Source organism: Pygocentrus nattereri, chromosome 22 (genome assembly GCF_015220715.1).
Source record: "Pygocentrus nattereri isolate fPygNat1 chromosome 22, fPygNat1.pri, whole genome shotgun sequence".
Lineage (NCBI taxonomy): Eukaryota > Metazoa > Chordata > Actinopteri > Characiformes > Serrasalmidae > Pygocentrus > Pygocentrus nattereri.
In genome coordinates this window covers 29,792,092-29,863,493 of record NC_051232.1, presented here as the reverse complement: position 1 = coordinate 29,863,493, position 71,402 = coordinate 29,792,092, and the positions used below count along the sequence as shown (strand labels likewise).

The 71,402-nt window shown below is 39.0% G+C and overlaps 4 protein-coding genes across 7 annotated transcripts in view; 3 read left to right on the top strand and 1 right to left on the bottom strand.

Moving 5' to 3' along the window:
* The window catches only part of LOC108429263 (inactive phospholipase D5), a 69,878-nt gene extending 53,116 nt beyond the window's left edge, over positions 1-16,762 (top strand). For all 4 annotated transcript variants that reach the window (XM_017700901.2, XM_037532605.1, XM_037532606.1 and 1 more), the window contains 7 exons: positions 1,971-2,088; positions 3,615-3,742; positions 5,269-5,466; positions 7,749-7,885; positions 8,469-8,637; positions 11,768-11,858; positions 13,040-16,762. In XM_017700901.2, the coding sequence (XP_017556390.1) occupies positions 1,971-2,088; positions 3,615-3,742; positions 5,269-5,466; positions 7,749-7,885; positions 8,469-8,637; positions 11,768-11,858; positions 13,040-13,308 (1,110 nt within the window). In that variant the 3' untranslated portion in view covers positions 13,309-16,762. The remainder of the gene's footprint in view (positions 1-1,970; positions 2,089-3,614; positions 3,743-5,268; positions 5,467-7,748; positions 7,886-8,468; positions 8,638-11,767; positions 11,859-13,039) is intronic.
* A 3,704-nt stretch (positions 16,763-20,466) lies between these two features.
* LOC119262091 (cerebellin-2-like) lies at positions 20,467-23,953 on the bottom strand. Its single transcript, XM_037533075.1, has 5 exons — positions 23,538-23,953; positions 23,386-23,454; positions 23,193-23,276; positions 22,203-22,334; positions 20,467-21,138 (listed from the first exon to the last, which is right to left on the bottom strand). Exons 1-5 carry the CDS (start codon positions 23,821-23,823, stop codon positions 20,855-20,857), a joined length of 855 nt encoding a protein of 284 aa, XP_037388972.1. The 5' UTR covers positions 23,824-23,953; the 3' UTR covers positions 20,467-20,854.
* Positions 23,954-35,563: 11,610 nt separating this feature from the next.
* On the top strand, positions 35,564-49,377 carry cfap36 (cilia and flagella associated protein 36). The gene is made up of 10 exons (XM_017700914.2): positions 35,564-35,913; positions 37,151-37,215; positions 37,473-37,574; positions 40,900-41,014; positions 41,313-41,400; positions 43,665-43,827; positions 45,315-45,420; positions 45,592-45,740; positions 45,883-46,038; positions 49,051-49,377. The coding sequence occupies exons 1-10, from the start codon at positions 35,811-35,813 to the stop codon at positions 49,132-49,134; spliced, it is 1,131 nt and encodes a 376-aa protein (XP_017556403.1). The 5' UTR covers positions 35,564-35,810; the 3' UTR covers positions 49,135-49,377.
* A 1,597-nt stretch (positions 49,378-50,974) lies between these two features.
* On the top strand, positions 50,975-68,957 carry LOC108429271 (polyribonucleotide nucleotidyltransferase 1, mitochondrial). The gene is made up of 28 exons (XM_017700913.2): positions 50,975-51,189; positions 52,323-52,383; positions 52,908-52,982; positions 53,335-53,440; positions 54,117-54,166; positions 54,264-54,327; positions 54,438-54,485; positions 55,560-55,673; positions 56,851-57,037; positions 58,613-58,664; positions 58,744-58,801; positions 58,989-59,085; positions 59,836-59,938; positions 60,946-61,016; positions 61,387-61,423; positions 61,549-61,615; positions 61,887-61,976; positions 62,140-62,193; positions 63,531-63,640; positions 63,787-63,858; positions 64,250-64,313; positions 64,414-64,497; positions 64,584-64,667; positions 65,072-65,178; positions 65,290-65,345; positions 65,448-65,526; positions 66,696-66,743; positions 68,474-68,957. Exons 1-28 carry the CDS (start codon positions 51,071-51,073, stop codon positions 68,624-68,626), a joined length of 2,310 nt encoding a protein of 769 aa, XP_017556402.1. The 5' UTR covers positions 50,975-51,070; the 3' UTR covers positions 68,627-68,957.
* The last annotated feature ends 2,445 nt before the right edge of the window (positions 68,958-71,402 follow it).

Sequence of the window (71,402 nt, the reverse complement as noted above, 5' to 3'; positions counted from 1 at the left end):
CTACAGTAGTCTTACAGCTTCAGTGCAAAACTAAAGAAATAGACTTCCTACACTAAACATGTTTTGGCTTATCAGGTACATTTGAGGTAAAGGAGAAATCTGTTTAAACGGGATATTTTGATCTCTTTGAAAAAATTCCCAAAGGCCTCAGTCTGAATCTCCAGCAGCTGATTAGAGCAGTGTAAATCACTGCATACTGTGGAACAGAGAGCGACTTTTTCACATTGGACAGGAGCTTCATGCTCTGCTCATTATAATAAAGGAAGATGAGGTGTCTTTAATAGCTCCCTGTGTAGCACTTTGGCAGGATGCAAATTGCTCTCTAGGCTGCTGGTGGTTGTGCAGAACTACTCGCTCCAGTCGAGTGCAGTTGTTTCCTGTATGCCTCTGTTTATGAAATCTCAGTTTTGGGACAGAATGTAAAGCATGTAAGAGTTGGCCATAAAGAATTTTGGTAGAATTTCTTAAAATTAATGTATATTGCTTTGATTTATGGAAAAACAATTATTATTATGCAAAATCTGTCCTCGACACTTGCTTTACTCAATTTGGAAACATGACATCACAAGAGGAACGATAAACTGAGTGGTTCTAAAACAGTTGACTGTCATTTCCTATCAGTACCTTCTGTATATACAACTTCTTTAAATTCATTTGCCAAGGAACCCATAGGAGCTACTAAGACGTTGTTGCAGTGAGCTCTAATAACACACGACATTTACTGATGTGAAAATAAATTACTTGCTTAAACATCAGACACACAGAGCAATTTCCCACATTCACACCCCAAATTTGGTGTACAAAACATGTGAAACAGCTCCCATCCACTCCTGTTTTTACAGTGTCATTAGAAACCACAGACAGATGGTAGCTTCAATGCTGAGTTAAAAAGCTTAATTGCGTCATGCTAAATGCTTTTCCAGAAACATTCATTTCCATTTTGAACTAATTTCAGTCTTGTTCCCAAAGGAAGATGCTTAAAGAAAGAAAAGCCATGCATGTTCAGTTTCCTGTAGTCCTAAGAGCATTCAGATTTTAATGGGTTACATTCTCAAGCTACTGATGGGAAATATGAAATGTTTTTGAAGCGCTTTGTAAAATTTTGTGTAGGGTATTTTTTCTCTTGTGATAGACAGTTTTGAAAGGAAGCAGTAATGGAAAAAGTAAACACATGCTTTATACTTGAACTGCTTATTCGAGCCGAACCATGGAAATCTCCAGGAGTTTTGCAAAGCTGCCCAGGGATATAAAGGTTCTTTGCATTATGATGGAGATTTACTTTCCGTTTTGTTGAACAAGATATTAGAGCTCCAAATATTTTATAGGTGTCTGGCGTCTACATATTACCTGGCTGTTAATCCCAGTGACATGAAAATATCATACACCATTACAAACATGTACATATTTTAAACAGGGATACATCTCATAATCTAGAACAGCCAGACCTTAACAGTTAACAATGTTTTACTGTTCTTGACATGTTTTTCAGGCTTTGTTTAGCTTTTTCAAATGCAGTGAATGAAGGCAGACATTTTGGGATATTTGGGAGGATATTTTACACATTAACAATCAGCAGACATGCTCAGTAGCATGTCCCGTCTTCCTCTGTGGGATGAAAAAGTCTTTTTTTGAAATTGGCTACTGTGAGGAAAGCTATGGACCTCATTTACCAATATCTTTCTGTTTTTTTCTTAAATTTGTTCTTGAAAAATGTCCCAAGAAAAAGTCAGATGTCAGATTCATGATGTGTTCTTAAACCGCAAAACTGTTTAAACCTTTATGGTCTTTAGTTTGCATAGCTTTTATTTTTACCTGTGAACAAATCCCAAATAAGAAAACATTGGTGAATGTCAGAATATTTGTGAAAACTGCATAAGTTTGTTTTTAGAATGGTTGGTGAATGAGGCCCAATATTTTGGGTTTTTCTGCACTTTGTGGCTCCACTTTTGCTACTCCGACATCGTCCACAGGGTCAGCTCCTGCTCCAGCGGCTGATGGGCTTGAAGGCTCGGAATGTTCATTTGAAGGTGGCAAATGGAATTCCAAAGAACATCTCAACACCAGAGCTCACACGTCTTACTAACTATGGTCAGTGCAATACCCTCCTGGAAATCAGTTATGCAAAATATAGCTATGATACACATTTTAATGACATGTTCTATGTAGTACTTTTGGGTAGAGAATTTTAAAACCTTTGAATTTTCAAAACCTTTTAAATTAGGATATGCACACTGACATTCAGTGTCTAATGCTACTACCCTAGACAGCATTTTACCTAATTTATTTCAGCTCATTGAGTTCATAAAGAGCTAATATAAGAGCTAATAAATTGATACCAAGCTTAAATTATGTTGAAACATTTATTATAATTAGAAGATTATTGTGTAAAAATGACCTTGAACGTAGGCTCTCTCGCTGTGACACATTCGTTGTAGTATAGCAGCAGTTTTGTGCTGTATCTATTACTTGACGCTGTGGCACATGTCTGGTGTGCGGTGGTCTTCAGTATGTCCTTGTTCTAGGACTTGGAACTCAAAACAGACACTTTATAAGTGCCCTTTACATTTTGAATGACATCCATTTATTGCATTGTTTCATGAAAGTAAAAGTTCTTAATATTCTTTTGGACTTTACTCATTCATTCAACTTATTCATTTAGACTTGGGCTCAGGATCCCATGGCACCTTCAAGGAGTCAGATCCTGAAAAAATAACACCGGAATCCTGTGGTCAAGTGCTTGAAAATGAAAAGCAAAGTCTTAAAAAAATTGAACAGTCTGACTCATGAACAAAAAACAAACAGTAGTCTACGTTACAAAATAATACATTTTGTTTATCAAAGTAAATGATAGCTAGCTTCTCACCAATGGCAAGCAGTTGCCTGCCCTACACACAGCAATACCAGTGGCATTTTTGGCATAATATATAGTCACTGGATTAAAACAGGTTTTTATAAAAGTTTGTGGAAGTTTTCTGAAAGTCATGGGTTTTGTGTGAAGTGCTTTTGTTCATGCCAGTCTATTCAGAGAAGCATAAGAACCTTAAATCTTATAGGACTTTGTTTTCAGTGTTTGCCTGCCTTATGTTAAAAAAAGCAAATCTGTTTTTGTTAACTTTGCATGTCAGTCAAACGGCCCCTTACTGTCAAAGTGGGCGGTTCTTGGCCACAATGAGACATGTCCAAACAGACTCTGACGACAGGAATGGTAGTCTAGCAGCACAGCCATGCCAAAAATGTAGTTATTAATTTACAGTGTTTTTATTTTTGGCAACAGACAGCAGAAAAATGAGCAATTTTTAGGAGCTATGCATTTTTTATTTTAGTTAGCCAATTGGTAAACTGGCATCTGCAGTCCAATTTGCTAGATTTGATTGCTTGCAGTGTAAGGACAACTGTCTAAACATAATTTGCTTGCAGGTCAGAAACTTTGATAATTCAAGTCGTAGCTGCATACATAGCATTTGTTTGTTTAACCAAAGGAAATTATTATTGTATTTTTTGTCATCTTCATTCATAATCCATTCATAAATATCATGTTTTGATGTACTGTTTAGTGTTAACTGTCTTACCTGGGCAGTTCTGTAACTCTCCTAACTTACTGCCACATCATGCAGGCGCGGAAGTGCATTATCTGAACATGACTGCCCTCACCAACGGCAAACTCCATTCCTCCTTCTGGGTTGTGGACAGGAAGCACATGTACATTGGCAGCGCTGGCATGGACTGGAGATCACTGTCTACGGTAATGGAGAACACCAAATATATGGCACCTAAGTATTTACTCTAGCTTCATATCTCCATATCTTCATAGCTTCCATATCTTCATAGCTTCCGTATCTTCATAGCTTCCATATCTTCATAGCTTCTGTATCTTATATTTGAATGCACAGAGAATGTGAATGTGCTCTTTGAAATGGTAATCAAGGCTGGAAATGTGTGAACTGTTGGAGGGATAGGCTTTTAGAGGAGATCATAATTGGAAATGCCTGGAGTGCAGCTGGCCTGGGCATGGTGCCAAAAGACAGCAGTCAAGGTGGATAAGGCTGGAGGCATACCATGAAGAGAAAACACAGAGTTCCTGACAGCCTCTGATCTCCTAAGCTCCTATTAGAGTACAGTTGTCTGAGGAGCGCTCCTGCCCTCCATATCTGATTCCCTGTACAAAGGAGGGTTATATCAGTGCAAGGGCCGTGACTAGCTGATTCTTATATAGGCAGAAATTAGATGTGATGCCTTTTCAGAATAGAAATGGGCTGGTTTTCACGTGACAGTCACAAGAGATTCAAAACTCAAGTTCGGTTTAGTGTATGTCTTTTTGTGAGTAAGTGGTTCTAATGTTGTTACCTTCCAGGATTAAACATAGATGTCTTGTGGCGTTTAATTCTTATGGCTGAATTACGTTTCTACTTCTCCATATCTGCAACCTTGTGCGATTGTTTTGCATCTTCACAGTAGTGCGACTCAACGTTGAGAATGACCAAGAACATGCAATGAATTTTTCCATTGCCCTGTCCATACTGAATGGTGGTGAAACCTCATGCAACTTCTAAAATTTCTGATAGACATTGGTTTATTTTTCATTGAACAAAGGATTCCATCACCTCAATGCTATTGTGCTTTATTATCAGTGTTTTTATATTTTACATAGAATGAAAATGTATCATATTACTGGATTTTCAAAAAAGAGCTTTTTTTTTGTTTCTCAAAACCAGGGCAAAACCCATCTTAGACTTTTTCTTGTGAAATGAGTTGTTTTAAAGTACAATATGGTGCAAAATGCATAGAATGAGAATAAAAACTTTAAGATACTGTATATGTACTGTGAATGCAAAATACAGGATTCCATATTGGCTGCTGATCCTATATTAAGACAGAATGTGATTTGGAACAGAGCACATCTGATCTTATAACTTTACTTCACTGTTCCATGTTATTTTGAATATGATATAGTGATGCAATATGAATAGTGATGCATTTCTGTCACTGAAGCAAATACAACCATAATTTTAGCTATAAAGTTAAAACATAAATAACATTATATACAAAATAGTTTCAGCTGTTTTTATCTAGGACAATTTGGAACTTGAAACTGGATGCAGTTGCCCTGTAAATGTCCTAGAAATGTCTATATGTGATTTTTGCCCAGTGTCTGGTTTTAGAAGCACACAAATTGAAAATTAGGGAGAAAAAAGTGTTGGTGTTTTTTCAGAATTTGTACTTTAAGTGTCAACGAAGCATAAACTTGATTAACCCCTTACATCCTGACAGAGGAAGGAGCTGGGAGTCATTATATATAATTGCAGCTGCCTGGTGCTGGACCTCCACAGAATATTCAGTCTCTACTGGCAGCTACAGTTCAGAGACTTTGTGCCAGCTATATGGTCCAAGAGGCTGAATGCACTCTACAACAAAGAAAGGACACTTGGGCTTCAACTGAATGGCACCAACACCACAGCCTATGTCTTGGTGAGCAAAGATAAATGACAATGTGTGATGATTATGAATGAATATTAATCTACAATATGATAGTTCATGTATGTGCTTGGAAGGGTACAGAATTACATGCAAGGTAAGCCATGGAAGTTGAGCCGATGTCCATGGTTAGCTGGAATATGTACACAGTTGTCTCCTTACCCCAGATGTAGTCAATCTATTAAGACTTGTTAAATGCCAGGACATTGCTTCTTTAGTGTTGTGTTAGTGGATCTAAGCCAGCTAGACTAATGTAACTAAAACGTAATGTACCTAGTAAGTAATAGAAGCTCACACATACTCACACATCAACAAAAATACATGGCATAACTGAAAATACCAGGAGCAGCCATCATGAAGCCTGAAATTTGACTGTACTTTTGTCCATTTTTATAGAAAACAATATATGATCCAGTACGCAAAAGCAAGTTTACTAAATATTATTAACAACTCAATACTGTTTGAAAGGTGTGATGATTTTCACATGCAGTTTGCACAGTGCTAAACTGGTGGCTGTTACCATCCATTGCCTATTAGCTACATTACTCCCATAGCTCCAGTGCAAAACCTCAGACACAAAGCATGTTTTGGCTGATCTATAGGACTAGGTATCAAAATTCAGTACTTTTAGGATACTCTCAAACTATACTTCGCTGCCATATTGAAAAATATCAAATGGTTTTTAGTTTTTGAACATTTTCATTATTTAGTGTACAGAATATGATTTATTACTTGATGCAGCCGGTATGTTTTTGTATCTTGTTTGAGTTACATAAAAGCCTGAAAAATATATTATTAAAGAATCAACTTTAATTGGTATTGGTGTTACCCATGCAGAGTATTGGTTTTGGTGTTGGTACATTTGTGATAAGGGTAAATTGTGAGGAAATTGAATATTTAGCAATAAGCATCACTGGTAATACTTGCTCTATCGCACAAAGAAATAAAACACATGCACTTGGCCAAAAGGCTGCGTTGCCTCAAACAGGAAAGCAGCTGGACCCTGCCAAAAATGAACGTTGATCGTCTACGATCGATGACTTCTTCAGAAATGTACAGGCAGCGTTGAGAACATTATAACTGTTATGAAGAGCTTGTGAGTTGAAATCAATCAGAGTTCCTGTTGCATTCAGAGCTGCTCTCCTCATGATTGAGTACTCTTCTGAGAGATATCTTTGGATCTCTGTCCATTCCCAGAAAGAATGACTAATCTGTGTCTCCAAGGGCTGCAGTGTTTATGACCATACACAGCCACTTGGAAGTATTCAGACTAGAGTGCTTTCGGAGTGTTTAAAGCTGCAGTATATGATTCTAGAGACAGATTGTTGATGTTTGAACTCAACAGAAAGACAAAGACAACCCTCAGACCTTTTTTTTGTAGATCTTCATGGCATATGATGTACAGATAAATACCATAATTCAAGAATTTTATTGTCATATGCAAAACAGAAACAGGCAGTTACACTGTACAATAAAATTCTTACTTTGCTGTTCCTCCATTCACCAAATTTAATCTTAATATAATCTTAAAAGAATAGAAAATATAAGAATAACACTAAAACCAGTAGTAAAAAAGTAAAACAGTACAGTTTTATGTGCAAAGTTGAAAGAATAATTATGTTACATGTACATATAATATAATGTTAGAGCGAAAACAGCAAGTAACATAACTATTGTTGGCAGGTTTGTGACTTTGCTGCTGCTAAAGAAAAGCAATACTGACCTATTGGTTCTGCCAAACAGCAAAAAAAGTTAATGTCACCTGTCAAGCAGAAATAGAGCAACCTCTGCATCCATTTTGATGCCTTTCAACTCTCACTAAGGCTAAAGTCAGTTTACTGTTTTGCCAGCTTCTAGTTCAACTTTTCTTGTTCCACCTTAAATGGTGCAGCAGTTAGGCTGTAGTCAGCTACCCCAACTGCTTGTTTGAATATTCTAGTTCCACCTTAAATCATGCAGCAGTTACGTGCATATGGCAGGCGGCAGGATCAGCAATGAAAAAAACAATAGAAGCTCTATTTTTTATATATGGGCAATATGGGTGGGAGGAGTAAGTAGTATGTTTCAAAACCAAAAACTGTTTACATGCTATCTTAAATTCAATTTTAAATATTTTTTTGTTTTTATTGTTTATTTGAATTATGAATATGACTTTATTCTAATGTATATTGTGATAAACTCACTGCTGAGGTAAATTGTTAAAAAATTTGCTTAGATGCCTAAAACTTTCGCACAAAGTTTATTATTATTGTTAATATTACTGTGTGATGTTTTAGAGTTCTCCAGATGCCTTCTGCCCCAAAGATCGAACCCGAGACATTGAGGCAATTTTGCGTGTCATTCAGGAAGCCAAGAGGTTCATCTATATCTCCATAACGGACTATCTGCCTCTCGTCTTTAGTAATTCACACAGGTGAGTCAGTTCACACTTTGATGCATAAAATGTCAAATCATGGGTTCTTTTTACACTCAAAAGTATTGCATTGATTTCATATTTAATATCCTATAGATTCTACCGAATCTTTACCAAATGTTTTGCTGGTAAGTAGGTGTGGGGTGATATAGGCAATAAAATAATAAGAAAAAGTTCAAGGATAACATTTATTGATTTTCAAAAGGGCAGCATGTTGCAGTATGTCTACCCACACAGACAGAGCTGGGGAAAACATATTGTGGCTCACACTAACTAAGTTCACTCTTAGCCTTGCTTTTTTTCCTTAATATATTTTCAGTTACTTTTACTACTGTTTTACATACTGCTTAATAGTATCTAGGGCTTTACCTTTCAGGCGCTGTTTTTATGTCTGTTGTTCACCTTTTCGTTTTGTCTTCTTTTCAGTTTTACTGACATTTGGATGATGAGAATAATATTTTTTTATTATCCTCTTTAAGGCATTCCATTAATATATGTGTTTGGTGAAAGACTAGTTCTGTGGACTTGTGAATGTTCATATTCAGTACATACACATTTAGGCTGCTTGATCTGTGTGCTCTAGCAAATACTGGTCACGCATCGATGGGATGCTCCGAGAGGCCTTGATCTTGAAGCACATCAAAATTCATCTGCTGATAAGCTGCAGGGAGCAGACGCACCCTCTCACCTTTAATTTCGCATGGTCTCTGAAAAGCCTGTGCATGGAAATGTCCAACTGCTCAATGGAAGTGGTGAGTGAGATTTTGCATGTTAGAACAAGGTTAAATGATTGAAATACTGCATTGCACAAGAGTCAGAGGCCGCTCATTTGTTTATTGAATTTCTAATCAAAACAGTAAGTTATTTTTTAGGAAAGAAAGCATGAAACATATATTTGACAGGTTCATTTACGTTAGATTAGATTACACATAAGCCTCCAGCAATAAGTGTAATATTACACCTGTAAGTATTTCATTTGTCCATCCTTTGCCTTCCATCCTACTGCTACTTTAACTGTTTACAACCTTTAAAGTCTAAACCAACCAGTTATAACTCTGTCCTCCCAACAAAAGAGTCCTCTGTCCTCCCAACAAAACTGTTCCCAAAAGAGTCAATGGCCCTTTTTTCCACTGCAGCGTCGTAAGGTTCTGAGTATGGAGGTGTCGCCTGCCATATGCATGGAACCAGTGGCATTTCTGCACGACCACAGTTCAACTCAAAGAACTTACAAAAAATTTCAGTGCAGTTTTCTATACTATTTTTTACTATTCAATAAATGGCAGAGCTTCAATCCGACAGCAGTTTCTAAATTTCAAATAGTGCTGCTAACCAGGAGAGAGAAGCTGGTTAGTCTAAGGTGACCAGATTTCTGAAATGACTGAGGGACGTCTCCAGTTCAGTGGTTGAATCATTGAAATATACAGTGTTTTTATCTGTTATCGTCCATAGACAGAGCTGTCTGTAGGGGCTGCGTTTCACATGGCATGTCAATCAGACTGAACATTTTCATACAGTGTGAGTATATAAATCCTAGGTGTTGTCTATGGTCTATGGTCTATTCTAATGTACAGTGTGTCACCAAACAACAGTGTTTCTAAAATTGGGCAGTATACAGCACAACCAGCCAAGTGTGAGCGCCTCAGATGTGTTAGCCACGAAAGTGATTCCCGCTGTCATTGTGCTGCAGAGACTGTTGTTGACAGAGACAGATGAGGAGCACAGGATCAAAACTATGAAGCACACTTTACTTACAGTAGTACAGAACTGCTTTTCTGATATAGAACAAAACCCATTCTTCTCCACTGCAACACTACTTGATTTAAGGAAACTGATGTTACATAGCTAGTAAGATTTGACTGATTTAACTGTGAAGATATATTGCGCTCACACATAGTAACAGCTGCTTGATTCTGAGGAAAGTTACTCGTTATGATAATAGTATCTGTAGTAAATAGTAAATACCATTATCCCAGATACCATTTTCTCAGACCATAAAAATATATGGTCTGAAAAAGTAGTAATAGAAATAAACTGTGAAAAGGTTTTAACCATTTTCTTTATAATGGTTCTCAACAGATTTTCGTTGCTGGATAATAAGTGGCAGATTATTTTCTACAAATAAACAGCCATTTTTCAATGGTGACAAAGGACCAGGGATGGGGGAGCAGCTAAGTAGTGCGCTACTTTTTTAGCTACTACAAACTTTTGTAGCTAATAGCTGTAACCACTACAGTTTTATGAAATGTAGCTATTAGCTGTAGTGCCTACAGATTTTTGTGTAGCTACAGTGATAATTTTGGCTACAGGCTTCAGGCAAACTGCAAAATTGGAACACAGTTGTTAACTGGGCTGGTGGCGAAAACAGAGACTTGCTCTGCTTTGACGTTTAGGTCAGTTGTGGCTGCTTTTCTCGCAACTCAGTCAGGAAACTTTTCCTCAAAAGTAGTTTCTTGCAAAATGTCTCTCAACGTTCAACTTGCAAGGCTGAAGTCACTTTTCATTCACCGGCTTCTTGATCGAATTGGCCCGTTCTTCCTTAAATGGTGCTTGAAGAGGCAGAATATACTGTTGTGCCATTTAAGGTGTATTGGGAAAATTTGAATGAGAAGCTGGTGAAAGTGACTCTGACTTCAGCTTTGCGACTTAGAGACTTTGCGACTTACTGTTAAGGAAGATTATTTCATTTTACCTTCAAATCTAATTCTGCTGTGAAGCCACAACAGGACAGTAAAAAAGACGTGTGTTGCCAATCCCTGACTTTGGCTTTGGTGTTGCTGAAGTTTAACAAAGGTCCCTGAATGTCATGTCTGTACATATCTTGCTGAAATGCTTAAATTGGAGCAGTTTTATTTAAATGATCTAATTAAATGTATTGAATTTATTTAATTAAAGTAGCTAAAGGTAGTCACTACTTTTTCTGGAAAAATAGCTAAATTGTAACTAACTACACATTTTGGGAAAGTCGCTACAAAGTAGCTAGCTACAAATTTTTCAGAAGCTGTCCCAACCCTGCAAAGGACCGACACAATCTACAATTGAAATGTTTAAATGGGTGCACACTGCAGGAATAGAATATAAAATAAGCAAGTTTAATAGTGTGAATAGATGTACTTGCCCACTGACCCCTGACACGTCTTAACAAACTTGGCAGTGTCTTATTTCAGGTGAGGCTAATAAAAGTTCCGCTGTCACTGTGCAAGAACAGACAGAAGATCAGTTTTATGTAAGGAAGCACAAAATGTTTGCAATTAATACATCAGAATTAAACACTGCCCCTATTACCTGACTCAGATAAAACAAAATCACAAAGCATTTTAACAGCTGTCTTCTGTGATTATTGGACTGTAATATGAGTCATTAACAGAAGACCAGTCAAAACAAGACATGATCTGTGGTTCTGTAACACCAAATATGCTATAACTTGACAGTCCCTGCTGGAGCAGGGCTGTAATATTCAGCAGTGAGGACAGCTAAGAATGGTGTGCCACCTACCAGTCAGTACTTGTTAGTGCAAGTGTTATCTACTCTTACTGTCCACCTCTTTATAAGCACCTACTTCTTACTCACTGGCCACTTTATAAATTCCACCTACTTACTACATAAATGTGCAAGCTTTGTGAGTTTCTGGCCAGATATTATTTGGGTGGTGGATCATTCTCAGCACCGCAGTGACCCTGATGTGGTAGTGTTTGTGGTGTTCTGACTGTACAAGATTGACGATTCTAGTGAAGTAGCCAGTCAGTGTAACTATGTCTAAAGAAATTCTAACTTGAAAATGCAGTTTGTGTGAGATGACCTCTTCAGTTCTGTGTTTAACACAGAGACATGTTCGTTGATAACTCTGAATCCGTCCGTATTTGCCTGTTTTTAATGTTCATATAGAGATTCTTTAGCCCTCGGCTGCAAGAGGATGGATCTCTCCAAGGCATCAACCATCACAGATACATGGTGACTGACAACTCTGTGTATATAGGTGCGAGCAATCACTTTATTCACTTAACGGCTTTTGAAATTGATTTGAAATTGATCAGAATTATTCTGTAAATAAAACATGACCAACAGTTTTCTGTCATGACAAATGGTTAATATTCATTTTCTGTCCCTGAGCAGATTGATGTTTAAAAATAAATAGAGATCTTAAAAAAGTAAAAAGAAAAAGCAATTAGATTAAAATAAGGCAAAGAACAAGCAAAAAAATATAACAAATATAAACACGTCATACATGCTCATTATACAGTGGCATCCAAAAGTCAGATCATGCGTAAAATGTTTGCATTTTTATTACGAATTATGTCATCTGCATAACAAGTTGAGTGAAAGTAAATATTTGAAATATTTACATTAATTTTAGAAATTCTTAGTATTTAGTTTGTCCCAGTTTTGTTTTATTAACTGTGCTCTCAAACAGGACTCATGATTAGAGGAAATCCACCTGAGAGTCTGAACACATGAATTAATGGAAGCTATATAGTGGTTGGTGTAGTGTAGTGGGTAACACCTTTGCCTTCTACGCTAGAGACTGGGGTTCAGTCCCCCCTGCCTGAGTAGGCACTATACCAATAAGAGTCCTTGGGCAAGACTCCTAACACTACCTTCACCTACCCATGTAAAAAATTGCAAGTCACTCTGCATAAGAGCAAATGCTTTAAAAGCTCCCTCCCGTGGTGGTTGGCTAGTGTAGTAGTTAACTCCTTTGCCTTCTACGCTGTAGACGGGGGTTCAATCCCCGACCAGGGCAAACACCCTACACTATACCAATAGTGTCCTTGGGCAAGACTCCTAACACCACCTTGGCCTACCTGTGTAAAATGATCAAATTGTAAGTCGCTCTGGATAAGAGCGTCAGCCAAATGCCATAAATGTAAATGTAATGTAAATATAAAACTCTGATCTGACCTTGTTATACAAAGGCCTTATCATAGACACTACGGTTTGAAAATCTAAAACTTACTGTTGTTATTTTCCAGGTTTAAAAAAATCCAGAGTATTAGTCTGGTCTCAGATTTTTTGGACACTCGTCACATTCTGTTTAACACTAATCTAAAGGAGTTTTGTAAAAAAACATTCTCCTAATGTTGGTCAAAGATGTGCTCTAAAAAGGAGTTGAGGAAAAAGTCATTCCTTCAGTGTGGTTCTTTGTTTTTGGTTCTGCAGGGAACTTTGATTGGGTGGGGAACGAGTTCTTGTACAATGCTGGAGCTGGACTGGTCATCAGTAAGGCGGTGGGTTTGACAGGGAAGAGCTCCACTGTAGTGGAACAGATGAAGGCCGTCTTTGATCGAGACTGGTACTCCGCATACACTAAAACTCTGCAACCAAACAAAATTCCTACGTGCAGCACAATCACTGTCTTCCCCAGTTCACTTTTAAAAGGCCAGACGGGTCACGTAGAGCATGGGAATGGCCCGAACACCTCTGTATGAGACACTGAGGCAAGGAGTGGTGGGTCTATATGGGCTTTTTTCATATCAATTTGTTGATTGTGTCATTGCTTACAGATTACATCATTCATTTTATAACACTGACTGCAGTTTGTAATGCCGTTTTTATTTTATAGCTGATTGTCCACAGAACACCAGTGAGGCTTTTTTTTGTTTTAAACCAATTTGGGGGTAAATCTACCCGCTCAATAGACAACACCTAGCACTAATCGAACATGAAGTCAGCTATATATACATTTTTTTATCATCTAAATGAAAATAAAATGACATTGTCACAAACATATTTTAAGCAAATCTTTTGGGCTGGGTTATAGTGCTAAAAAGGACAGGCATCCTTTAATGGCAGAACGATGACAATTACTGTATATAGAGCAGTGAGTTACTGTGATCACTGTATACTCTAATGTATAAGGCATGAAATCCTATTTATTATTATGGGAAGAACATTTATTCAGCTTTGTAATTTATGACCTTGCTTGTTTGTTTGTTTGTTTGTTTGTTTATTTATTTATTTATTTATTTATTCATTCATTCATTCATTCATTCATTCATTTGAAGTCTCATTAAATGTTACCAGCATCATTTTAATAATTATATAAGTCTGTTGAGATGAGAAGCCATTCTCTTTGCAAGTATGTGGCTGTTTTTATACTGCACATTATGTATACATTTTTATACTTCGGTGTACTGTATGTCATTCATATTATGTGTTTTATAACAAATTGGGATTTATTACATCAAAGGAAAGATGCTTCTCACTGTTGGAATGTAGCACTAAGCAACTTTATTTCAACATAAATTTAGGGCAAATTTCAGACAGTAGATCCTTTTATTCCCAAACAGAATGTGCTTCATTTTTGTCAGCATTAATCTGAGACATTTCAGTGATGATGCCACTTTTATTTTAATTGATTAAGAGAAAAAAACGTAATTGAATCCCTGACCTTGCATTGTTGATTGCACTGGACTAGCTTTGCTGATCAGTCCGTTTAAATGATGGGAAATCAGCATGACTGTTTTTTGATTTTAAGCAGATGTTAACGTCGAATCATTTCTGTCTTGCTGTTGAGCACATACATATTTTACAATTATGTTGAGAACAGAGACTATATTTTTCTATCTGTTTTCTTTGACCAGAGAAGTGCATTTCATGTAGCCACTTTGTTGGCCATTTTAGTAACTTCTTTATCATTACTTCTTTTTTTTTCCAGAAGGAAATTTATATTTTTATATTGCACTATGTTCTACTTTCTTTATGCTCATCTGAAAAAAAGTGTGTGAGTAGCACATACCAAAGGTTTGAGATAAGTGTTGTTATTCATTCATAACTAGTTAAATTCTATATGTAAACGATTCATAGAATGAAGACAAAACTGCTGCTGCTCTGGTCCAGGTCTCAGAATATTTTAAGAGTGTTTTAGCTCACTCTGCCATCTTCTGGTGATCTTGCTATGATTGTTTTGCTGTAGTGGTAGGAACCAGACGTTGAAGAGTTTAATGCCCCTGCAGGTGTTTTTTTTTTTCACAGAATGATGATACATTCATCACCTGACATCTGAGACCACAGGGAAGAAAGTTAGATAAAGTTTTCCCAAATAAAACTTTTTGTTAACATTAATTATATTATAATAATTATAATAATCAAGAATTTAAAGAAATCTGAGTCACTCAGACCCTGTTTACACCTGGTATTAACATCTGTCTTGAGTGATCTGATCATAAGTAGACAGTGAGACATATAGCCATTTACACCTGGCACTTTCATGAGTCTCAAATGCGTCTTTAGTGACCACATGTAATTGGATTTTGTGACAGGAGAAAGGGGACCACCCTCATTTATAACAGCAATCTCTTGCTGTGTTTGTTATTAGATACAAATTTCTATGTGAGTCCTTGTTCGTGTTAATGTAAGGGCTGGTGCTGTAGTTTACGTTGCATGGATTGCTAACAAAACTTGTAAGGAAATTTGAGAGGAGCCATAAAAAATGAACTACACAGCTACTCTCTGCCCTGCTGTGATGACTCAGCTGATTAATGCTGATATTTGCAGCACCTGCAATGCACTGAGCCACTTTAGAGTTCATGCTACAATTGTTATGTGGTCATAGGTTCCCCTGACTGCCTCCGAAGCTGGTTCGGGTGATCAGTGATCTCTGAGATGCATTTTAGCCCATTTATACTTTGTACTTAGTGCTCTCCAATAAGTACAACCAGGACAGATGTTAATATCACGTGTAAAGGGGGCCAAAGTTTCTCTGCAGTGAACCATTGTACACCAAACCACTCTGAATATCTTTATTTACATCTCAACCATTGAAATATGTTGAAATTCAGAAAAATTTCCCTTTAAGTGGGCGATAATTTACAAATGCACTGAGGCCAAAAATCAAAGCTATATGGGCCGTTTGTGCTGCTGTACACTGCAGATATGGCCCATCCTTATGGGGTAATATAAAAAAAATTCTTAATTAATTTTTTTACATGTGTAACTGTTTTTGAGAATTAATTTAAAAGCACCATATTTTGATTTTAAAAAGAAAATTATTTTTTTTCACTGGGATCCAGTCTATAAATGTCTGTCAAGAATAAATGCACACTTAAAAAAGTGACAAAGATAGTTTTCAGCTCAATAATTGAAACTAACTAGCCAGTATACAACATGAGTGCTCTTCAGTCAAATAAGAATTTAAAGTAAATAAAAGCTTAGATATCCCCAGACAGCTACTGTGATTCCTATTAAATTAGACGTCTGTGCAATAGAAAAATTAAAAGAAATATTTGCCCAGCGTGAGTACATGAGAGGATGGGTTATGTTCCATATTTAATGCTGCCATCCAAGGTTTTACTCAGATTCCTCCATAATAGTGCAAATCAGTGCACAAGCACACCAGCCATTATCAGACGCTTCCGACTTGCACTGCTGCATTGTTTTTATTTAACACCAGCCTTAATTTATTTCAACATGCAAAATATCTTCATGTTATATGTAGAATGTCAAATAATGCCTTTAACTAAAGCAAGACAACAAAGAGAATGTGTGGTGAGGAGCTGCTCTGTGGCCCCCCATCATGCTAAATGTCAAAAGTTACACAGTTTTCGCATGAGAGCTTCTTGCATGTTCTGCCTTCTTAAACTGTAGAATTTTCTGGGCGACCACACAAACTCTATAAAGCCACTCCAGGGCTGCCAACTCTCTCTCACCTCTGAGTTAGCACACAGAGATTTTCAAAATCAACCATGAATGTTAAAACCTCCTTTTTAAAACAGACGCTGAAAAATTCTTTTCGAAATAGCGGAAGAAGAACTGAAGTTTTTGAATCTCTCAGAGTTGGCAGCCCTGCAAGTTAATGTGTATTCAAAATAACTTTGGTAATGTCATAGAAGAAGAAATGGTTTGCATTTGTATTCCTAATAAAAAGAAAACTTTCTCTGTTAAAAAGGAAAAAAAAGAAGTACTTGTGATCAATTGTTTTGTTTGTTTTTCATGACTAACTTCATTAACAGGTCTCATGTTCTCCTTCACATTCTAAAAAGCAACTGACCACTAAATGAGCTGCAGTGTGTAACGATGGGGAGCGATGTTGAGGCGGACGCATGTGCGGAGACAAGCGAGATTTATTATGGGCAAATCCAAAACCAGGGTCAAGACAGAGAACACAATACAATCCATCCAAACATCAAACATATCAAACAACAAAGACCAGCCACCACAGGGGAAAACACAGGGCTTAAATACAAGAGGCCTAACGAGGGTCAGATGGAAACACAGGTGGTAACAATCAGGGGAGGAGTCAGACAACAAGGGGGTTGGACTGAACCAAAACAAAAGCACATGGAAGATCAAAAGGTAAACAAAAAGCACATGGGGGAGTGGGAGGAGCCAATCGTGACACAGTGATCTTTATCATCATATATCTGTCCTCTGGAGAACAGTTGTACATAGACCTCACCTCCAACTTCACGGCAGAGACGCTCACTAAGTGACTGGGTTGTTGACAGTGACCAATAACCACATGATGCCTATTCTTATACAGCCGTGCTCCAACAGCGGTTGAAGTACTGCCAAATCCTGGAGGATCTGAACATGTAGACTCCTCTGACAGGTGTTGTGAAGATACCTATAGCGGAATGAAAATCAGAGTGACACTGTGAAAGCTTCAAAGGAGCCGTCCACATAAAATAGTAATAATATGTACGTTTCCGTGACAAAATCATGGAATTTCAACATGGATCCTGCTCTTTATAGCATATGTACATATATATTTCTGTTGTATTTTGATGTAATCCATTCAGCTCTAACCTTCTCTCTATAACTTTAATAGCAAGGGCCAGATTTATTACACACTTCTATTACCTAAGAACAGCTTAACCAGTTTGCACTGAAGTCTCTGTAGTTACTGAATAATAAACCTTAGTTTGTAATAAGCCAGGGGTTTTAATGGGTTAATTAATAGTAAGTTAGATATTACATGTCTTTTTCTGTCTTTTTTTATTATTATTTATTTAATGTGATCCATGTTGCCAGCTAATTCAGAAGGCTAGCCAGCCCTGTACTAAGACCACCGTTGATTAGACTAAAGCAAAGCGACCTACCGCTTTAGCTGTAAGACATGCTTAATTAACATTATACTGTGTAAGACTTTAGTATTTGGAGACGTATCTGGTGGAAATGTGTAATTGAGCGCATCACAGGCTGCGTTTTGGAACCCTTTTTTGAGCGAGTGAATCTGAGGACTGCAGGCGGGTTGGGAGAGTGTTAAGAGAACTCTGGTGGGTAAAGGACGTCTTCTGAAGACGTGAGCGATTGTTGTAACTATGTCATCATATCTTCATCAGTATAATGTTGGTTTAACATCTGACACCTAAACATCGACCTGAACCTTCTTTTTGAGCCTGTGCGTGTGACGTTAACATGTGAAGATGTATGACGTGGTCTGAAAAACCTCCCACCAAATCTGGTCTGACGCCTCTGACTTTGAATATTAAATGATTATTTTAGGCTTTACAGGCAGCAGTGCACAGCAGTGCACGCTCTCTGTATATTAGTATTTTAGTTTGTGTCTTCTGACTTTGTAATGCGACTTCTTTCAGTTTGAACCAAATGCTGCTGAAGAAGAAAAAAATATATGTGAATATGCATATGAATATTGATGAAGATGAAGGCCATCAAACTGGCTTTCAAACTGTGGGTCACGACCCATTAATAGGTCGCAATGTGGGTGTGAGTGGGTTGCGACCTACAGTTTTAAAGCCACTGGCCTACTCTGTTAGCTAATGTAGAATGGCTGCAGTTACTCTATGCAGATAGTGTCCAGTCTTATCCACACAGGGCTGGTATGGCTGCAGGTTTCCACTCCAACAAAACAGGAGCTCACCAGATTCTGCTTGTTCATTCACGGCAGCAGGTGTGCTCCTGCTTCATTATAATGAAAACCTGCAACCATTCTGGCCCTTTGTGGATAAAATTGGACACGCGTGCACTACAAGAATTGGCTTACAGTATCTTCCCTCCCTTCTACAGTACTGTGCAAAAGTCTTAGGCACCCAAGATACATTTTAAAAATCTATTTATTTGTGTAGTTTGTGTTTATTTGCTGAGAAAAGTGTTAATATTTAAATAAACAAAATTTGTAGAAAATTAATTAATAATGATTTTGTTATACATTCAGTAAATTGAGCTCATGATGTAATTGATGATATTAACGAGTCTCTGTGGCGGCTGTGAAGGTGTCAGGGAAAAATATGGACCCAAGAAATTCTTGTTACTTTTTATTGTTTTTATGTTTATTTGAATTATGAATACGACTTTATTCTAATGTATATTGTATATTGTGATAAACTCACTGCTGAGGTAAACTGTTTAAAAATTTGCTTGGATGCCTAAAACTTTCACACAGTACTGTATGTGTCTATGTATATATACATAGACACATACAGTACTGTGTGAAAGTCATTATATACATATATATATATATATATATAATGAAACTGTATCAGTGAAATCAGTGACAGGAACAAATATGAAATGTTTTACATTGTACTTTTCTTGTCTTCTTCAGTAGGAATGTATTGTAGTGGGAGCTTTTAGGTTCTTTAGCTACCGCATGGTAAGGTAAATTCCACTCATCTTTTTTTAAAGAACAGAATCACGTTACAGATTATGGGGTTTTGGAGGAACATTCAGCTGTTTGTTGTTGTGCAGTGGTGAATGTTACCTGTGTCTGGATTATAAACGTTACCAGTGTTCACAAACACATTAGTGTATTTCAGACTAATCTGAGTGTTGGAGGGTCCAGTAGTCATAGAAGCTAAGATGTAATGAAAAGTTTTTTTAAAAAATCCAAAAAGGACAGGATGTGAAAAGCAGTAATTTGAAAATGTACTTTGACCTGTAATCAAAGAGAAGCAGTACAAAGATAAGATATTTAATTTTTAACCTTAGCAACCCCATTAGGTATATTACCCTCTACTGAGTAACCAAACAAGGGGCCGGACTGCGATCAAAACAAAAAGCACGTGGACTAGACCAAAACACAACACGAACACATGGACAGGACAGGGAGGGGCCAATCGTGACAGTAAATCTCATTTACATACATTAATGCTATTGATATTGAAGGTGCAATAGTAAAAACAGCCTGAACAGTTTTAAGCGATAAAGAGAAGTTAGACAATGGTCATGCAAAAAGCAATATGACATAAAACCACACAAATGTTCTAAGAAAATAAAATACAAGGAAAAGTGTAGCGTATGGGTCCTTTCATACCTCTGAACATGTTATTACAGATGTTTGGGCTGACAAAAATATAGATATGAATGCCTTTTCCAAAATACATTTAAGATTTGTTACACTTGGTAAAAGTTTAAACAAGTTTATTTATATATATATATATATATATATATATATATATATATATATAGTACATTTGTATTACTAAATAATAAGCCTTAATAATAATAATAGTAAGTATGTGAGAAGACTGGTACATATTAAATACCTAGCATAAGTACCTGTTAAACATGTAGTTTAAGTATTTATTAAATACCAAATATTTAATGTTTCTACTTAATAATAAATCACGTCTTGTATTATATCATATTAATTATATCAATATTTTTTAATAAATAAATTTGTGATTTCTTGAGTTGTACAAACAAACCTTGAAGAAAACTTGCCCAAGAATTGTCTGAGATTCTCAGAAAGTGACCTTATACGCATATACTGTATGTGTGGATACTCAGATGATACCTCAGAGATAAATTCTTTACATGTTGTTTTGAAAATGAATGCAAATAAAATAGAATTGCTTTAGAGATTTGAGAATTAGACACATTTCCAAACCATAAATGAATTAATAACACAGAAACAATAAGTATGGACATGAATGAAGGAAAAATGTTAATGTCAAAATTATTTAATAATTTGTGTTGTCTCTCTGCACGTTGTATCAGTGCTGGCTCAACACTACAGGTTTTTCATTTTCATTGTTTTTTAATGAATAACTTCAATGGCCTAAGGTGCCCTTTTCACATTGTGAAAAGCAGCTGACCGCTGAATGTGTTGTGGTAATTTACATTATCAAATATCTGTGTGTTAGGATACAGTTGTACATAGACCACATCTCCCACTTCCAAAAGCAGAGATGCTCCATTGGTAGTGCCCACTCTGTGGCTGGGTTGTTTACAATAACCAACAACCACATGACGTCCATTCTTAAAAAGCCGTGCTCCAACACCGACTGAAGTACTACCGTTTCCACTAATGGAGAATCTGAACATGTAGACTCCTCTGACAGGTGCTGTGAAGATGCCTGTAGGAGAAAGAAAATGAGTGACACTTTAAGTGTAAGCACTTAAAAGGAGCCGTCTGTCCAAAATAACAATATTGCAGTGATTCTTCAGGTTTATTCTGGCCAGGTGAGGATGTTCTCTAGCTGCTTATCACAAGCATAATCTTTAGTCTGCTAAACGTAAGTAAGTTACAAGTCAGATCTATAAGATGTTTCGCATCTAAAAACTTGAGTTGTGTGGTACGAAAGGGACTCCAGTCTTCTATGAAGCTTGTCCAAGCTGGCAACTGTTGAAGAACCATAGTTAGGTCCATTTTGTCTAATTATTTCTTTTGTTACGTTAATTTTTTAAGGTTTCCCACAGCTGCTACTTAAGCCATATGCAGCCTAAAGTAGGGTGCCCAAACAGGGGACCAGAGTGCATTGTTTGCAGTGGGCTGACGAGAAAAATGACAAAACAGTATACAAAAGAAGGAAAATGGCAGATGCATTTCAAGTTGAGTTTTTGAAAAAATTTCACACACTATATTTATTACTAAAATGCTTAAAAATACACAATTTTATTACTAATAATTTAATATAATATAAAAATATGTTTGAGATTCTTGTGGGCCAGTTTTGGGCAGCAGTGGCCTCAGCAATGTGTTGTGTATCCAGGATGTTTATCCTGAAATACCACACCAGCTTACAGCAGACACATGCAGTTACTCTCCCATTAGTTTCTTCTGAGAAAGAAGCATGAACAGGAAGGAAAAACAAGACTGGAAGTCACTGGGAACACATGTGAATTGTCTGTTCGGATTGGCTCCTGAAGGAAGTGCAGTGATGCTGTGCGACTAGAGCCAAATTTGTGTCAATTGCGTAACCTTGTATAAAATGTCCTGACAAGCGGTCAAATGTCTTAAAGTGATATATCCATATGCTGTCCTCTTCCGCCTTAAATATCCACCAGGAATTTCTATTCGTGACAAAATGTTAAAGGGAATAATGAGTTCCTCAGTATTTTTCTCCGTTTTTTTAAAGAAAATAATCAGATTATAGATTTTAGGGCTGACTGTGTGTAGTTGTGCCGTGGTGAACAGTACCTGTTTCTGGATTGTAAGCTTTACCAATGTTCACAAAGATGTTAGTGTACTTCAGCGTAAAATCAGTGTTGAAGGGTCCAGTTGTTGTAACGGCTTCTTCAGTGGAGAGCGATGCTGAAAAAGCTATTTTATCTGTGAATAATAATGATGATGATGATAATGAGTAAATGAGCATTATAGAAAATTAACCTTGCTTGCTCAACTCAGGCTGCTACCAGAAGCCAGAGGTTACATCAGTGGTTCCCTGTATTGCATAGTCATAGTCCAAAAGAATAGCTACTGATTTGCCAGCTTGCCTCTACATCATTGCTCTGCATTGGTCATAAAACCCTCTTAATGTATCATGAAATCTCATAGTCCCAATCACAGCCATGCTACCTGGGCCAGGTTGTGGTAAGGGTTAATTCTGGATGTATTTATGTTTTAAACATATTTGTTATTTTGGATATTCCATTGAAAAAATATTTTTAAAATATTTCAAAATTTCCAGATATAATATTCAAAATAGCATCAGATTTTGTCTGAAAATATATGTAAATATGAAGAAATAAGTGCAGGAATATTTAGAAGTGAGGAAATTTCACGACTGGACTTGCTGCACAGGTGGCGTCCGATCACGGTACCACGCTGGAATTCACTGAGCTCCTGAGAGTGACCCATTCTTTCACTAATGTCTGTAGAAGCAGTCTGCAGGCCTAGGGGCTCGGCTTTATACACCTGTGGCCATGGAAGTGATTGGAACGCCTGAACTCATTGATTTGGATGGGTGAGTGAAAACTTTTGGCAATATAGTCTATATTAAAGTCTAAATTTTTCACTTGTTTCTAAACAGGTTAAAAGACTAAATGATGGTGTAACTGGTCTGCAATAGTACATTAAGCTTTACCTGTCAATAATTCCTGGAAATTGGAACTTGGTTTTTCTTGGGCCATTAAAAAAAATACATTCAGCATATTGAGACATGCATATTTAAAAAAAAATAGCACTTACATTCATTCTCCCTGCTCAGCTCGCTCACTTGACTCTCAATGATGTTCGCTCTAATTTGCAGAGTTTTCAGCTCCAGAGCCTGACCTGACATTCCATACAGATATTGTTAAAGAGACATTGCACACTTTTTGTGGTACAATGTCTCTTAGATTGACACTGCAGTCACTCTGTGTGTATACAGTGTATATTTTACCTTCTGTCTCTCTTTTCAGTTCCTCCATTTGTTTCTCACTGGCCTTCAGTCTGATTTCTGCTACGAGAACTTTAAAACAGACACAACACACCAGCTACAAAGATGTGGAATCTCAATTTTGAATTAACTGCAATGTAATCACTTAGCTGTACCTTCGTTCTGCTTCTTCAGTTCCTCCAGCTGTTTCTCCACAGCGTTCATCCGGTTCTTTGTGTATTTCAGCTCCACACTTTGTTCTGCAAGTTTAGTGCTCAGCTCTCTCAGCACTGTATGAATATCAGGTTGGCAGGGTTGTTGGTCAGAGACGGTTGCCTCAGTTCTTCGAGCTTCGTTTTTGATGCTCTCTTCATCTCTGTAGTGAAGCTGATCAACGACCTCCTTACCGCTCATTACCACACCACAGCACAGCAACACCAGCACAGCTACAGAAGACGTCATTCTCTTCTCTTCTCTTCTCTTCTCTTCTCTTATCTTCTCTTCTCTTCTCTTCTCTTCTCTTCTCTTCTCTTCTCTTCTCTTCTCTTCTCTTCTCTTCTCTTCTCTTCTCACTGCCAGTGTGCTTTCCTCTTACGTTCTAAAGCGTGGGAAGTTTCTTCTGAGGAAAATATGTTGCTTGCCATATTATCAGGACATGTTCTTTCACACATCTTATGACATACAGCTGAGTAAATATTACAATGCCTACCGGGTTATTCTTATCTTGCAATATCGGTTGTTCGTTTAACCAGCAAGTGTTGTTGATCATGCAACCCAAATTTTTACAAATTCATGTTTAAGGTAATACTTATAATAAACAATCAAATACATTTGAGATTTAGTAAGGCACACTTGTGCTGTGCAAAAGTCAGGAGCCACCGTTTATTTACCATCCACTCAAAACAGCTGTTAAGTTTAAAGGTATTCATTTTCCAGCATCTGGACAAAAGCAGAAAAACTGAATGTCTGAATATCAAATTTGATCAATATTTAGTGTGCCCACTCTTTGCCTTCATCACAGCTTGCATGCTATTTTCTGGTTCTCACAAAACACATTTAATGATGTTAAGGGCTGGGCTCTGGGGTGGCCAGCTCGATATTCACCAGCAGCTTCTTTGTTTTATTTTCAAGTGTTCTTCTTTTCTTAGTAAGGGCTTTTAGATTGACTTGACTTCCACGCATCCTTTCAGAGTCATAGTGTTGAGTTGTCCTCCCACAGTGGAAGAATGGACTGAAACACCTGTGGATTTTTCAGATCTGACTCAAGAGTGGAGCTTGATTTTTTTCCCCTCTCTTAAAGATGAAAGGTTTAAGTGCTGTTTGTTAGAAGGGGACAGTGTTGGTGGTCTATCAGGTCTTTCAGGTGGTTGTTAGGCATCCCATTTTCTCTGTTTCTTTTAATAACATTTGAACTCGTGTTTTGGAAACTTGTTTTCCTTTGTTTTTCCCTTTATTTATGCAAGTAGATTGTCTTATATCTTCTCAGAATAACTTCTTAAATGGCCAGGGTTTTATTTCATTCATTCATGGCATTTGGCAGACACTTTTATCCAGATCAACTGAAAATGTGGTTATCTTTAGGTAGGTGAAGGTAGTGTTAGAGGTCTTGCCTAAGGACTCTTATAGTGTAGGGTACTAGCCTAGGTGGGGGGGGATGAACCCCAGTCTACAGTGTAGAAGGCAGATGTGTTACCCACTACACTATACCAAATACATCATTGCACACTTCTCTAACCTAAGAATATCTTAGCCAGTTTGCACTGAAGTCCTTATAGTTATTGAATAATAAGCCTTAGCACATAATAAGCCTGAGATTTTATGGGGTTAATGTACATTTTGATGGAAACTGATTAAATCACTCACTTTAGCATAATACCATACATGCAGCAATAAACACATGCAAGAAGATTTCAGGATTTTATTTTATTTTAATCTCAGCTGGCTTTTGATCGAGTTGTATGTAGTCCATGCAGTCCATATATGGACATTAAGCTGCAAATATGTTAATAGATTTTGTGATGTCACAAACAATGCACAAACATATCCATGTGTTGAGCCTACTCGCCATGAGGATATTCATTACTGAATCATCAAACTGGAATATTGTGTTAGACTGGATGACTAACGGCTAATGGTTCTCCGCTGGATAGCCAGTGTTCTTTAAACATTGTTCATTGTTCAGGGTCTGTTATGCTGTAGGACTGTTCTGTTTAACTGGCCTCAACAACATTCACCGCTGATGCCGATACCAAGACGTATTGTAGGTAAGTGTGAATATCTTTACATTTATCACTCTGCACAGCCACAGTGAAGAGTGGGAGATTATAAACCACAACTCTCCAGTTCACAAACCGATTACGTTCTCCATGCCTGATTAATTTCGCAAATATTCATCGCAGGAATATGAGTAAAGGAAGGAAACAATGTTTATGGATTGCAAATGTAACAATACTGTTAATATAAATCTGAGAGACATGAATTAACCAACCCCACCTGGGTAAGCACCCTATACCACACCAATAAGAGTCCTTGGGCAAGACTCCTAATATGCCGTAAATGTAAGTATTTGCTGTTCCTTTACTCGTTCAAGGGCCCACATCTCAGTTCACATCCCCGTCCATATATGTAAACTAAGTTGCAGTTAATTGGTTCAGTAATGTAATGAAAGCAAACACAGCCTGCAGCAGAAAATTGGCTTCACTGTGGTGATGCTCATAAGAGGCGTGGACCTGTTTTTTCTGTAAAGCTGCTTTGTGACAACCTTGTTGTAAAAAGCGCTATATAAATAAACTTGAATTGAACTTGAATTGAATTAGCTCTGCCCAGTTATGCTGAAGTTATAAGGAGTGTTTCAGCATTTTCTGCTTTCTAAATGATCCACAATACAGGGCAGCCAGTCAGAACAGAGACCATTTACGTATATTTCAGTAACAATAACAGCCTGTTTAATTGTGAGGGATAAAGAGAGAAATCAATATTGATCCCAAACATCATAGAAATGTAGGATACACTGGTTTGCACTGGTCTATAGTTGCAATTTGGGATGCTGAAGAATATTTCTCCTGTAAACTACATGTATATTTCTGTTATTTCCACTGCAGGGCTGGACATGTCCACCTGAAGTTTCTTCCAGGCACGACACTCTTGAAGGGGAGTTCCACCAGTTTTTCAAAAGTTCTCTATAAATAAACAGATAAGCTGCAGGTGTGTAGTTGAATAGAGTGGGCCCACAAGGTAGGAGTGTCTAATAGAGTGGACAGTGAGTGTTTAAAAACTCCAGCAGCACTCCTTTATCTGATCCACTCATACCAGCACAACACACACTAACACACTACCACCACTTCAGTGTTACTGCAGTGCTGAGAATAATATACACACACACACACACACACACACACACACACACACACACACACACACATATATATATATATATATATATATATATATATATATATATATATATATATATATAAACAATATACAGCACATTCTCCATTGTCTGAAAAACCCTTCCACAATGCCACAAGTCCCTTGGTTCTATATAGAACCGTTTTCTTTACTAAACAACCCTTGAAAAACCATCTTTTAGAAGTGTGTAGTTGTGCAGTGGTGAACATTACCTGTATTTGGATTGTAGGCTTTGCCAATGTTCACGAAGACATTAGCATACTTCAGCGTAAAATCAGCATTGAAGGGTCCAGTAAATGTATTGCTTTCAGCGGTAGAAAGAGATTCTGAAAAGTCTATGTTGTCCGCGATAGAGATAGAGAATATAGTAATCATGAGCAAATAAGCATGAGAAAACATTACTCGCCCCATTGAACCTACTACGAGAAGCCATAACTCAGATCAACTACAATTTTAAGTCAGTTGTCTGCATAGCGCTTTTTTACATTCTGTCAACTTAATTTAGTTAGAACTTCTCATAAATGACCTAATTCACTAGTGTATGTAGGTTAGATGTACAGAATACAGTTCAAGTTACTCCGAGAAACAGTGAATGTGTTTGCCTCAGGCAGTCACACCACAGGTAACAGGTGTTCTTTATCGGAGCATGAGGAACGGGTTACACTGAGGTAATTCAGCTTTACATTCTTCCTTTTCTCAAGTTTATGACTTGAGTGGCGTAGCTGTCTAACTGCATATAAACATAGAGATCATGAGTTCAACTATCAGTGACGCCTCGGCCCTGGTCAGAGCTGGGGGCTTTGTGTGATGGGGCTGTGATAGTTTTATTTATTTATCTGTTTATTTTATTTGACTTTTATTTAACCAGGGTAGTCACACTGAGATCAAAAATGTCCTTTACAAGTCAGCCCTGGCCAAGAAGGCAGCACACAAAACAATCAACAAAGAAACGACATCACCACACCCAACAAAATAGTAATACAGAATGATCAACATGAGTCCAATCAGTGCAACGTTGTCTTTGAAGTATGCCTATACCAGATATCACCATAATCTAAAATAGTTTAAAAGGTAGATTGTTTTGTGCTTGTGAAGCAAAGCAAAAACTATAAAAATGATAAAAAATAAAATCACAACTTTAACTTCTTTATCAGTTGTAATTCAAAGGGCAGGTTATCATGTAATGTCACGATTGGCCCCTCCCAGTCTCCTCATGTGCTTGTATTTACCTTTGTCCTGTCCATGTGCTTGTGTTTATTTCCTGGTCTTCCATGTGTGTTTTATTTTGGTTTTTCTGTCCTGCCCCCTTGTTTGGTTACTCCGCCCCTGATTGTTCCCACCTGTGTTTCCACCTGTGTCTTGTGATCCCTTGTTAGCCCTTATATAGCCCTGTGTTTGCCTTGGTCTGTGTTGGTCTTTGTTGTTTGTTGGATGTACTGTTTGATTGTGTTTGACGTTCTGTTTCATTCTTCTTTGAGGTTCTGTGTTTCTGTTTGTCATGTCTGTCCCGCGATATCTCCATGTTGGTTGTATGACCCTGTACTATTCCGACCCTGACCCTGGATTTCCCAGAAATAAATCTCGCTTGACTCAGCACATGCGTCCGCCTCCTTGCTCCATGTCACATGTAACATGAAACCCAAGTATTTATAAGATGAAAAACTAATTCTATGGTTTGCCCAGCAGTGTGTACATTGTTGGCAAAGATGATCTCTGTATTAAGTTTTTAAGGAATAACATATCACTGCTGTCGGAACAAAACCTTGTATCTCCAAAATGGTAACTTTACAGGAGAAGGAAAAAACATATATTACTTTTAGTGTATGTCAATGGAACCAGAATTTTTTCCAAGTCATTTTTGGCCATTTATTTTGGTCCATCCTTCATGAAATTTATGCATAATGTAAAGGCCAACATGCATTTTTAAATTATGTCAAAAACTGAAAATCGACAAAAACTAAGATACGATGTTTTGTTCCGACAACAGCGAGATACTGTGCTTTTTCAACAAAGTCTGGTCAAGTCTGTGGGTGGGAATTAGCAACGACTAAACTATGTAAAAAATTAATCAAAAATAGAATCAGTTTCAGCACTTGGAGAAACAACCAGCTCACACTGTTTTGTTTTGTTGTGTAAAATATATCCTACAAATTAACTGAAAAGAACTTTTAACTAAAGTTAAAAAAATATAATTTCAAGCTGACCTGACTTGCAGTTCTTTGCAGTGCATAGTCACTGTCGAAACTACTGGTCATTTAGGGCAATGCGCTGACAGAACATAGAATATCAGATTAGGGACTTAAGAAAATGAAATTACATTCGGGAGAAACAAATTTCAATAGACATATTTAAAAAACACAGCACTTACATTCATTCACCCTTCTCAGCTTTCTCACTTGGCTCTCAGTGATGTTTGAGCTCATTGAGCCTGACCTGAGATTCCATACAGAAGACTTTTATGACGATTTGAGAGTCTTGTAGCTTTACACTGCAGTCGTACATTAATGAACGGTGTATATATTTTACCTTCATTCTCTCTTTTCAGTTCTTCTACTTGTTTCTCGCTGGCTTTTAGTCTGATATCAGCTGCTAGAGATTCAAAACTGATACAAAATATCAGATATCAAAAAACTTTATTGGCAGATCATTACATTTTGGATTAGTTCCTTAAAACCCCAGGCTTATCATGTACCGAAGCTTATTGTTCAGCATCTACAGGGGCTTCAGTGCAAACCTGCTGAGCTATTCTTAGATGATAGAAGTGTGTAATAAAACTTTGGGCCTGCTGGTGGGTCCTAGATATTTAACAAGTTAACCATAACTTAATCACACAGCTGTACCTTCATTCTGCTTCTTCAGTTCCTCCAGCTGGTTCTCTGCTCAGCTCTCTCAGCACTGTGTGGATGTCAGGCTGGCAGGGTTCCTGGTTGGAGACGGTGGCCTTAGTTTCCTGATCTTCTGCTTGAATTTCATTTTTGATGCTCTCTTCGTTTGCGTAGTGAAGCTGATCAGTGACCTCATTACTGCTTATTACCACAGCACAGCACAGCAACACCAGCACAGCTACAGGAGACCTCATTCTGAAACTTCTCGTCTTGTCTCGTCTCGTCTCTTCTCAGTGTTTGTAGGGTTGAAAACTTTACTAGTGAGCTATCTGTGTTAAATGTAACATTTTGAATAGGAGCCGTGACAATATTGTTAGTGTTCCAACGACAGGAATTCAACGTATTGGAGGGTATTTAACCCATGCTCACTGGCCCCAAGCAGCCAGGGCCCTAGTTTTGGAGCCACATTCATAGAAAACCAAGTCTCATCATTTTGGAGCGGTTTTCTGTTCAAAATAAGTTCTGTGTTTTTGTGCTTTCCCAGCTCAGTGTGAGTTTAGAGGAGGGGCAGTGTCTAAACAAATTCGAGTTGCTGTGAACATTTCACTATCATTTTTGGCAAAAATAGTCAAATAGACTGGTGGTTGGTGTAGTGTAGTGGGTAACACCTCTGCCTTCTATGTGGTAGACTAGGTTTCAACCCCCTGCCTGGGTAAGCACCCTACATTATACCAATAAGAGTCCTTGGGCAAGACTCCTAACACCATCTTGGCCTGCCTGTGTAAAAAAAATGATCAAATTGTAAGTCGCTCTGGATAAGAGCGTCAGCCAAATGCTGTAAATAAATAAAGCAACAGTGCACTATAAAATCTGTATACATTATGAAAATGAAAGTTTTGCATTATTTTCGGTTTGAGGCATCTTATGGTAACAAAATATGACAGGTACAAACATAATTTGACTGTGAAATAGCTTAGAAAGGAGGGTAACTGCCAAAATATTCAGAGCAAATTTTTTTGACTTTAGACATTATGAGTGCAGATGGGGTGGCCTTGCTTTCCTGCTTAACCAGCTAACTTTAAGCTTAGTTCAGTCTAACCCTGGAGGTTCTATCTCACAACGGAAGGTGGATCACTTTTTATTGGGCTACATCACTGCGGCAAGTTATGCTGCATGTCAAACCAGGCCAAGTTCACGATTCCATATAATAAACAGCTCTTGGACCAATCGGGGTCAAGCTTCTGACTAATCAGGCCCTATTTTTTTCATGCCGTTTGTTTTGACAGTCGTGTGAAGAATATCAATATGAAGAACATAAAGCATTATAATTCCCCTTATATTACTCCAATAAGCAGTAACATGGTGACACTGTTGCTTTTTAACCAATACAAACGCTTTACTTTCTACACATTTAACATGGTAGTGAGAAAGAAGCCGCTGGACAACTCCTCATGTTTAGTGCTGTAACGGGGAGCGAGGAGGCAGACGCACGTGCTGAGATAAACGAGATTTATTAAGGGCAAATCCAAAATCAGGGTCGAGACAGTCCAGGGTCAATGAGCCACCACGGATAGATGGGGGACCAGACATGACGTAAACCAGAAGCAAACAAACACCAGTACAACCAACACAGCACATAACACCAACAACACAGACACAGATTCAAACAGCAAACAAAGACCAGCCACCAGACTGGGGAAAACACAGGCTTTAAACACATAAGGGTAAACGAGGGACAGGTGGAAACACAGGTGGAGGGGTGGAGTCTTGAAACAAGGGGGCTGGACTAAAAAACAAAACAAATGCACATGGACCGGACTGGAGGGGCCTTTCTTAACGTATGAAAGACATGAGACTATTTTAATATCATGACTTAATGAGTTAAATGTTGACGTAAGCATTATAAAATCAGATTCCACTTACATAATTACCAGCAAATGTACTTTTCCTGCATCATCAACGTAAGTGTTGCCCCAGCCATAAATAGTCAGGTGTGTGTTGTAACTAGTTATTTTTACTCAATCACATGTGTTTACAAGAAACGCTTGGGCGGATTTGTTATTTGCTCACTAGTTCCACAATGATGATAGAACGTTAACACTTTTTAAAGTGTTTTTGTGAGGAAAGTAATGATTTTCCCTCAGTTCCACTTTTGTCCTTCACAAGGAATCTTTTTGGCTCTAAAGATTAAAGCAAAGAAAATGTGGTGTAAAAAGAACAAAAGCCTTATGTTGCATGTTATGTGTTGATTCAGTAAAGTTTTTGACACTCAACATGAGAAGCTCCATAGTGCTACAATATTTATAGCATTTAAAACAGACTTTGTGCTGTTTGTTTGGGTTCAAGCGTGACAACTGAAAACTGACATTCCTCTCTGTCAGGTAAGTTGTAATTTAACATTAAAATACAAAATATACGTATTAATAAATAAAATAAAGTCAGAAGGGGGTGGCCTTGTTTCATCGCAGCTCTTCTTATTCGTTCATTTTACTTATGACAATGTGGCCTCAAAGCTTTTCATATCAGAAACTCCCCTGGGACCAATCAGGGTTGAGCTTCTGACTAATCAGGGACTGTGTAACGCTGTGGACCGATGATGAGGCGGACACACATGCTCAGATAAGTGAGATTTATTATGAGCAAATCCATACTCAGGGTCAGCACAGTCCAGGGTCAAGGAGCCAACACGGGGGTATCTGGGGACAAACATAACTAAAATAAACACAGACGGGAAACACCACGGAGGCCAGAAGAAACAAAACACTACAAGAGAATACACAGATCAGCAAACTCACAGGGGAAAATACAAGGCTTAAATACAGGTTAACAAGACACAGGTGAAAATAATCAAGGGCGGAGTTTGAAAACAAGGGGGCAGGACCGGGAGAACTCAATGAAAACAAAAGCACATGGACAGGAATGGGAGGGGCCAATCGTGACAGACTGACTGAGGTGGATTCCTGTTATTTCATGCCGTTTGTGGCGACAATCATGTGAAGAGCATCACTTTTTAGCAGAAGAAACAAATAGATGTGAAGAATATAAGGCAGTTATCACTCCAGTGAGCACTAACATTGAGTTGACATGTGGTTTTTAACCATTACAGGCGCTTTTAAAGCAGATCTTGTCAGATGTGTCTAATAAATCAGTGGATAGCTTGTCTCATAATTAGGAGAAACAGACGCGTAATCACTTTATTGGCCAAGTGCACTTTTATATATGAGTAATTTGTCAAGGTGGATCTGTTGCATATGTAAGTGGACAATACAGAAATAAACAAAAAGGCATAGCCATAAAGGGTGTCAGAAAATATACATTTCTATAGTATGTAAGCCTAATGTACAGAGTATTTACAACAACATAGATACAGTGCAGCGAAAAAAAAGTATTTGCCCCCTTTACATTTCCCTTGTTTCTGCATATTTGTCATTCTTGTTGTCATTTCATGTTGATGGAAAAGATACTGAAGGTCTCCATAAGCAGCACATAATGCTGCAATCACAAGAACCCCAATCCCAGAAGGCGTGAAAAAGAAAGTCAATGAAATAAGCCACCGCCCGATGACCGCTGGGATAGGCTCCAGCACCCCCTTGCGACCCTGAGGGAGAAGCGGCTTAGAAAATGGATGGATGGATGAAATAAGCCAGTTTCAGGCCACAAAGCCATTTGTAAGGTTCTGGGACTGTAGCGAACTGCAGTGAGAGGCATTATCTTCAAATGTAGAACATAGTGGTGAATCATCTCAGAAGTGGCCGGCCTACCAGAATTCCTCCGATTGCACAGCGACTGCTCATCCAGGAAGACACAGAAGAACACAGATCAGCATCTAAGGAGCTGCTGGAATCAGATGAGGTCAGCATTCCTGAGTCCTCTGTTAAAATGGGAGAGATGCAGGGCAAAAAATCCCTGCTAACCAAGAGAAACATGAAGGCTCATCTCACATTCACCCAAAAAAACACCTTAATGACCACCATGCCTTTTGGCATAATGTTCTGTGGACGGATCACTTGAAAGTTTAGCCGTGTTGGAAGCTGGGCCTTCCTGTTTATAGTACCATGAATTCTGTCTGCCAGAAAATCCTGCAGTCCTGACTTGAACCACATTGAGATGCTGTGGCAGGACCTCAATCGGACATGGCGATGTGGAGAACTGATTCCTTGTTAGGGGAAGAGTTTGACTGCAGTTGTTTAGGTGGGCAATCGTTTTTTCATGTGGGTCATATAGGTGATGCAAAACTTTTTCCAAAAATCTACACGTGTCCTGAAAAGATCCTTCTTAGAAAGCGGTATTATAAGCAGCTACTAGTCGTAATGCCAAGAACAGCAGGCTTGTTCACACTGTTTAACCTTTACTTGGCTGCGGTTCGCAGATTACCTTCTCTCTTACAGTAATCTTAGCCAAATTAAAGTTGCAGCACACTCTCAGGTCAAGGCCTGTGGCTAAATCAGTCCTACTGCTCATTACTATTCTCAGTCCAGCCTCTCTCAAGCTTAATGTCTGTGTGCTCCACAGGTTTAAGTCCAAAGATATGGCATTCATCTGATCTGACAAGCTTTTGATTAAGTCTGACTTTACAATTGTGAGTTGGGTCCATCAGTTACAGCCCAGGATTTACCCAGGTTGGACTGAATTGATTGAATGTTTGAATGCAGATGACACCCCTGAGAAAGGACTCGTCTGCCCCATCGGCAGTTTTATCACACTGCCGCTAGCTATTTGACTAATGGCTCTTCTAGACTTTTCAGTAGTCAGAGGCTCAAAATGCAGACTGTGCAGGTCAAAATCAATCATTTTGTACTCTGTATTTATTTAATCGCATTTATTATTGATCTAAACTCATTATATTGGACATAATGTCATCGCAAATCAGAAGAAAATGCAAAGGAGTGGTAAAGAACAGTAGCATGGCTGTCCTGTCAGAAAAAAACATCATAACTTGATACAGATCCTGCTAACAAATCTACTCAAAAACAACAGTAAAACGGCAGTTACATTACCACAGAGACAGAATTAAAGGATCATTTCACCGATGTTTCTAAATGTCTGCATAAGTCAGTGTTTAGAAAGTCATTCACATTGTTCGGTGTGGAATATTTCATTTGCAGAAAACCTTACTGACTGTTATTTCTTCACAGTGGTGGTGATGACAGCCAGGGCTTGCGGTGTCTACGACACAAATATAGCCATTTTATTTACTACGCAAAACCATCAGTGAACCCATGTAATGTTGACGAGCCGTTTTCTTTCACCTTAAAACGCCATTTATGTATCCATCCGCCGTAAACGGATTACAATCATTTAATTAAAGTACGTTTTTCGACCAACTGTGTCACACACCTGCTGTTAAACAGTGTGAGCAGTGTCTGAGATGTCAGGCAGCGCATTCATAACCATTTGATGTAGTAACTTTCTTGGAAGGAGCTTTCGGAGGCGTTCAGCTCTTCAGGCGTCTGGTTCCTATCGCCACCACTGTGACCAGTTCTGACATCCTGTATAAATAAAAAATAAGGCCTGGCCACGCCTTATTAACGCGCGGGAACGAGATCCTAATGCGTGGCCACGACTTAGTAAGCCGTGATCTCGTTCCCACGCCTTACTAAGCCGTGGCCACACATTAGGATCTCGTTCCCGCGCGTTAATATTTTTATTTATAAGAGGGTGTCACCAGAGGGGTCAGAACTGTTCACAGTGGTGACTAACTTTGTTGACATGTTAACCATTTCATTACACAGATATTTAGAAAACAGTGGCTCCCCTTTAAAGTCAGTTTCGTGGAGTTAAATTTAGGAGCTATTAGTGATTTAATGGGTGTAACTAGAGCACAGCTGGCTGATTGTGCCTGATTTATATGCAGGATGGTCTGTGAATCGGGTCTAACGTGTAGACGGTAGTTTGCGTGTTTTTTTTTTTTTATTGTTGTTGTGACGTTGGTTTGCCACGCGGTAGCGTTGATGACGCAACGCGTTGCCATGGTTCCAGGTTAATCTGAGTTAGCAGCTTTGCTCGGCTCGCTTCGCCGCTCAGTTTCTCCAGCGCGCTGTTTGACTCCGCCTCGTCCAGCAGCTCCCGGGGTTTCTGCGCCCCGAGCGAACCGAAGCAAATGTCCGAATACTCGCCTCTGAGCCCCGCGTTTCTGTCCGTTGTGCAGTGAGCTCCCGTTAGCTGTGGGCGCAGGTTAGCTGGCTGAGGAAGCCCCGAGCCGCCGTGGCCGTCATGGCCGAGGACAGCGAGTGGGTCGTGGAGAGCATCGCCGGATACCTCGGCAGCCCCGAGTGGGTGATACCAGTCACAGACTTCATGGAACATAAATGTTCAGGTAGCCAAGGCTGGAGCTAAACCATTTATCTTTCACAAAAGGGAAGTATTTGAGCAGTTGTGTGTTTCAGGTGAAAAATACCAGCGTGTATGCGACGCTGCCCGTGTGTGTTTATGTTGTAGCTTAGCTTACCGCGTCCTGGTGGCGACGGTTATATTCAGTACCTTCGCTCTCTTGTTTTGGACGCGTTAGCATTTTCAGGCTGGGGTTCGGTTTATTGTGTTGAGCTGTTTGTGTAATGCTCACAGGCAGAGGAAGAGCGAGCTGTAACTGTCCTCGAGGAAAAACCCGTTTGACGGACTGTTTTTCCAATAGAAATTCGCTTGAACTTAGTAGCATTTATCAGGATGGCAGCCGTGGTTAGTTCTGCTGTGGTAAGAGCCGTGAGAGCTGCCGAATCAACAGAACAGCACGCAGTTGGATTAAACTCTGAAAGAAACCAAACATAAGACAGCGAGAGAGACCTCTTTCACTGTACGCGTACATGGTTCTTAGTAAAAGCAGTGGTTCTGTTTAGAACCACTTTTGCATGGTGAACTGGCTCTCCACATTGAGGGAGAATGTGTTGTATGTGGTTCTGTATAGAACCTTTTTGAAAGTGGTTCTGTGTAACACCATAAAATGTGACGTTGGAACCCTTTTTGGTGTTCTGCAGGTGCGCCTCCATCAATCCGAAGATCCGTTTTATTATGCCAAGAACTGTTTTAGGAAAGAAACGGTTCTATACAGAACACGTCGGTTCTAAATATATCCGTTCCCTTTATTAAACAACCCTTGAAGAACCACATTGTTTAAGAATGTACAGTCACTTGAAAATACTCCGAAAACGACACATCTGTTATACATCACCATTCCTATGATTGGTTTTCAAACCCGTCCTTAAGGCCCCAGGTGGTTGCTAGGAGTTCTGAAGGATGAGTCCGAAGTGTGGACCACCTGTGGGGCCCTGAAGACTAGTTTGAGAACCACTGCATACATGTTTCCTTGTTAGATTTTTCTGAACATTTTGGGTGAAATAAAGGGAGCTTTTTGTGTCGCTTAACTGAAGTGTAAGCTTTGATGATGTTTGCTCCAAACACTTTTGGTAAGCTGTTTAGTACACTGACTAGATCCGGGCCTAAGCTCATTCCAGGTATGGTAGCTTGTAACTCATTAAGAATATGAGGGTGTGTAATGAAGCTTATTTTGAGTTAATGCCTTTCGCATGATGCTAAACGAATGTTTCATTTTCTCTCAGTATTTGATGATGAGGAAGAAAACAAACTAACCTATACAGAAATCCATCAGCAATACAAGCAACTGGTAAGTGTAGTCTTTAATAGTGCCTTGCAGTGGTGATGGTAATCTTACTGAAGTATTGTAGGCAATATCAAAAAATGCTCACAATCCCCACCAAATTTTGCCTTAATTCTAAACCAGTGAGCCCTTTGAGTAATTGATTGTTGCCAGATAGGCTGATATAATGTGTATATATATATATATATTGTGTCATGTAGCTTGTTCAGTTCTGATTTTAATTGAAAGTGCACTCACATGCATTTCCATGATCTGTCTTTCAGGTAGAGAAGTTGTTAGAAAGCTATATGCAAGAAGTGGGCATTAGTGAACAGCAGTTTGTGGAGGCGTGCTCGTCTCCCTTTGCCAAGTCAAAAACGTTGCAGGTGAGCAAAGTTCAATGAAACGGCCACCCTTTCTTCATACTAAGGGTGCATGTTATGGTGAAGGAATTCCTCTGATTTTTCAACATGTTTCTGTAGTTAAATCATTAAGATTACTGAGAGTGGTTTAATCTGGAGCTCGCCGTCCTAGAGAAACGGAAGTCAGTGCCAGAATTGTTCACAGCAGTGACGTCCAAAGCGTTTGCTGCCTCTGAAAGCTAACTCAAGCGAAAGTTATTTATTACTCAAAGTGGTTAAGAATACATTACCTGATGCCTTCGTCAATATTTAACAGTAGCTTGTAAATTAGGTTTTTGCCCAAAACATTCAGGATGAGGACCTAACATGCAGGGCATGGTAAGGCCAAAATAATACTGTTTTACCATTATCAATGTTATATATGAAACCTCAGGTTTCACTGACAACATTAGCAGTGTGGACATCGCCACCCCTGGTTGCTATCCTGATCCTGTTGTAGATAGATCAGGAAAGTGGTAGTTCTGGTTAAAATCACATTTTCCACATTTTTACCTTTTTTACCCAGGAAACAGACAAAAAATGGACAAAATTCAAGGTTTTGGTGGCTGCCTGTTACTGATTTTAGCTATGCCGTGTACATTTGCTCGTTTTTATAGATAATTGTGCAGTAAACGTCCATTGTTTGGTAGATACATTGGTCTTGAAGCTCCAGAGTGTTACTAAAGAAGCAAACCTAAAGCGCCGTAACTACATTTTAGTCAAGAGGAAAATTGTATCAAGGTGCTGCTTTAAATCTCTTTTCCAAAAGAAAATCATTTTGTTGGTCTCCTGGCCTGAAGTTCATCACGTTTGTTCTTCCATCGTTTATACTTGGGCTCTTTCTGCTTGATGTCTGTGTTGAGCTGGTGGACTGCACGCTTGCTTCGTGCCTTGCCGCTCGCTGGCCTTGCGTGCTATTATAAGCTTAATCAATTGGTCAGATGCGTGTGGCTGATTTGAGAAAGGCCATTGACCCTTTGATTAGCCTGCTAAAATTTCAAGGCTTATTTCAGGCATTATTAGTGCGTCTTAATAAAGATGAACTCATCCCTCGGTAAGTTTCTCTGTAGTGCACATCACGCCGCTCTGAATGGTTTCAGCAATTGAGTGAAATTCCCCTTTTAACTGATGGGAAAAGTGGACTATAGCAGTAGTGCTTTTGGGACCATGTGAAATTACATATTCGTAGTGCATATTTTTACTACATAGTAAAACAATGCACTGCTCTAATTGCCCAGTCTTTGACACTATGATCCTGTAAAATAACAAACCAGTGTTTGTAAATTTACAGCATTTATTTTACAGTATATGCCACTGTGTAGTCGCGATTGATGTGTGAGGTGTCAATATGAGGCTTTATGCTCAAGGGAACAAATCCTCTAGAGTTTAATCAACGCTTTATTTCTTCTGCTTATTTCTATCAAGGGCGTTAATAGGCAGGCTATTTTGGAATGAACAGCAAAGCAGTCACCATAATATCTCCAATTTAGTTGTTTTGAATTGTCGGGATGTTTCGCCATCTGGCCCAAAAAAGGCGTTTTGAATTTTAAAGGCTAAATGTGCAGCACGGTTCTCTCACTTGGTTCCAGCAGTGATGGAGTTAATTTCTCAGTGACTCAGGTAAACTCAATCTTTGAGGAGATTAGTGGGGTAGCCCTGAATTGGGTTACTGAGGCAGTGGAAGCGGCTTTGGGGAGCTGTTGCTTTCAGGACAGCGACACAGTCCCAACTGTGCCCTTTGAGACTTACACCAGCTAGAAAAAGCATCCATGTGTGATTAAGTTACCATGAGAGGCTCAGAATCTGGGCTTTGGACCCAGAGTGGAGAGAAAGCAATACTCCTGACCTCTTTTTGGGACAGAACGAGCAAATTCAAGACAGAAGAGCAAGAAGCTTGGTGGAAGAACTTATTTCACTTTCGTTTTCAAACGTGTTTTTCTCCTCATACATTTTAAATGAGGCCTTTGTTTCATTATCATAAGGATGGGATTTCAAAGCAGTGCCTTTGGCATTTAGACCATACCCCTTATGATTTGAGTACAGTGCACTAAGTTTGGTTGTTTCTCTGATCTCTAGCCTTTTACTGCGATCTTGTGAGGAAACAGTTGCTTGGTAATCAAAAAGACAGGTCACCAATAATATAAGTGATAAGTAGGCTACCGTTTGGGCTATAAAGGTATCGGTTGTAGCTAGTCATTTAACTAATTGCATATATTTAGGACTCTTGAGCCTCTGCTGCCATTTAAAGGTGCTGAATCCAGACCAGTAAGGTAGCAAAGCATAAGCCAGTTATAGTAAGAGCTGGCCTTCATGCAATAAGAGCTTGACCTATCCTGGCCTTCATGTACCGGTGTGCTTTCAACTGACAAGCAGTTTTTTGGCAGATGATTGAAGTTAATGTGGTAGTTCTGTTTAAAATCACATTTTCCACATTTTTACCTTTTTTACCCAGGAAACAGACAAAAAATGGACAAAATTCAAGGTTTTGGTGGCTGCCTGTTACTGATTTTAGTTATGCCGTGTGAAGAAGCAAACCTAAAGCGCCGTAATGTTTCTGCTGATAACTACATTTTAGTCAAGAGGAAAATTGTATCAAGGTGCTGCTTTAAATCTCTTTTCCAAAAGAAAATCATTTTGTTGGTCTCCTGGCCTGAAGTTCATCATGTTTGTTCTTCCATTGTTTATACTTGGGCTCTTTCTGCTTGATGTCTGTGTTGAGCTGGTGGACTGCACGCTTGCTTCGTGCCTTGCCGCTCGCTGGCCTTGCGTGCTATTATAAGCTTAATCAATTGGTCAGATGCGTGTGGCTGATTTGAGAAAGGCCATTGACCCTTTGATTAGCCTGCTAAAATGTCAAGGCTTATTTCAGGCATTATTAGAGTGCTAATTTACGGAGTGTTAACAAAGATGAAAGGACTGCAATGTCATCACTGGTTATTCTCTGATTATAGGGAACAATTTTGTCTAAATAGTGACTTTTATATCAAAACTAAACACCTTAAACACAGCTTCACTCTGTGGAAATCTGTGGAGGGTAGCCCTAATTATGGCCACTGTTGTAACAGTTTCATAAAGTAGAATCTTCAGGAGAGGAAAAAATATTTGTAACTTTGATATGCGTTAATGTAAAGATTTTATTCCATGTAATTTTGGGCTTTTTCTATTTGCTCATTCATCATGAAATGTTTACAAAATGTAGCAGGCAGCTAGGAGTAATCAGATTTTTATTCGCCTTCAAATTTATTTAATACCTGCTTGGTCCATTTACCTAAATCTAAATGTTCCTTCCTTTATTTCTAATTTTGCCCAGACTCTGTTCCAGCCGGTGCTGGCCACAGACGACTTTCAGATGTTCCGTTCGCTGATGGTGCAGAAGAACGTGGAGCTGCAGCTTCAGGCCCTGCGAGTCATAAAGGAGAGAAACGGTACTTGCACTACACAAGTCCTGTCCAGCCTGTTTCAGTGTCTTTCTGTTGTTTGTTCAGCCTTTTGTAGTGAATATCTACACCTAATGTACTAAGAAATGCGCTTGACTTGTACATGAATATTTTAAAGCAACACGATTATGCTGTTTAGTTTACTTAATTTTGGCAGCAATTGTTTGGCTGTAATATGTTCTAGTCATGTGCCAATAATGTACACACATGAATCACTTCTAGGTGAGATGGCTCTCACTTGAGTGAGGTCCTGGCTTCTGAGGTCTTTTGTATGTGTCATTGCTAGGTGCGCTTCCTGAATGTTTAACTGACGGTGTCGATGTAATGAGTGAGCTGGAACAGCGGGAGATGCAGATCCTACAGGAAGTTCTCAAGTATGTTGTTTTCACTGTTCATTTGAGTGAGGTGTTGGATCTGACTCACTTTACATCAGTAACCACTTGCTGTGCAAACTTTGATTTTGCAGTGTTTAGGTCCTGGAGTTCTGATTGCAGAACGCTTTAATATGCAGATGGTTCCTTTCAACTGTCCCAGAATAGTTAGGCCATGTGTGTGTCCATGTTGGCCTTGGTAAAATAGTAAAATCACCGTGGGCTTGGAATTTTCTTTGTGCTGCCATGCTTTCTATCACTATAGGGCTTAAAAATGTGGTGTCATAACACCTTGTCTTATAGAAGATTAGTCAGTTTGGCAGGGTTAGTCAATGTACTAGATTGATTATGAATAATTGAGTCTGTGACAGACACAGGAGCAAATCTTTATTTTTAGCATTATTAAATCTTTTTCTTCATATATCATAACAATGTAGGTCTTTTGCTTCTGCTGTGAACGCATACAGTAACAGTTACCCTATCACAATATGTAGTGGCCACTCACTGGCCACTTTATTAGGTACATAGGTACACCTTGCTAGTAAAAGGTTGGACCCCTTTTGCTTTCAGAGCTGCCTTAATTCTTCATGTCATACTTTCAACAAGGTGTTGGAAACGTTCCTCAGAGATTCTGGTTGGTTATTTGAGTTCCTGCTGCCTTTCTATCATCTGGAACCAGTCTGCCCATTCTCCTCTGACCTCTCACATCAACAAGGCATTTTCATCCACACAACTGACCGCTCACTGGATATTTCCTCTTTTTCGGGCCGTTCTCTGTAAACCCTAGAGATGGTTGTGTGTGAAAATCCCAGCAGATCAGCAGTTTCTGAAATACTCAGACCAGCCCGTCTGGCACCAACAACCACGCCACGTTCAAAGCCCCTTAAATCCCCTTTCTTCCCCGTTCTGATGCTCGGTCTGCACTTCAGCAAGTCGTCTTGACCACCTCTACATGCCTAAATGCAGTGAGTTGCTGCCATGTGATTGGCTGATTAGCTATTTGTATTAACAAGCAACTGAACAACTGAACAAAGTTCAGTGAGTGTATGATCAAAGTGTGATATTTTTGCCCTATCATAACCACATATTTGTGGTTTTCTTATTTGTTACTCATTACACACCCAGCTGTGTGGCTGGCAAGACTTCCAAAGCAATATATGTTGCAAGCAGCACTTCTCCACTTCTCCATTCTGAAGACTGCTGTAACTCATCTAATGAGATTGGTGCCATTCACACTAAGCCAGGTCTGTAAGACTGTGTGTCTATGGATAGTTAAGCTCCTTAGGGTTTCACTAATATTGGTCTGGTGGATTCCCACCGAAAGGAGACTGAGTAAACATTTATAGCCTTGTTTTAATTATGTTCTTCCAAGCTGTTTCTTGATTCTGTTTGATCTGTACTGACTCCAGGGGCCCGTCCACTACTGGCTGAGCTTCTTATAAATGTGGTCTAGACAGAGTATGCACCAACAGCTTAAAAAATTCTCCCAATGTTTTTGCAGCTAGACTGGACTTACAGTGGCCCAGTGAAAGCTGTGCATGTTAATGCAACCTTGTTGTGGGTATAACATGAGTCAGCCGTTTTTTTTAAACAGGTAAACGTGAATACCAAAAGGCCTTCTTTCCTTTTTTAAAAAAAATTGCCCTGGTTTTGCGCCCCGGAAGTTTCTCTGTAGATTAATTAAGAAGATAATAGTAATGAAGTCCATTAAGAGATCACAGTAAGTGTCAGAGCACAGATCAGATGGACCAGGACAAGGGTTTAAGCCTCTTCCAGCAGCCAGTATCTTGCCCTGATATGTCTTTATAACTGTTTTAGAGCTCTTTTAAATGTGTTGTGTATTTATCAATTGATGGACATCCCACTGTCCTAAGTTAGTCTACTTTGCCATATCAGAGCTAAATTTACTGACTTGGTCTGTTCACACCTGCAAGTCTAAAAATACTGTGTTATGTAATACTGCTGTTAACCCTGGGTGCTTCTAGATCAGTGTCTCGCAATCCCAAACATGTGGATGCCATTCAGGGCACATTTTTCTGGTTTACTTGCAAAATACCTGTTTGATCCTGTAAACTGAACTGTATACAAATGAGCATATGTATTTTTATTGCTGTCAATTTGAAACCCTATTGCTTTTTGTTCAGTTTTTATCAAAGATTGATAAAGCTGGCCGCTTTTCACATTGTGTAAATATTTCATGACAGTTGCTGGTTTTGTAATGATACAACATTAGAAATGAAGGTTTACTTTGTGTTTTCTCCCTGCAGACGGTCTAAGGAGGAGTATGAGCTGGAGATGGCTCGCAGAGAGCAGTTTGAAGAGGCGGTGGGCTCCACGTCTGCTTGCTTCCATGAGAGACCATTGAGAAACGGCATTGGCCCTCAAGCTCCTGCCCGCGCTACAGTCCCGCCAAGCAACGGCTTGAGCAATGTATGTTGCTCGTAGGTTCACATGATGTATGAGCATAATTATGGGCCTCTATTTGAAGGCATAGTTTGGCGAAAGTCGAATCTATACTTTTCCCCTTATCCCAAATATAATCAGACAAGCCCAGACATGTTTGGTGTCTATATCAGGGTTTCTCAACCTGTGGTGGTGGTCCGCAGGCCTGAACTCTGCGGTAGTTCATAGTGGGGCGGTAACGTCACTAAGTAATAAAACATAAGTGAGAAAGATGAACTTAATACTTAAGAATTGAGAAGCGAACATCTTCAACTTATAGATAGATAGATACTTTATACCCAATATACGCACAAATAAAAACACGGAGCGTCATCAGTTTGAGACAGTGCAGCTGCTGGCTGCATCTAATGGTGAAGATATGCTTTTCATATTAGCTCATTGGAACGTATTTTTGCCTGAGCATTAGTGACGTGAGTGCTTTAACTCAAATTGATAAGCCAGTGACAAAGAAGCAGATATAAGGTAAGGTTTATTATTATTGTTGAGTGTGAGTGGGGGGAGGTTTGGCTATTTCAAATGACTCACAAATACACTAAAAATGAAAGAGAAATCTTACATTTCTATTCTTTTTGCTTTTTCCCCCCTTTTTTTAATATCTCTGCAAATATATTTTTTAACAAAACTGCATCTTTTGGGACTCGTGATTGAGCCAAAATAGATCAGATCTTGTTCAGTCCCTGATTCTCAGGTTTTCAGTTTCAGCACTTTAAGAAAAGAAACACTGTTCTTTGTATTTATAGACAGGTGGGCCTTGGGATAGATATTGTTAAGAACCCCTGGTCTAGATGGAGCAGCAAGACCAATAGCACTAACAAAGTAATGGCAGCTTATACCCCACCAGTTAGCATCAAGCTGTCTGCATGCCTGAATCATCACACAGTTGTCAAATTGCTGTCTCACTACAGGTTTTTAAGCAATCTCAAATAGACATGTGCATCAGACCCTGTGTGACATTCTGTTACTTATAAAATTGGACTGTAGTATGTGGCTCAGTATGCTGCTTTAAGCTTTATGGTCAGAGATGCCATAAATGCAATGTAAAATATTATTATGTTGTTTTTTGGTGAGTTGATAAAATGTCATCTCTTTCATCTTTTTGTATAGACATATTGATTTAAAAAATTTTTTTTGGCCATAATTGACAGACGTCATGTATTTTTCCTCGGTTTTCACTCTTCCCAGATTGTTCTATGGCTACATTTTTAAGTAGTGTTCTCATGACCAAGCTCTCTTGCTAATGTATGTGTTTTATTCTGTGATTTGCTGTGAATGAATTGAAACAGTAAGCATTGATTGTGCTGTGTGGTTTAACAAACTACCCGATAGTCTTAAGACCGGTTAAATAGTGTCTCTTAATGTGAAACTGAAACAAGATCACTGCTTGCTATGCGTGGGTTTTTGTTACAGCCTCTGTATCATTTTTCTGTCATGAGAAACTAAGTTGATTTCCACAGATAAACGGTACTTCATCAAAGAAAGAAGGGAAGGCAGGAGATTTGAAGTCTACGGTCCCTGGAAGCACTGAGCAGACTCCAGGCAAAATATCTGACAAGCCTTCAGGTAACAGAAATCTTTTCAGTTATTAAAGCCTGTAAGCTTTGAATTTGTATTTGTGTTAGTATTATTTGTATTATTATGGCCTGGCTAACATAACAATCAAACATACGTAACCTAATCAAGATATTGAAGTTCCAGTGTGAATCTGACCAGTTGATTTTAATTTTTTAACAGAGAAAGGGACCAAGACATTACCAGCTGTCCGAGCACCAGTAAAGGGCAGTGCCTCACAGCCAGTTCCTAAGGAGAAGATTTCTAACCAAGCAGCCGAGAGCTGGCTAGAGGAGGCACGAAAGGAGGCTGGCATCTCCAAACCTTTCAAAGTGAGTAAAGGATGGTGGGCCAGAGCCAACAGGTTCTGACTCTTATCTCTCTTATCTCTGCATTTCTTATCTGTCCACCAGAGGAATGTAGTTACACTGACTGCCTCTTCCTACCTTTCTTTCTGTTTCGGTTTGTGTGTAGGAGCTCTCCGTGGCCCAGCAGGAGCAGCTGCAGCAGAGAGCCGAATACCTGAGACAGCAGAGGGACAAACTGCAGGCCATGAAGAAAGAACAGAAAGCCAAACCAGTCTCTGCGGAGGAGCCCCTTGCAGCCCCCACCCCCACACCTGCCACACAGGTAACAAGCCATAGCCTCTTTACACACGTAAAGAGGTTAACCTTATAAGGCTAATTTTGAAATTGGCTGTTTCTGCCATTTATTTGGCTCTTCTCCATTAATCATGTGATTTCCCCCTGCTGTTAATTTTGTTTGTTTCTTAAACTGTATTTTTGATCAAGCCAACATGTGAATAAACACATCAGTCTAATTTTTTGTTACTTGATAAACTCAGTCAATGAGTGCTAACTGATCTGAAGTTCACGCAGAATGAGCTCACACGTTCATTTGGAAGACATCACTGTGCATTCAACAATAAAGGAAGCCTTGTTCATATATTGTGTTTGAGTAGTGCAATATGTGCATGTGTGTAGTAAAGGTGTTTTAATGCCCTGGGCCAAGATTCAGGGTGTTTATTTCCCAGCAGGCACACACATTAACTGCAGACAGGTGACAAAGTAAAGGAAAGGCTTCAGTGCATGAGTAAATGTAATGAACATACAGAATGGATATTGGGATGTTACACTAGGGCTGAGGGACATTACACCAGGACTGCACTGCGTTAAACCTAAATTACAAAGGTTAATGTACGTTTGAGATTTCAGTGGTGAAACAAAAAAAAAAAAACATTTCCACTGGTCTTCTGAGATCTTCCAGGATGACACTGCCCCCTCTGCAGGGTATGAGGGGTCCCTGAATGATGTACATTTAAATGCCGTGGCCATAGGAGTCACAAGATCTTAACCAGTTGCACTTTCCCTCGGCACCCTCAAACCACCAATTGTGGCAATGTCTTTTAAAAGAATGGTGTTTCATCCCTCCAGTGGATTTCCATAGGCATGTACAATCTATGCAAATCCGTATTGAATCTGATCTGGTAGCTTGTGGTGTCCCAACACCTTATTAAGACATTTTGTGTTGGTTTTTCTTTAAATGGTCACTTGGCTGTTTTAATTAGGTGCTTTCAGAGCCAAATTTCCACCCAAAATTCATGTAAACAACAACCTTAAACTGCGTGTACAATAAAGTGTAATCCTTTTGCTCGAAGAACCAGCCACCGCTACTTCCAGTATAGTACAGGTGACGTTTTGTCATAATGGTCCAGTCGGCAGTTCCAGATTTCTACTACTATTAGCCCTAATACTGTTCTTTTCATTGTTTTCCATCTAATTGCTGAACAGTAAACCTTAGGACGTGAATGCTGATGAATCTGAAAGGATTACTTTGCTCTAAGGTAGCTTGAACAGTTCAATTATAATTCATTTTCCATGTCAGATCAAAAATTTAAGAGCTGGAGGGTTTTTTGTGGATGTCCTACTCCCGAGATAATTGGAGCGCTTGTTTTCTCCTCCAATGCAAATCAGAGGAGAGTGCACTAAAAAGCATGGAGGCTGTGTTTAGCGTGAATGCCTTCCAGCCTCAGAGCATCAGCCCTGTGGCTTGAAAGGTGACCTGTGTGGAAGTGTCAGTGTTAGAGTAGCAGAGCACTTTAACTGTCATTAGTGTTTTTTGATCCCACCCAGAACCTCCCGCAGAAAACCTTCTGCCTCACTGTGCCTCCTATTTAGCGTTTCAGTTCCTCTGCCTGTTATAGGGAGCCCTTTATATTGCGTATTTTTTCCGGATCCAACACTTCTGATTTAGCTCGGCACATAATTAATAATGTGCTTCAACACCTGAGTCACAGCAAATATGCTATAATATGTAGTAAATGGTTAGCGTAGGCAAAAATTGCAATATGTTGATATTGTCATGATAAATTGTACCCCGGTTCACTGTTCTTAGCATATCACGGGTATAGTCAGTATTTATAAGTCCATATAGCATAAAAAAGATGAAAAGAAAATAATTATTTAGACCGGTTATGCTCTGTAAACAGCAACCATTAGTAACTCTATAAATATTAACTATTGTGATATTCATTGACTTTTACAGGTTCATTTTTTCCCTTAAACGTTGAAATGTAAATGTTCGTTATGGGGTAGCACTACAGTTTTGATAGTGAGTTTTGCCCATTCCAACTCATTTGCAAAACTTAAGAAGAACTAAATACTATGGTACATACTCTGTGTCCAAAAAAACACTGCTCATCCAGCATGTCTTCTGGAATTAAGGGTATTAATAGGGAGTTTGTCCCGATTTGCTGCTGTAACAGGCTCTTCTGTTCTGGGAAGGCTTTACATTGGGTGGAAGTAAGCTAAATTTAATTATCACCTGCAGAATCATCACAAGAAACAAATGCATTTACAGAGTGCCTGCATTTTCTGTCTTGGCAGTATAATTACAGTATAATTACCATCTTATATTGTGTAATAATTCGTATAGATAACTATGTTCCACACAGACGGTATGTAACAGTGTAAACATCCAGTGGCTCCCTTTGTTCAAACTGGCACATTAGCAGCCTTCTTCAGGACAAGCTCGTCCATACCAGGTAGTAGATAGTATGTCTTGGACTCTATTTTGAAAATCTGTGTTAACTGTATTATATACTGATATTTCCATGTGGCGTTCAGTTTATGCCTGAATGTGTGCGATTAATTGGTTGGTGAGGTGAAATGATTGTACCAGAACAGTGAGAAAAAAATCTTGGGACATGTTCAAGAGAATAAACGAATCTTGTCAGCAGTGATTCATATGATTGCAGTATTCACTGATATCATTTATCAGCCCAAGTCTAAGTGGTGATTTCTGGATCTCGAATGTTACTCCAGCTCATACCAGAGGTGCTGGATGGAGCTCCATCACTCCAGAGAACGCAGTTCCACTGCTCCACAGCCCAATGCTGGGGGGATCAAACGCCTCTAGTCGATGCGTGGCGTCATAGACTCGTGCAGCTCCAGAAGATCTCGTTCTGTTGGCAGTGCTTATACGAGTTGTGTGTGCATGATGGATCAGCAGTGATGCACCTTAAAGTGGCTGGATTCACTAATTAGAAAGGCTGTCTGGATACTTTGGACATGTAGTGTGTTGTAAAAATATCTTGCGATAAGGGTGGGATTGATGAAACATGATCTTTTGTCCTGTTTTAAGGAAATCTCTGTGGAAGAAAAGAAGAAGCTGCAGAAGAGGAAACACTTGGCAGAGAAACTAAAAGAAGAGGTCATCAAGAAGTAAGATCTAAATAATTCCCCGTTGTCTCCTGGACTGGGGAGACGTTGTACAGTAGCAGTGCTGGACTGAAATAAATCCACAGACGGATAGACTGCACTGAGCAGTGGCTCAAGAAAGAAAGTGCATTAATGCTGGAAAACCTGAAATTATTCCACACTTCGATTAGTCTTCAATGATGTACTACTGACACCATGTTTACTCGCAATTAAGATATATCTTCTTTAATAAACGCAGTTTTGTATATTGTTTTTTGTACTTTATTTTTTTGGAGTAGCTGTACAGACTCTTGAAGCAAACTATGAGTACCAGTCGTATTACAAAGGTCCTGCTCATTAAATGTATATAACATATGCAGACATCACACTGTTAACATGTAAAGAATGCATTTTGCCCTTTATAATATTTTTAGGAAGTATTTATTAGTGAGTAGAAGTCATTCCATTCATATAGTAGTGATTTACATAAATCACAGCAGGACAGAACGCATGGGAAACAACTCCGTTCCAGAAAAGGTGGTCGTACTGTGCTGTGATGTGCATTTCACTGTGAAGACAACGCCCAACATTCAAAATGCTACAAGCAATGGCGCCCTCTTGTGGTGTTATTTTGTCTTGGAGGAGTCACGTCTTGATTTTTTTTTTTTTTACATAAAAAGTTGGCAGAAATTAGAAATGGTGTTCTGCCTTTATATAAAATATTCAATGTTTTGGTTAAATTATACATACAAGGCTAAATAAATTGATTATAAAAAGCAATTCAATAAGACTGTATGCAACATGTTTCTGCGTCCAGTACATAACTGCTTCGGTTTTAAACTTCCCTGATGCCCTTTCTTCACAGTGTGAATAATTTATTTTAATGACCATTTAAATCATTTAAAATGTCCTTTGATGCTTTAATTTTGGGAAAGGTGATAAATAAAATCTTTGTTCTCTTGTTATAAATCCATTATTATTACTATTATTATTATTGTTGTTGTTGTTGTTGTTGTTGTTGTTGTTGTTGTTGTTGTTGTTGTTGTACTGAAAGCAAAAATGTTAAATTTAGTTGTAATGGTGAGTGTGTAAGGTTTTATGTGATACATGCAGGAGGCCTGAACGACAACCAACCGCAGAAATGGTGAAAAACCAAGAGCTGGTATTAAGGGTTAGTAAAAGTGTCTGCTATTTCCTGATGGCCTAGAATCCACACTTTATAGAGATCTTGTACTGACTTTCACAGAGCCCTTAATGCTTAACAGATTATCTGCTTATTATAGATTCACCTTAAGTGCAAACTGATAATTATACAACTAAATTGTGTACCTCTAGCTGAGTGGACCTCAAAGTGGCCAGTGAGTGGAAGTACAAGGTGGGTGTTTCTAATAAAGTGGCCAGTGAGTGGAAGTACAAGGTGGGTGTTTCTAATAAAGTGGCCAGTGAGTGGAAGTACAAGGTGAGTGTTTCTAATAAAGTGACCACTGAGTGGAAGTACAGGGTGGGTGTTTCTAATAAAGTGACCAGTGAGTGGAGGTGCAAGTTACTTGTGAGGCATAGCATAGATGACCAGCATGCACCTGTAAACGTGTGAACATATAAATATTAATATATGAACATGAGTAGAGCTGAGTAAATACCTCGTAATAGTCATTGTACAATTGTGAGTTTAAGTCATTTTGCATGTGGCCACATTTACAGCCTGAACACATAACAGCTGATTAGACAGTTTTCAGACACTTCATAAGAAAATAGTATTTGTTCATGAACATAAGAGCACGTGGGGTTTGTGTTGATCAGGTACCAATGTTAGCGCTCGCAGTAGAGCTACGACAGAACCTGCGGTTGCACACCGCTTGTCCAATCACCGAGGAGAAGCGGAGTGTTGTGGCCCATGTGACCGATGGCCGCCCGGCTGCCTGTGTTCGTGTGTCTCTGACTGAACTCGAGCATTCGGCTGAAACATGAAGCGCCTCCTCAGCCTCGGCGCCGCCGTGCGCCGCCTCAGCGCGCGTTCCTGTCACCGGAGCGTGTGGGCCAGTCACGGGGCAGAGAGGAGGGCTGCGGTGGATTTAGGAGGGAGGTAAGGAAACAGAGTCCCAGACTGCTGGATATGGTGCGCACGCTTTAAGACACCTTTATTACAGGAATTGTGTCGTGCAGGGAGCAAGTCTTTACATCATCACTTACATACTGTACAATCTGTATATGGAAACTTTTATTTTGGGACCTATGAAGTGCAGTAATTGTATTTTAAATCTTCTGTTTTGTGCTGTATGTAGTGAACTGTGTGTGTGTGTGTGTGTGTGTGTATATAGGGAGTAGAAGGCTTCATTTGAAGATCTGTGTTGTGGACTGTTTGAATGTAGAGCCCTCTGTTGGGTATTATACCATGTAGAGAGTAGAGGTCATCTTATTTCCTGACCTGTGTTGTGCACATTTTGGATGAATTCTTTATTTTACCATCTAGGGAATGCACCACATAGAGAGCAAACCTCTTCTCCAAGCACGATTTATTGAGTCGTGCAGTAATGACTTCTAATCTAATGTTTATCTGGATTGGCGCTATGAAGAAATCTATTTCTGAATGTTTGCAGATGCGGTAAAATGAATAAAAAGCTGCTACTGTAGTGCAGAGCCCACTGTCACCTAAAATTTCCCCTCTTCCAGAACGCAGTCTACACATCATCCACTGTCAGTGCAAACATCTGCCGATGCCAGTGTGGTTCTGATATTATTGTGCATCCCTGTTTGTTTTGTGATTTAATGCCCGTTATAGATCTATGTAGTGCTGTGTAGACTTTCTGAATGTAGAACCATTTATTTTATCACCTAGGTAGTGCACTATACATTAGGGGACTTTGTGTTTGGTGAATAATGTTGCACTATTTGGATGTACAAGCCTTTATTTTGAAATGCACTGTTTACCTATAGAAGTCATTTTATGTAGTGACCAGAGACCACTCTGTATACTCTATGTCCAAACAGCTTTAAGATGCACCCATTGCTGACACAGGCAATCAGCTGCCCACACCTAGTTTGTATAATCTCCATAGACAAGTGTTGACCAATAGAGTGGGACAGTCTAAAGCGGCCACACATGAGTTTAAAGTCACCATGCCCAGTGCCGAGCGTCAACCAGCATGCATTACCTAGCTAAAATATTGCTGTACACATGATATCACTTTCTTATGCTTTTCTTTGCTTTTTCCCAAGAAAACTGGAAATATCGACAGGGAAGCTCGCCAGATTTGCAGATGGATGTTCTGTTGTACAGGTAGGATTGTTTTCAAACATTATTTTAAGACTTTGGTTGGGACTTTTCTTGAGCATACTGTGGAAATTGTCAGTACTTAAGGAATTTCCATTCCAAAGAAGGAAGCACAATTAGCCAGTTTAATTGGAGTAAATGTACCACGGTGTGTGAAACATTTGACAAACATAATTACAGTCTTTGATGTATTTTCCATGTGTGGCTCTTTTTTGTTGTTTACAACTTCTCAAGCTTTAGAAAAACAAAATATTGTGAAACCTGTCATGATCTTGTCTTGGAGTCCCATATGATATTTTTGCCATCATCACCCACCGATATTTAACCATGTACATTATGAAGGAAAGTAAAGGATATTCATGAATGTGGCTTTTGATGCATTTTGAAAATATACCCTCCAAATAAAGTTTGCCACACCCCTTTCACCAATTGACTGTGCGATTAATAGCACAGTAGCGTTTAGTGTATGTAAGTGTCTCCCACATTACATCTGTGCTCACATGCTGTGCCTGTTGAATCGTAATTTCTAGCTTGGAGAGACCTCAGTGATGGTCACAGCTGTCAGCAAGACAAAACCATCGCCGTCCCATTTCATGCCCCTCGTGGTAAGTTATTACTGCTATCACTCTCTTGCTGGTGTACAGCAGTTTGAGCTCTTTAAGTCATTTAAGCAGATTTGCAAAATGCAAAAGATCCAAACTTTGCAAATGTAATGCTATTTATATTGGTTTTATATTGTTATTTATGTTGTTTTTTATAATATGCAATTACATTATAATTGTAGCATGCTGCTTAAATTGCAGTTACATTTTATTTACTTTTTTGGAACAACATGTTCTGGTCCACACTTACAGCTTACTTTCATGTCAAAATCTTACATTATTAAGCTTAATATACAGTATCTTATAGTTTACTGTACAGTTATGACACAGCATTTATCTGCTCTCTCGAAAACAGGTCGATTACAGGCAGAAAGCAGCAGCTGCTGGAAGAATCCCCACCAACTACTTGAGGAGAGAGATTGGCACAACTGACTTAGAGATTTTAACCAGCAGACTCATCGGTCAGAGGCGCTAATAATACTGCATCAGGAAAATAAAGCATCTTATTTTTAAGTAGACCAAGTATTTAAGGTTGACCGGTGAAAGTTATATGAAAGCTACAGTGTGAGTCCGAATGCCTGAGACTACACTGTGAATGCCTGAGACTACAAATCTGGGATTTTTAATTTTTTATTTATTTTTTTTGAGGGTTTTAGAACATTGAAAAATATAGAGCAAAGAAACTTGTTATGACAAGTAAAATACAGAAGAAATATTCAAGATTCTGCCCTAATTCTGGGCCTGTTTATGACCATGTAAAGGCCTACAAGAAGGACTTTGAGTCTTGTCTATTTTATTAAGTAGAGATCAGTGACTCTTAGATGGATTTGATTAAGTCCATGCAAAACAGTGCATATACCAAATAATAAAAAAAATGTGAAATTCCCGAAATTCAAATATTTCAGTGATTCTTCCTGCCACTCAAATTGCTATATCAATAATTTGTAATAGAAAATCTTTTCATTCTTATTTTATGAATGGACAATAAAGCGGTTTTTGGACGCCAGTGTTATTCCAGTCATTCTAATTGTCCATTTGGCACTTAAATAAAAGGATACGTATGTACAGTTAGACTGCTTGTCTCATTGTGTGTGTGTGTGTGTGTGTGTGTGTGTGTGTGTGTGTGTATGCCCTCAGATCGTTCCCTTAGACCCCTCTTTCCTGCTGGTTATTTCTATGACACACAGGTATTATACTCTCACATTAAGCTTTAACACCAGCCAAATACATCTGAGCCTTAATGTGACAGCATGATTTTAACTGTCCTCTCAATTTGTCTTAAAGGTTCTATGCAACATATTAGCTGTTGATGGTGTGAATGATCCAGATGTGCTTTCAATCAATGCAGGTATGGAAGCTCCTGCTATATTTCTTTGTTTTCTGAATGTCTTTGTGGCTCAATATTACCTTTCCAGTTTTATTGAGGATGTCTGTCATTTCCTTTTCATTCTATTATAGCATCTGCTGCACTCGCCCTCTCTGACATTCCCTGGAATGGACCAGTTGGTAAGTTGAGTTTTCTCTGCTTAACTGTAGAATTCTAGCGTCGTACTTTGCTGATATTACATAACTGTTTATATGTAATTACCATATTATACAGTTACAGTAGTTACGTAGTGAATTCCACGTTTATATTCTGTAGTCAGGTTTGAGTGTGCATGCCTGACCTTTTCTGTTTGTTTTTCAATGTCAAAAAAGTTTATTACTTTCTATAATGACTTTTCACCAAATTCAGATTGAAATAATAAATACGTTTCCTTAAAAACACAAAGAGGTATTGATTGAAAATGTAGAATTCACATTTTTTTACACGGTATTTTTTCCAACAGGCTGCAGGTAAGAATTAAAGAAAACTTACAGAGCTAGAAATCTTTATTTTAGAGAAATAATGTACAACAGAAGTTTGAGAAATCAAGCACATAGGCTTGCAATCTCCACAGACAAACATCGGCAGTAGAGTGGGCCGTACTGAAGAGCTCAGTGACTAGGCGTGGCACTGCCATAGGATGCCACAAGTCAGTTTGTGAAACGTCTGCCATAGTCAACTGTAAGTGCTGCTGTTGTGGAATGGAAGCGTCTATGACCCACGTCAGGCTCTAGTCCTTGCAGACCAAAACACTGTGTACTTGGGCTGCAGCTACAACTACAGCATCCAATTTTCGATGATTATGTTCTTCCATCTGTGTAGCCGCAGTTTGAGAAAGGCTCTTTCGTGTTCCGGCATGACTGTGCCTCTGTGCACAAAGTAAGATCCATAAAGGCATGATTTTGCGAGTTTGGTGTGGAGGGGCTACATTGGGCTGTAAAAAAGCCCCGACTTCAACCCCACTGCACACCTTGGGGGATGAATTGGAACAATGCTCTTTTGACTGAATGGGAACAAATTCCTGCATATATAAAATGTATGTATGTATGTATGTATGTATGTATGTAGTTGTCATAGCAGGGACAACACAATATTAATGCTCAGGTTTTAGGAATGGGATATCCAGCCATATAGGTGTGATGATCAGGTGTCCAGTACTTGGGGCCATATAGTGTATGTTTTTTTTTTTTCATGCTGTTGTTCTTTCTGTGCAGGTGCTGTACGCGTTGGGCTTGTAGATGGAGAGTTTATCGTGAATCCCACCCGGAAAGAAATGAGCTCTAGCACGCTGAATCTGGTGGTAACAGGAGCTCCTTCCAGCCAAGTGGGTGAGTGTGACCCTGCGGTTCCTGACCACTAATGAGTGCTACGGAATCTGATTGGTGCCTAAATTTGTACCTCACCCGCTGTACAAATGCTTTTCTCTGCTTTGCGCTTGATCTCTGTTCACTTAAGACTAAAACACTCAGCAGTGTATCACGTGCTTTATGAATCAGTCGTAGTGTATTCAGTGCTTTTGCACAGACCAAATCCAAAATGATCCCTGTACACATTCTGTTGTAGTATATTTAGTGTTATAATTCCTTTTTTTTCATGATGTTAGTCTTTTATTGTTTGTGTTTGTATTAGCTCTGTCACAGTTGCTTATTTTTAATCAATTATTCGATTTTGAAAAATGAATGAATTAAAACTAACATTCGAAAAGAATCAGCTCAGCAGTTCCGCTGGAGTTTGAATAATAAACATAGAATCCACAGGTTATTATATATGTTTAGCATCCTTAAGGAGGAGCTATTAGATTTCAGGTCACTGAAAGAGAGGAAACCCACTTCAGCAGGTCTCTTGATGTTTGAAGTTACATGAAGTATGAAGTAAACTTAAATGTCTGCTGTTGCGCATTGTGTGTTCATAAACTGCAAAGATTTGTTCAATCAAAACTAGGCTTCACAACTCAGTAGCAAACAGGCTACTCCATTGTTATTCCATTAGGCTTTACCGCTTTCCAAAACTGCGGCGTACTAAATAAAGAAATGTATTCTGTGTATCTTCTTCAGTGACGTACTCTGGCTTCTTTATAAGGCCACACAAAGTAGTTTGTTGTTCACTTAAATGCATTTTTATGGTTTAGATTTAAAAAATAACCATAATGTCTTAATTAATCATTGATTAATTGCTCAAATAATTATCTAAAAAAAACACTAGGTTCCTCGATTATTCATTTAATCAGTAGTGATGTCAAGTCTGCTTTTTTTTAAATGCTTGCATGCTTTGTTACTTATTTGTGAAGTGACCTTGAGTCCAAGAAAACCTCTAGTCAAACTTAAAATAAATTCAAACCTTATATTATCAACCATGAGTAATAATTATAATGTGTTATTGTTTTTATTATTAATGTTATTGTTACTATTACTGTAGTTGCTATTGTCTGAGCTCCACGTATTAATTGGTCATTTACTTCACTGCAGGCATCATACCGTCTGACACTCTTTGTTTTATCTGCATCAGTGATGATGGAGGCTGCTGCAGAGAACGTGTTGCAGCAGGACTTCTGCCATGCAGTTAAAGTGGGAGTGAAACACACACAGCAGATCATTCACGCCATACAGCAGCTGGCCAGAGAGCAGAAAGTGGTCAAGCGCACGCCCTCCAAACTTTTCAGCGCCCCTGTGGAGATGGTGGAATATGCTCGACAGTAAGAAATTCCAGTATTTAAAACCACACAATGCCTGAAAACCTGACATCTGTTACAAGGCTGTGCTCCCGTAGTGCCTTTACCAGAGGCCCCCTCAGTGACTCATCAATATCAACTATCAGCTTCATTTTCAGTCATTTCTCTCTTTCTCCAGATGCACTCAATCATCCAAGACATGTTTGGTGCTGCTTTGTTAGTTTTGGTCAGCAGCTACAAGGGCAGTAGAGCTAACAAGCAGTAAAAGCTTTTACCTTATGTAAAATTGGATAGACATTATCACAGCAGCCATCGTGAAGCGTTGACTTTTTATAGAAAACCGTGTTGTACAGCGTCAGAAACCCCATAATCAAGTCTGCCTGAGGTTAGTTTGTGATTTAGGAATCTGAGCTTCCGTTACTTTATAGCTGCATTAGTCTCAAAGCTCCAGAGCAAAACTAAAGACAAAAACAAAAAAAGCAAAATATCAAACATGTTTTGGTTCATTAACCCTTAAAATGGCCAGGGCTAATCAGCAGACCCGAAGTTTTATTATTATTAACTATTCTTTTAAGCTCTGTGGTTAAGTTAGTTAACTCACTGTCATGCGGTGGCGTCTGAAAGTCTGAAAGCGCTAGTGAAAGTGATTTTTTGTCAGTGGCTGTGATCTGTGACACAAATTTGCTTAAAATTGAATAAAGACCTCAAAATAGGCCCAGATTGTGTTTGTTTATTTATGTCATGACAGCTTCTAAAATGTTTTTAAAGAAAACAAAAAAAATCACAAAGTGGCTTCGGATGTCTTAAAAGGGGAATTTCTTTTTTTTTTAAGAAATAAGTTTCGTGATTGAGCTGTAAACAGAGATTCCGAGTGGGTTGATGTGAAGTGCTTCACTGTAGAGAAACTGATTGAGTTGGAAGTGTTCACAGTGGTGATGATAGGAACCAGACGTCCACCTCTACAAGTTCCCTCACAGAGAGTTTTTATAAGTAATGTTTATGAATATGCTGCCTGTTGCCTGAGTTGCCTATTGTGCATTGTTTTTCAATAGTTTTGTAGTTTAGAGAAAAATATATCTACAAGTACCAGGACAACATAGACGAACACACCACCCCCACATGAGTGTCACTGCAGTGCTGAGAATTATTCACCACCCAGATAATACCTGATCTGTGGTGGTCCTGTGGGGTCCGGTCCACATCTCTCAAACACAGTGTAAAGCGGGTTAACAAAGTATGCAGAGAAACAGTTTGTAATTGTAGAACTACAGTGTACATCTATATGGTGAATAGACCTGATTAAAAAAAAAATGATGTTGCCTAATTAAAGGCGCTGAATATGTACCCTTGAGGGTTCCACCCCAGTGACTGCTCAGTGACGGCCTCAGTGAGAGTTTAGTCTTATTTAGTACTGTACTGCATTTAAAGACTTACCACTTATTTTACTGTTGTCTAGGTCAGTGGGTACAGACATCAAATTACTCTGAATGACTATCTCAGTGACTTTCTTCTCAAAGGGGAATTATGAGTAATTATGTCCATAATTACTAATATGTTGTTGTTGTAAACTTTTTAAAATTGTTTACTTCATGTTTGCAGACTGGCCACTGAAAAGATCTATGCCGTCTTTACAGACTTTTCACACGACAAGGTAATTCCAGCACATGCTGTTCTCTCCCTGGCCCATTGCTAAGCAACATGCATGTGATCGCATATATTTGATTCTTCAGGTTTCCAGAGATGAAGCTGTAAACAAAATACGACTTGACACAGAGGAGAAAATGAAAGGTACTGTTATTTATTTCATTATTAGGTACTGTCACTTATTTCATTGTTTAAAAATAGTTTTCTTTGTTGTTCCCACTTTAGTTAAAGACAGTACCCAGTGTCTGTTAAGATAATGTACCTGTGAAGTTGTAATTTACTGTTATTTACTGTTAGTTGTAATGCCTGTTATTTAACCGTTCATTTATAGAAAAGTTTCCTCAAGCAGAACAATTTGAAGTGATTGAGGCCTTCGATGTGGTGTTGAAAGAGGTTTTCCGTAATTTAGTTCTTAATGAATACAGAAGGTGAGATATTTCACACATCGGATCTTGAGTCTCTCTGGCTGTTTACGCTTAACCACTTCACGCATCGCAAATCCAGAAAATGTCCAGGGAAGATTTATCGACATTCCATTCATACTTGCTGATCAGCCTGAGAGACGTGACGTGACTAAGCGTAAGCTGGCCGTGTGGAGCTGCGCTCATTGCTGTCCAAAAAATGATTGAACACATCAGCGTTTTGTTAAACTTTAATCATTAATGGACAAATTGAAATGCTCCATAATCACTTAGTATAAAATGCCTCTGCATTAACTTACATTAAAAGGTAAACAAGGCTTCTCCTGTTACTCTTGTAACCTGCTAAATTACCATTTTGGAGATACTTGGTTGTTTTTTGGACAGTAACAATATAAACAATTGTCTTGTTTTCTATACACTTGTAACTTGCATGCTGTCTTGACCACAGATTTTAAAGGGGACCTATTATATTCTTCTGGTTTTTCCGGTACCTTTAATGTGTTATACAGCTTTTTATGCATGAAAACATTCTGCAAAGTTACAAAGCTCAAAGTACATGCCAGAGCAATCAGAACCTAGAAAGTGAGCATAATAGGTCCCCTTTAAGATTGTAGTGATTGTCTATGAGTACAGTTTCAGGCTTCTTTGGGGATCGTTTGGGGGCTAATATCAGTGATTTTTATGGATAATGTGGTAGATCTTTTCTTTGTGCTTTTTGAGCTCGCCTCTTGATCTCATTTTGTTTTGTTGTGTAAGGTGTGATGGACGAGACCTGACGTCTTTAAGAGATATTTCATGTGAAGTGGACTTGTTTAAGCCGCTGCATGGATCCGCTCTTTTTCAGAGGGGACAAACACAGGTGAGAGGGGGGGCTTCAAGCAAATATGTAATACTGTTCAGAAGTGTTACATTTCGCTGGGCATAAAATGTGATTTACTTGATTAAAAATGTTTATGATTAAAATGACTCCGTATAATTATTCCAGTTATCATAGGCATAGGTTTGGAAGAGATAGGGGTGAACTGGTTGGCTGTTCAGTTTACATACATATTTTAAATCATTTCGCTTTTAAGTAACTATCAAACAGAGAGCATCTGATTTAAATCCAGATTTCAGATCGTGCTGTTATGGCCCTGCAGACAGACCTATGGGAACTGCAGTCCATAAAGTCAGCATCTTTCATGCTCCTCTGCTGTAGCGGATTAAGCAGCTCCACTTTTCTAATGCTCAAGGTGCTCACAAGGTGTATCAAGGTGTAGCAACTTAAAAGTGAGGGAAATTAAGCAGGCTAACTTTGATGATGTCAGATACTGCCAGGTGTGCATCTGTGTCTATGTGACACTTATGTATGTCTGGCAGCTGGGTTGCCAAGTGCACACTTTTGGACCAGAGAGTCTGGTTTCAAGTTCTGCTGTCCAGTGCGGTTGATATTGCTGACTGGATGTTAAAATGTTAGGTTGGCCTCACTCTAAATTCGTTTGATTTGTTTAAGTAGACAAAGTGCGGTTCTAGCCCTGTCATTGCACTTCTGTGTAACAGCTACACTTATCAGTGTGTAGATTATAGACAGATCAGAGATCTGTGTGTGTACGCTGTACTGAAGAAAATAAAGCCCGATTTTAGTGTTATTTTGAGTGAGTGAGTGAGTGAATGATTGGTGGAATAAGATAAGAAAGTACACCTAAACAATAACAAGATTGTTACATAGTAACAACAGTTTCAAAATGATTAAGCTGACACACTGGCAGACGTAAAATCACAGTGGAATGCATTAATGTTTGAGTTTCTTCTGTGTTTTTCAGAGCACATAAACATGTATTGCTTTAATTTACTTCATGTAAAACTAATAAATGAGTACTTTTACAGGTGCTTTGTACTGTGACGTTTGATTCCATAGAGTCCAGTGTAAAACCAGACCTCATAACCACAGCTCTAAGGTAAAGCAGCCTTTTTTTCTTTCTAGTTATCTTGGATCTGTGTTGTAAGCCATTTTTACTGATACCACAGACCGAGGCTCAGTGAAATGGAAAAAATATCTGTTAAGATGAAACGATCTATTGTGTCATGATTTCACCGCCATTCAGTTCATATTGTACGTTTATGTTCTATTGTATGCCAAAGATGATTAATTAAAATAATTATAATAAATTAAGTGACTTAGTTGTGTTTTACTCCACTTAGAGCTGTTAAAACAGAGTTCCCTAGTGAGGTTACCGGTTGTAGCGACTACCGCTTTTCGTTTTAAAACTTACCGCTGAAGAAATTGCGCTGCTCAGTTTTCCTTTTCCTTGTTTTCCTCTTTAATAGCGGGATCAAAGACAAGAATTTTATGCTTCACTATGAGGTGAGTATTGAGATTTTTTCCAGTACTCAGCTTAGGCTTTTTCGAATCCTCCTCGAATCCTCTATTTCATTTCTTTTAGAAGTGCAGCGATGCATTTACTGTGCCATGTTTCTGCTCTCTCTCAGTTTCCCCCCTATGCAACCAATGAGACTGGGAAGATGGGTGGGTTGAACAGAAGAGAGCTTGGCCATGGTGAGTGAGACTGGTTTATTAAGCCCTATTGGAACTGGTGGAGTAGTGTTACCCGGGGATCTTCTTTTCATTGATTTTAATCCAGTACCTTTAAGTTTGGACTATCAAATCGGCCCGTTAAATCCTGCGCAGATGACCTCCTTTCATAAAACTCATCCAGCTCTAATATTAGTGGTATGGTAAATTTAGTGATGTGATGCTTATCACTATCCAGTTTTCTAGTGTCAATGTGTTAAACAGTCCTCTAACATCTGTGCTTTTGTGTGATTAGGGGCCCTGGCTGAAAAAGCTTTGCGACCGGTCATTCCTAAAGACTTTCCCTTCACAATACGAGTGACCTCAGAGGTGCTGGAGTCCAATGGTGTGTCTTGTGGTGGAAAACCATTCATGCTTATGATTAGAATAAGTTTAGTGTTCAGCTCTGTGATACTTTTTGGCATGTTTTTTTTTCTCATTTCCAAAACATCTTTTGCCTGTTAAACGCAGCTCTGTGTCTTGTGACTAATTGGTGTTTCATTCTGTAGGGTCATCATCCATGGCGTCAGCATGTGGGGGCAGCCTGGCTCTAATGGATGCAGGTATGAGCTAAGGGGACCCCAATTTGAGCCCCTCAGAAAATAAATAGCTGATGTTCAGCATCAAAATAAGCCACAGGTCAGCTGGTTCACTTAGCTATGTGGACAAATCCATGTGTGTTTGCGCTATTAGACACCCAATAGAAAACCACCTGCCTACTGAAATGAAGAAATCAGAAATTCTACCTTTGCCAAACGCAATCACAATGCAGCTTCACTGGGCTTGGAGGAACTGTTGCATTTTGGATTTAGCCGTGCTCTTGTATTGTTTTTTTGCCCAGTAGTGAGTGTTTTGTAAGTTGCCATGATTTCAAATACGGCACACCCACAGTTTGCTGTTACAATCACACTAGCAGCCTGAGCTCAAGCGTGTAATCATTGTGTTAACCACAGCCTCAGTGTGACTCTGGCACACACAAGTCTTAAAGGGAAATTCCACCAGTTCCATCAGTCAAACTTTGGTTCCATGTGAAATGGTTCACTGTAGAGAAACTGTGACTTGGATTTCTTTATGGTGATACGAACCAGGGAATGTGATATCGACAACACCAGTATAGACATTAAGATTAAGTGACGCTTATTAGTCCCACTATGGGGAAATTTCACATCCGCATTTAACCCATCCATGAAGTGAAACACCACATACACTCTAGTGAGCACACACACACTAGGGGGCAGTGAGCACACTTGCCTGGAGCGGTGGGCAGCCCAATCCGCGGTACCCGGGGAGCAGTTGGGGGTTAGGTGTCTTGCTCAAGGACACCTCAGTCATGTGCTGTCGGCTCTGGGGATCGAACCGGCGACCTTCCGTTCACGAGGCTGGATCCCTGACCTCCAGCCCACGACTTTCCCCTAAATTCAATTGACATTGACATTGAATTTACTATCCAAAACGTATGAACCTAATGTGTCTTCTGTGAAATGCTGACAATGGTAAAATAGTGGTAAACCTGAAAAGCAGATTTTCTCTGGGGGCTTTTACAACATCCCACATGTATCTCTCCACCAGGACGGGTCTTAAAACATAATGTTAAACAGTGTGCCGTATATATAAGCATTTTGTGTACTAGCTTTCTGTGAGGGGGCTTTTAGAGGCATTCATCTCTTCAGCCGTCTGGTTCCTATCACCACCACTCTTAACAATTCTGAGTTGATAAGCCTCTTTAAAATGGAGCATTTCATGTCCACTCTGAATGACTTTGTTTACATCTTAATGGTTTCATTTTGCATAAACAAATACAAACAAATTGTGTTCCCCTTCCAGTTTAATTGTTTAAATGCAGGTGCAGGTTTTTCTGATTCCGTTTCCATCATATCAACCACCAGCTTTGTTTCTTCAGGTGTCCCGATATCTTCAGCAGTGGCTGGTGTTGCTATTGGTCTGATATCCAAGCCTAATCCTGAGAAAGCATCTGAAATCCAGGACTATCGATTGTTAACTGACATTTTGGTAAATGTTCTTACTATCCTGTCTGACACAAACATGACAGTGTTTCATTCCATAGCCTTTCATTCATGTTTAAATTGCTCCCAGTACTTGAACTGTGTCTGTATTGCTTTCCTATGGTTAATTACATTTGTGTCTGGGACTTGTAGGGAATTGAGGATTACAACGGAGACATGGACTTTAAAATGGCAGGAACAAGCAAGGGCATCACAGCTTTACAGGTAATATGGAGCATCTCACTGTCGTGGGTGAAGGTTTGAACGCCCCTGGTCAGACGGCATGTTATGTTCATTTCATATGTGCACAAAGAGCACAGTTACTGGTTGTTTACTGAACATAATAAAATATAAAATGTGTCCTGTGTAAATGTTACACCACTTTTAATGTTTTATTTTTACTTCTAGTATGTTAAGTGGAGAGATTGTGCACTAAAATTGGCAGAATAATGCCGTATTTGAGTGTGTTCTCTGTAGAGGATGTGTTATCAAGAATACATGATCATTTGGCTACAGTAGGGGCATGCAAACTTTTGCATACAGGTGGAGGTGCTTGCTTTGAGCACCTTAGCATGATTTCGGTTATTTTTTATATGTATTGTTTTCTTTGTTTTAGGCTGATATCAAGATACCAGGCCTTCCTCTAAAGATTGTAATGGAAGCTATACAGCAGGCAACAGGTACTAAGCGATCAGTGCAAATCACGCTGCCCTTTTTTTATAGCTTTTTTTGAGTTTTTGTATGAGAAATACACATTTCACTGCTTATGCTTTCTTTTAGTGGCCAAGAAGGAAATTTTGGGCATTATGAATAAAACCATTTCTAAGCCAAGAGCCTCCCGGAAGGAGAACGGCCCACTTGTTGGTATGATAGTTGTGTTGTGGATGTTTTGGTTCTTAGTTTTGTTTTCAGTGTTTTCCTCTAACAGTGTAAAATCATTTTCTCAAAAGAAAACGTCCGCGTGCCCATGTCTAGAAGAGCTCGCTTTGTGGGTCCAGGGGGGTATAATCTCCGCCGATTACAAGCCCAAACAGGTGAGATTTAGCTTCACGTTTTCAGAGTTTTGAAGGAAATTACATTGGTGATATGACATTTGGAGTATATGACATCCCTTTTTTTGAAGTCAGTTTGAGTGAGAGATAATTGTCAATATCAGTAAGGGTCTCTAATCTGCTGAGCGTTTTCTCTTGATGATAGGTGGTCCGAGGTGAAACGTGATATTAGTGCGTGATCACTATATTTTGAGAAAGCGCATAAGAAAAAGATGGTGGTGATGATAAATGTGCATTGTAAACATTTTTGCAGTTCAAAAAAGCTGCAGTACCACCACAGCCCACTGGGGGGCCACAGCCCAAACCACACTGATCTAGTGGTCTTAACTACAACACTACATGGAGGTGCCAACTTCATAATGTACTGATTACTTCTTTCTACACAGGTGTAACAATAAGTCAAGTGGACGAGGAGACCTTCTCGATTTTCGCTCCAACTCCCAGCGCCATGAATGAAGCCCAGGAGTTCGTCACTGAAATCTGCAAAGATGATGTAACACCTCCTCTAATACTTTAATGCATTATCTAAGCAGATTTGGCCGTTTTAATTATAACTCAAACAGATTAAAATACACTGATTACAAGTCTTCCCATTCTCCTACAGCAAGAACAGCAGCTCGAATTCGGTGCTGTGTACACAGCGACCATTACAGAAATAAGGTACCATCTGGTTGTTCATATGATTTTGAGTTTTTTTTTTTTTCATTATTAATATTGAATAGCCGTGCAGATGATTGTCACTCTTTATTTTCTTGTGTACAGGGACGTTGGTGTCATGGTCAAGCTGTATCCCAACATGACTCCTGTGCTGCTTCACAACTCGCAGCTGGATCATAAACGAGTACGACTTCCTAACAAAAAACTTTGCTCATTGGGACATTAGGCTGAACCATCATTGCTGCCGGGACAAAATTTCTATCTCCAGTTTTTATATATTAATGTATTTTTAGTGCTTTTACATCATTTCAGATTTCATAATGAATGGAACAATACAAATAATTAAAAACTATTGGAGATCCATTTTGGAGATACAAAGTTTTGTTCCAGCAGTGATGATATGTTGACGTACAGTCATAGGCAGAAGTTTGTTGATTTTCTAAGTGAAAATAAGTTGCTGTGTATTCACTGAATTTAACATATATGGGGGGAAAAAGAAACATGAAATATAAAAGTTAAAGTTAGGACACGTTTTATATTGCATGTTATATTTTTCCCAGTATATCAAACTCAGCGAATAAATGGAAGCTATGCACCACATTTTGCTCAAAAGCATAACGTGTGATCAGAAAGCAGATGCTCATGGTTAGAAAACGCAACTGAAGCTTTACTTGTAGAATCAGGGATGTATAGAGCAGTCAGATTACAGGCAGGGCTCAGTTCCAGTAAACACAGCAGAGACAGAATGACGACCATAACAAACAAGGGCAAATCCACAAAAGTCCACAAAACAAGCCATGGGTCAAAACCATGAATCCAACAAACCAGGCAGAACCACAAATCGTTCCGGAGTCATTTACATTTACGTTTATGGCATTTTGCTGACGCTCTTATCCAGAGCGACTTACAACTTGATCATTTTACACAGGGGGGGCCAAGGTGGTGTTAGGAGTCTTGCCCAAGGACCCTTATTGGTGTAGTGTAGGGTGTTTACCCAGTGTAGAAGGCAAAGGTGTTACCACTACACTAACCAACCACCCCAAAGTCATGTGACTTTGCTGAGGAGTCTGGTTAATGGAGTTGGAGTCTGATTGTAAGAGTGAGGGAAATAGCTCCGCCTCTCGACTCCCCAGTGGATTCTGGGGAATGCAGTTCTTGTCCGTCTGAGTAAAGTGTCATATTTAAGTGTGTGCTCTGTAGAGGGTGTGTAAACTTTTGCGAACGGCTGTGAACATACAGCTAGTCAGTGCATTTGTTTTTTTGAGTGGTTCAGCTGAGATGTGTTTATAAGTCTTAGGGAGGATTGATGAGAGTAGAACTGCTGCCTTATTCTTCCTCGCTTTGTTCAAACAGATCAAGCACCCCACTGCTCTCGGACTCGAGGTTGGGCAGCAGATCCAGGTACGCGCTTTACATTTGAATGTTTTAACTGTGGCACAAATGATAATGTTCTTACAAACAGAATTGACTGTCTGTTGTAGAATATTACTGGAACAGTGAGCCGTTTGCTCCAGTAATACTAACAATAATGAGACATTTGAAATGGCAAGAATAGATATGATGCTTAATGGTCAAACTGCCCTGTGTATCTGAATCCTGTTTGCCTCGTTGTTTCTGTCCATTGAAACAGTTTTTTAGCAGAAGAAAAACAGATTTATATGGTTTCCTTCTTACCCGAGATGTAGATTGGACGTTTCGTTCATATGGAACCATGACAACTTAAACACCTCTTTGAAGGTTTAAATTGTTAGTTGCATGGTTCTTCTCTAAGATGGAGAAACTACAGTATATGGTTCTTTAACGAACCTATCAAAATAGTTTTATATATGTGTGTGTGTGTGTATATATATATATATATATATATATATATATATATATATATATATATACAAAATGTACTTTATGTACACCTTGCCAGTAAAAGTTTGGACCCCCTTTTGCCTTCAGAACTGCCTTAATTCTTCATGTCACACTTTCAACAAGGTGTTGGAAACGTTCCTCAGAGAGTTTGGTTGGTTATTTGAGTTACTGCTGCCTTTCTATCATCTGGAACCAGTCTGCCCATTCTCCTCTGACCTCTCATCAACAAGGCATTTTCGTCCACACAACTGACCGCTCACTGGATGTTTCCTCTTTTTCGGACCGTTCTCTGTAAACCCTAGAGATGGTTGTGTGTGAAAATCCCAGTAGATCAGCAGTTTCTGAAATACACAGACCAGCCCGTCTGGCACCAACAACCACGCCACGTTCAAAGTCCCTTAAATCCCCTTTCTTCCCCGTTCTGATGCTCGGTCTGCACTTCAGCAAGTCGTCTTGACCACCTCTACATGCCTAAATGCACTGAGCTGCAGCCGTGTGATTGGCTGATGAGCTCTTTGTGTTAACAAGCAGCTGAACAAATAAAACTGAATAAAGTGGCCAGTGAGTGTATATACATATATGTATGTATAGGGTGAGTCAAAAGTCACAAGACACCATTTTATTATTATTTTTTATTTTATTTTATTATCGACTTTTATCTCTGGGGTCACCTCAAACAAATTGTGTATGCTGAGAAAATCCACAATAAACACCACCTTCAGCAGCGCATCGTGGAGGCTTGTGACAGCGTATAAAATAAAACAGTGTCCTGTGACTTTTGACTATAGCACCAAAAGGTTCCATTGTTACAGGTTAAAGAATCATTTTTTGATACTATACAGAGCCTTAAAGCTCTTAGGACCTCGTTGACTTAGTAGTTGCAGAGCAGCTCCTGCTTTGTACTAACAGTTTGTGGAGGCTGCTTGTATGGCACTGACACCAATACTGATCAGACTGTTAAAGTAAAAGGAGGAAAAGAGCTGATGTTCCTGCCTGAAGCAGGTATGTGACGGAGCCGAGTCAGAGGCAGTGTAGATTGGACGCATGGCGTAAATACAAGCTAATGTTGCTAGTAATAGAAGCTTAGACCCCACAGCTCAGCTGCTGCAGTTTTAAGCTGTGAGATGTACTTTTGTCTGTTTGTACAGATAACAGGTCATAGCTCATAAACAAGTCTGTTTTTTTTGCTGAACTACCACTTTAAAAGCCATTAAAAAGTGGCCTGCTAAGAGATGTTTCCCAAGCTGAATGATCATTACCTGCTTTTACAGGTGAAATATTTTGGACGCGACCCAACAGATGGCAGGATGAGGCTGTCTCGAAAAGTGCTTCAGTCTCCTGCAGCTACAGTGGTGAAGACTCTCAGTGAGAGGCAGAGTATTACTATGGGAACGCCAAACGGTCAGCCGGACGGTTCCTCCTGACCCACGGAGTGCTGAGAGGTGTTAAGTGCAAGTTGAACTGTGTATCTTTGTTTGCACTCAACAGTCTGCTTCACCCAAGTGGATCCATATTTATCAGGAGAAGAGTTTCCTCCCACTCCCCCACATTACCTTCCAGTGCTGAGTAAGTCAGTTAATGTACTATGGCACTGGGAATATGTGGTCTCATGGTTTTAAGTATATTTCCATAGTCCAGTGCAATTACTGTGATTATGTTGGAAGAATTGGAGGGGGGACGATGCTTTATGGAATTGTTTGTAAGTATTTTGTTTATATGCACTTTTTAACAAATAAAAGAAATAGCAGAAATGTGTTTGGGTTCTATGGTCAATACTGTTCTTGAAAACGTGGACCAATACAGAACTTCATTTGTATAATTAACAAAAAAAAATTCTTATAGTATTTACGAATGATCGAGAACCTATCTGAACATCGGGGGCCCTAAGCAACATCCTACTAGGGGGCCAGCTGCCTTCCCCAATCCATGCTTTGTTCATTTTAATAAGTGACAGAAAATGTAATAAATAAAAACAACCCCATTTCTAAAAACGGGCGCTGTGCAGAATGTAAATAAAAATGGAATTCAATGATGTGCAAGTCATGTAAACCATATTTTAAGGGAAAATACTACAAAGACAACATATGAAATGTTTAAACAGACATTTTATTGTTTTTTGAAAAATATATACCCATTCTTAATTTGATTTGTTCAAAGAAAGTTGGCACCGGGGCCTTTTTACCGCTGTGTTTCATCACCTCTCCTGTTAACAACACTGTAAGCGTTTGGGAACTAAGGAGACGCTGCTGTAGTTTTGAAAGTGAAATGTTTTCCTGTTCTTGTTTGATGCAGGATTTCAGCTGCTCAACAGTTCGGGGTTTCCTTTGTCCTATTTTTCATTTCATAATGCACCAAATGTTTTCAGCAGTGACAGGTTTGGACTGCAGGCAGGTCAGTTTAACACCAGGACTATTTTAATATGGAGCAGTGCTGTTGTAATGCATGCAGAATGTGGTTTGACATTGTCTTGATGAAATAATCAAGGCCTTCCCTGAAAAAGACGTCGTCTGGATGGCAGCATGTTGCCAAAACACAAATATTTCGTTCAGCATTAATGGTGCCTTCACAGATGTGCATGTCACCCAAGCCATGTGTACTAATGCCTCTCTAAACCATCATGAATACTGGCTTTAGAACTGTACACTGATAATAAGCTGAGTGGTCTTTAGCCTGGAGGACACAGCGTCCATAATTACAAAATTCAAATGTTGAATCGTTGGACCATAGGACACTTTTCCACTTCCCCTCAGTCCATCGGGCCCAGAGAAGGTAGCAGCATTTCTGGATCCTGTTAATTTATGGTTTCTTCTATGTGTTTTGTCTTGCATTCTTGGATGCAGTGATGAACTGTTTTCACACACAGTGGTTTTCAGAAGTGTTTCTGAGCCCATGCAGTGATTTCCACTACAGAATCGTGTCTGCTGCCCAAACATCATGGCAAATGTATTTTGTTATTTTACACTGAGAAATGTTATTCTTTATATTTGTTTCACTATTTGCCTGCGCAGTCTTTCACACAGTGGTCCACCCCTCCCCATCAGCCTCTCTGGGATGCTTGTTCATAGCCAATCTTGTTACTGACCTGTTGCCAATTAACCACCGGTATTTTTCCAGCATTACACATCATTTTGTTTTTATGTACATTTTGTACAGTGTCTCAACTTTTTTGGAAGCGGGGTTGTAAAACAAACAATTCAGAAAATAAAATGGATACTACAGGCCTGTGAGGGCCCCTGGTGAAATACTTTTGCTTACAGCAAGAAACGGTTCTTCCAGCGATGACCAATGAAATTAGTCCTCCTACCATCTTATATATTGTCCCTGAGGTTCATTTATAATATTTTGTATGTGCGCCAAAGTCAGTCCTGGCCTTTGCTGATTAGCTGCCCAAAAGCAGCCCAAGCTACAAAAAAAACTGTTTCTACCTTCACACTACATCAAACCTTCATATTAAAAAGAGAGAAGAGAATTATTTCCCATGATATGGGAGTTTTAAAGCAAACAACTGCAGCTTTTTGCTTATGTATGTAATATCAATCAATATGATTATTACTCCATATTTCACAAGTGTTCTGGGCTTGAATTTAGAGTTTGTCATATTGCTTTTGGATATTTACCTCAAAATCAAACCACTGGCAGTTGTTCTGCTGCTGCTTGTCTTCTTACAGAAGAATAAACTGAATTTTATACACAAATTTAACAGTTACACTTAAAGAGGTAGTTGTTGTAGTTTACGTCATACCAGAAGGCTTTCGGCGTTCCTGGGCAATAACCAGAATAATTACTCTCATCTAGTAAATGCACCGAAAGCACAAAACCCACAATATTTATTGCCATTATTATGTGTAGGTGGTTGGTTAGTGTAGTGGTTAACACTTCTGCCTTCTACGCCGTAGACTTACCCACCAGGGTAAGCACCCTACACTATACCAATAAGAGTCCTTGGGCAAGACTCCTAACCCCGCCTTGGCCTACCAGTGTAAAATTATCAAATTGTAAGTCACTCTGGATAAGAGCGTCAGCAAAATGCCATAAATGTAAAATGTATTGCCACTATTAATAGTTTACCACGAGCTTGTAATAACTATGTTACAAAGTAAGTAATTAATATCACCTATTCACTTAGTGTTTAACCCTAAATAGAAACAGCACTGAACTGACATGAACCCTTTAAGATCACCGGACAAATTCTGTATAACT

What these genes read in the sequence shown, in the direction of transcription:
- LOC119262091 (XM_037533075.1), bottom strand. Translation starts at nt 23,823, where the DNA reads ATGACGTCTTCTGTAGCTGTGCTGGTGTTGCTGTGCTGTGGTGTGGTA. An exon ending in ACTGAAAAGAGAGACAGAAG is followed by an intron (nt 23,277 to 23,385) that starts GTAAAATATACA and finishes ATGGAATGTCAG; the next exon opens with GTCAGGCTCTGGAGCTGAAA. An exon ending in AGCTTACAATCCAGAAACAG is followed by an intron (nt 21,139 to 22,202) that starts GTACTGTTCACC and finishes TTTCTCCTACAG; the next exon opens with GCATCTTCACAGCACCTGTC.
- cfap36 (XM_017700914.2), top strand. Translation starts at nt 35,811, where the DNA reads ATGGCCGAGGACAGCGAGTGGGTCGTGGAGAGCATCGCCGGATACCTC. An exon ending in CCAAGTCAAAAACGTTGCAG is followed by an intron (nt 37,575 to 40,899) that starts GTGAGCAAAGTT and finishes AATTTTGCCCAG; the next exon opens with ACTCTGTTCCAGCCGGTGCT. An exon ending in ATCCTACAGGAAGTTCTCAA is followed by an intron (nt 41,401 to 43,664) that starts GTATGTTGTTTT and finishes TTCTCCCTGCAG; the next exon opens with ACGGTCTAAGGAGGAGTATG.
- LOC108429271 (XM_017700913.2), top strand. Translation starts at nt 51,071, where the DNA reads ATGAAGCGCCTCCTCAGCCTCGGCGCCGCCGTGCGCCGCCTCAGCGCG. An exon ending in CCGATTACAAGCCCAAACAG is followed by an intron (nt 64,668 to 65,071) that starts GTGAGATTTAGC and finishes CTTTCTACACAG; the next exon opens with GTGTAACAATAAGTCAAGTG. An exon ending in CTGAAATCTGCAAAGATGAT is followed by an intron (nt 65,179 to 65,289) that starts GTAACACCTCCT and finishes ATTCTCCTACAG; the next exon opens with CAAGAACAGCAGCTCGAATT.